The sequence below is a fragment of the Populus trichocarpa genome, chromosome 15 (assembly GCF_000002775.5).
Source record: "Populus trichocarpa isolate Nisqually-1 chromosome 15, P.trichocarpa_v4.1, whole genome shotgun sequence".
Taxonomy (NCBI): domain Eukaryota; kingdom Viridiplantae; phylum Streptophyta; class Magnoliopsida; order Malpighiales; family Salicaceae; genus Populus; species Populus trichocarpa.
In genome coordinates this window covers 9266089-9338177 of record NC_037299.2, presented here as the reverse complement: position 1 = coordinate 9338177, position 72089 = coordinate 9266089, and the positions used below count along the sequence as shown (strand labels likewise).

General features: G+C 32.7%; 6 protein-coding genes and 1 pseudogene across 7 annotated transcripts; 4 read left to right on the top strand and 3 right to left on the bottom strand.

The window, feature by feature from the left end:
- Positions 1–13608: 13608 nt before the first annotated feature.
- On the top strand, positions 13609–17770 carry LOC7462529 (hydroxyproline O-galactosyltransferase GALT6). The gene is made up of 7 exons (XM_002322099.4): positions 13609–14928; positions 15358–15596; positions 15680–15970; positions 16072–16200; positions 16284–16457; positions 16954–17061; positions 17148–17770. Exons 1-7 carry the CDS (start codon positions 14055–14057, stop codon positions 17355–17357), a joined length of 2025 nt encoding a protein of 674 aa, XP_002322135.1. The 5' UTR covers positions 13609–14054; the 3' UTR covers positions 17358–17770.
- A 2912-nt stretch (positions 17771–20682) lies between these two features.
- LOC7462528 (transcription initiation factor IIB-2) lies at positions 20683–25626 on the top strand. The gene is made up of 7 exons (XM_002322098.4): positions 20683–21297; positions 21733–21757; positions 22853–22982; positions 23101–23231; positions 23409–23497; positions 25071–25147; positions 25214–25626. The coding sequence occupies exons 1-7, from the start codon at positions 20945–20947 to the stop codon at positions 25342–25344; spliced, it is 936 nt and encodes a 311-aa protein (XP_002322134.3). The 5' UTR covers positions 20683–20944; the 3' UTR covers positions 25345–25626.
- A 3159-nt stretch (positions 25627–28785) lies between these two features.
- Positions 28786–30829, top strand: LOC7474853 (AAA-ATPase ASD, mitochondrial). Its single transcript, XM_002322097.4, has one exon. The coding sequence runs from the start codon at positions 29122–29124 to the stop codon at positions 30622–30624; it is 1503 nt and encodes a 500-aa protein (XP_002322133.2). The 5' UTR covers positions 28786–29121; the 3' UTR covers positions 30625–30829.
- Positions 30830–30913: 84 nt separating this feature from the next.
- Positions 30914–40020, bottom strand: LOC7474852 (DDT domain-containing protein DDR4). The gene is made up of 12 exons (XM_024586667.2): positions 39194–40020; positions 39005–39115; positions 36581–36667; positions 36438–36475; positions 36267–36348; positions 34959–35065; positions 34601–34760; positions 33276–33368; positions 32988–33111; positions 32519–32561; positions 32209–32397; positions 30914–32129 (listed from the first exon to the last, which is right to left on the bottom strand). Exons 1-12 carry the CDS (start codon positions 39560–39562, stop codon positions 31385–31387), a joined length of 2148 nt encoding a protein of 715 aa, XP_024442435.1. The 5' UTR covers positions 39563–40020; the 3' UTR covers positions 30914–31384.
- Positions 40021–46651: 6631 nt separating this feature from the next.
- Positions 46652–51553, bottom strand: LOC7462527 (HIPL1 protein). Its single transcript, XM_052447645.1, has 7 exons — positions 51080–51553; positions 50815–50972; positions 49227–50024; positions 48930–49149; positions 48289–48467; positions 47492–47733; positions 46652–47250 (listed from the first exon to the last, which is right to left on the bottom strand). Exons 1-7 carry the CDS (start codon positions 51174–51176, stop codon positions 46851–46853), a joined length of 2094 nt encoding a protein of 697 aa, XP_052303605.1. The 5' UTR covers positions 51177–51553; the 3' UTR covers positions 46652–46850.
- Positions 51554–60997: 9444 nt separating this feature from the next.
- Positions 60998–65933, top strand: LOC7474851 (probable polygalacturonase; annotated as a pseudogene).
- On the bottom strand, positions 65665–69806 carry LOC7462526 (protein NUCLEAR FUSION DEFECTIVE 4). Of its 2 annotated transcripts, XR_002978226.2 has the most exons (3): positions 69247–69806; positions 66114–67362; positions 65665–65971 (listed from the first exon to the last, which is right to left on the bottom strand). XR_002978226.2 is itself a non-coding variant. In XM_024586936.2 (2 exons), exons 1-2 carry the CDS (start codon positions 69721–69723, stop codon positions 66184–66186), a joined length of 1656 nt encoding a protein of 551 aa, XP_024442704.2. In that variant the 5' UTR covers positions 69724–69806; the 3' UTR covers positions 65665–66183. The 2 variants fall into 2 exon arrangements, 1 of the variants encoding a protein (XP_024442704.2); XM_024586936.2 differs by having other exon boundaries at positions 65665–67362.
- Positions 69807–72089: the final 2283 nt, after the last annotated feature.

Genomic DNA, 72089 nt, shown 5'->3' with positions numbered 1-72089 from the left:
ACTCGTGTTTTTAAAAAAATTATTTTTTTTGCTAAAAATTAATTTTTTATGTGTTTTGAATCGTTTTGATGCGTTGATCTCAAAAATAATATTTAAAAAAAATATATCATTTTGATACATTTCGGCATGAAAAACACTTTAAAAAGCAACCACAATACACTCCCAAACAGGCCTAAAAGATATGATTTGTAAGGACATGGTATGGAAATAATATAATGAAATTAAAATGAGAATTCATCAAAGGTTGAATAAAATGTCTTAAACTGTAAACTGTATAAGCTGGAAGTAATTACAAAAGATTAACAAAAATGAATGTTGTTGTATAGGTATTAAATATTAATAATCAGTGGTTCTGAGATTTGTAGGACTCGAACTGGTAACCTTTATGAAGCAAACTCAAGATCTGATCAATTGAGCTACATCTCTTAAGGTTATATTGTGATTATCTTTAGTTAAGTTAGTAGAGGTTCTCGAGATGATATTTATGGATATAAAAGATTTATGATCTAAATTAATTATATGTTATAAGTATTTCTCCCTGGAAAACCTCGGCTCCTTATAAAATGTCTCCAAACTAACTAACCTTCCATGCATGGAAGGGATTCATGTATTTTTGAATGAATATGTTAAGAATAATTTATATGTATATCATTTAAAGAGTAATGAATACGTATAAATGTGCAAGAATAAATTGTGCATTATTCTATTCATTAATGAAATTGTCAAACGATGAATTTTCTTCTTATAAAAAAAATTACCCGACTTGTTATGTATGCGATTATTGAAATAAGAAGAAATGCAATCAAACATACAAGGCGTTAAAAATCTGAATCAATTGACTATTCTAATTGTCAATGGAATTATAACAGTTATAAACAACTACTTTTTCTTGTTTAATTGCAAAATTAATAAGAGAACTTAAACATATATCATATACAAGCTATTCTAATAGCAAATCAACTACAAAATCATTAATCCATGATTATAATCTAATACGTGCTATTAAACTTTTATATTTTAGCACAAGAATATTTAATTTTATTCTTACTACACTTAAGCTACATGGTGAGAACTTTATTATTAAATAGTAAATGTATCATCTACCTGAAAAAATCTACATGTTGAAATTTAAGGGACTTCTACACTATATAAAGAAAGCATTTATTTTATATTATATTTTTCATACATGAAAATACAAAATATATTTGTCGTTGCTAATATATAAATATTCAACCCTATATTTAATCATAATTAAAAAAGATGCACGTGGTTATTTTATACTAAAACGTAGCAAAATGTCTCACTCAAAACATAAAAAGATGGCAGAAATCAAGGCAGAAATAAATGAAGAGAGTCCATATTGTTCTGCTTTAGAATTCTAGATTTGAAGAGTCCCATGCTTTTGGTAAAAGAAAGGTCAGTTTCCTCCTAACTTATATATAGCACGATTTATAAACTCTCTTTCTTAAGGATTGGGTATATACACACAAAAGACGGTCTAAAATAACTATATAATATATTATGCAGCAAGTAATATATAAGTGATTTATTTGACATGTATGTGACTTATAAAATCATTACGTATATGATATTAATGCGGAAATAAATTGTGCTGTATATAAGTTATTTACTTGACAGATAAATGATTTATAAAATCATTACATAGAATGTTATTTATGCTATTAAGATTTGTTAGTATGATGTTTTCCATCTTTAAAACTTTTCTAATGTACCTTATTATATGATACAAAAAAATTAATGAAAAAATTAATTTCATATGCTTTTTTTAAGCATGTTTGCGAGTGTGGTTGCGGTTACTTTTTAAAATGCTTTTCGTACTGAAATATATCAAACTAATATTTTTTTATTTTTAAAAAATTATTTTTGAGATTAGCGCATCAAAACGATTTAAAACACATAGAAAAATTAATTTTTAATAAATAAAATGAACCGCGTTCAATTCTAAACACATCAGACAATGATATAGGGTAAGGAATAAATAAAAGGATAATAAAGATGTCATCTATATAAAAGAAAATAAGAAAAAGAAGATTCAATAAAAGGGGTTGTCAACTACTTATTTTAGCCGGCAGTAGCCTAAAATAAGACTTTAAGATAATATAGTCGTTTATTTTTTTATTTAAAACGCACGTGCATCATCTAGAAAATTCAATAAAAGAATAGTGGGTCTTTTGAATTTGATAATTTCGGACTAGTTCATGTATGATTTGAGGTTCAATTTGTAATGATTTGAAAGAAATTTAAAATTGATGAGTTAGTTAAAACTCAAATACTTCAACTCAACATTTTTAATTTTTTTATATGATATATTTTCAAGGGTCATCCTTTATGTTACAATTATATATTTAATTAAATAAATAGTATCGGTGGTCTTTTGCATCCCTATTTGGGAACGCGGCAGTGCAAATCGTATTCTTTAAAAAATTAATTTTTTTTCTAAAAATTATTTTTTTTCTTTTTAAAAATTAATTTTTTTATATGTTTTGGATCGTTTTGATGCGCTGATCTCAAAAATAATTTTTAAAAAATAAAAAAAATTATTTTAATGCATTTCGGCACGAAAAGCACTTTGAAAAGCAATCGCAACTATATTTTTAAGCACGCATAGATGGTAATTTACTTTGGGTTTTGCTCATTTATAATCTCTATAGCCTTAGAATTTATTTTTTCTATTAAAGCCTTCTATTCATTTTTAAGTTTTCAAACTCTTCATTTTATTTTGTTTAAAATTGTATATTTTCACCAAATATCATGACACCATTTGTAGGAAAATTGATATTTTACATTAAAATATTGTGAAAAATTTAGACAAAAAAAAATACTTGTTTGTTTTGTAAACTCATTAATATAAAACATTTTTGAAGATTCCATTGAGAATTCGGATATAGTTTGGGCTATTATTTTTTTTTATACTAATCTATTTTAGTTACTAGTTTTTTTTATTTACTTATTTTTATAAAAAAAATAATTTAAAAAATAACATGTCACTAATTAACTACCATATCCTTAATTTCTAGAAAATTTTATATCGTGGTAGCTGCATCACGCTGCATCCATGTCCATGCTTCCTGTACTCTTTGATACTTCAAGAATACAGAGCTAACTAGATAGAATTATTGAAGTACTCAGAAAGGGAATCCATGTGAATACAAACGTTGAGATAAATCTGCAAGTACAAGTTAGAGCAACAGTTACAGTCATAGCCTATTTTCAATTAGTTTGGATATATAATATACTCTCTTAAAAATAATGAAAAGAATTGTCCTTCCAAATTATTTAAGATTCAATAGAAAAATACACTACCTTAAAATTGTTGAATAAAAACAGAAATACTGATGGAATTTTGATATAGTATATGTAGTTTGTTTGTGTGTTTACTTGTTTTATAGTTTTTTCCCATATAAATTTGTTGTATTAATATATGATTTGTACATGTTAGGGTTTGTTTGAGATTTTAAGAAATTGTATTTGTTTGTCATTTAGTGAAATTGAATTTGATTTTGTTATTTAGGTGTTTTATAATAAAATAAATAGTGACTTGTGTAATGGGTACGTTTTACATTTTATCAATTTTATTGTTAAGTTGAAAATTTCAGTAAATTTGGAGGAATTTGAATTTTTGGAGGAATTTGATAATGATTTAAATGTACTATTAAAATAGATTAAATAAGTTTAAGTTAAATCAATGGTAGCTAATTAGTTGGGTACCGATAATTTGTTTAGTTCGCGTTATTAATTAATACATGTTGTCATCAATATTATATATAAGTTGTTTCATATAAGTAATGGATGGTTGTTCTTGGATGTATCGAGTTTCACCCGAAGGGTTACGCATGATGAATTGAGGGTTTTATTAATTATGCACTATTTAATCCAAAAAATATTAGTGGGGACGGTATTAGATGTCCATGTAAGAGGTGTATAAATAAAAAGTTTATCGATCTAGATGTTATGAAACATCTACGAAAAAAGGTTCATGGAAAAACACTTATGTTGGTTTGCACATAGAGAACCATATGTTCCTTATAAGACCATGGTAGAAAGAATGGTTGGGTTACCTTCTAGTTTTAGTAACGTTCATGGAGTTGTAGATGATAATGGTAATCGTTATAGGAGTATAGTTATGAATGCAATGGAAATGAATTAGGGTGATGTAGGTGAGTGTTCAATCGTAGATGAAGAATCAAATGTAGACACAACTAGGTTTTTAAACTTTTGAAAAATTTCGATGAACTATTATAGGATTGGTGCATAAGTCACAGTAAATTATTGGTCATTGTACAAGTGTTCACCATCAAGTCAGATCATTAAGTGAGGTCGGTTACGACGGAGTCATCGAATGGGTGAACATCATTTTACCTTAAAGGAATAGGCTGAAATAGAACTTTTATGTTGTTAAATCCATGATGAAACCTCTTCTCTTAGGATACCAGAAAATTGACATGTGTCCAAACTTGTATATGTTGTACTACCTAAAAAATACAGATTTAATAGAGTATAGAACATGTGGGCATACTTGATATAAATCAAGAACTAAAAAGGAAATGACTTTTATCTCATATAGAAAACTAAGATACTTACCAATCACTCCTAGATTGCAAAAGGTATTCATGTTTCTAAAGACTTCTGAGCAAATGACATAATATCATTCACATGATGCGGTAATAAAGTCATGATGCACCTTTTTTATGGTGAAGCCTGGAAAAGTCTTAATAGGGTGCATCCTCAGTTTTCAATGGAAGCATGGAACATACATATTGGGTTATGTACAGACGAATTCAATCCATTTGAATCATTTATTGTACCATATTCTTGTTGGTCGGTGATACTCACAATTTACAACTTGCCATGAGGGATGCGTATGAAGTCAGAGTTCACGTTTTTATCTATAGTCATATCCTATCCTAATAATTCGAGTATGAATATAGATGTTTATTTTCGACCGTTGATTGATGAGTTGTAGTAGTTGTGGTCATTCGAGACTTTCACATATGATGTCTCGAGAAAACAAAATTCTTAGATGAGGGCAGTTTTGATGTGGAGTATTAATGATTTTCTTGTATATAAGATAGTTTCTAGTTGGAGCATGTATGAAAAATTAGCATGTCATACTCTATGGAAATTAACAATGTCTTCACCTTAATAAATTATGGTGAAATGTTTTTTTTTTTTTGTATTGTCACCGGAGGTTCTTGCCAATCAATCACAAGTATAAAAAGGTTCTTGCCAATTGATCACAAGTATAAAAAGAACAAAAATGACTTCTTTATAGGTAGAGTTGAAAATGATGTTGCACTGCCAGTACCGTCAAAAGGAGAAATGTATGATGTGATCTCGCAATACGAGGGCATTGTGTTTGATTTTCAATCCGGTAAGCAGAAGTTTTCTGGTTTTGATGTAACCCACAATTGGGTTAAATAAAGTATTTTTTAGAAGCTTCCTTATTGGAAGACTAATCTCATCCTCATAATCTGGATGTCATGCATATCGAAAACAACGAGTTTGAAAAAAAAATTCAACACAGTGATGGATGTGAAAGGGAAGACAAAGGACAACATGAAGGTTAGAATAAATATATCTTTGTTTTTTCACCATAAAAATATGAAGTTGGTTTATGATGGGTCACGAGTTGCATATCCCAAAGCTAGCTTCGCCTTAAACAAGAATGTACAGTTACTTGTCTACTAATGACTTAAGAGTCTGCATTTTTCTTATGGATATGTTTTGAGCATATCTAGATTGGTGAATTAGAAGGATGACAGATTGTATGGAATGAAGAGTCATGACTATCACATGCTTATGAAAACACTCATTCCACTTGCTTATTGGGATTTATTGTCAAAAGGGATCTGTCTCCTCCTCCTTTTGTCCTCTAGATAATTGTATTCAAACTGATATTTTTTTAAATTAGTAATAAATATTTGGTTTTTATTTTAGTTTTTTCCTTTTTTGTTTATTTTAATTTTTTTAAATATTAAATACAATACTGAAGGAATTATCAATAAAATTTGAATCACATACAGAATCACCAACGAACAAGTCCCTCGAAAAGTTCTAGAGAATTCGAAAAAAAATTACAGGAATTACCACTGATGATATTTAAATCACTAACAGGTTAATTCTGTCAATAATATAAATTCAATCACCAATAGAATTGCAAACAGTCTTTTGTATCGGTGATATAACCATACTAATCGATGAAATTATCGACGAAGTGATGTCGGGTAAAGTTTTTTGTTTGACGCGCTTTTTGCATATGTAAATTCATCGGTGATTATATTACCGATGAAATGAACAGCATAATAATAAAAATCACCAATGATAAGTTTTTTAACGACCAATTACCGTCCATGATTCTATCAATAAAGATTTTCCCGATAAAATCACTCTTTAAATACCAACATAGTCAGTATTGCAAAGCTCAGGTTGTGATCTTCCAGTCTCCAACACATGCTGGAATGATCGTTGAACCGGCACACAGAGTGTACGGTTTTTTTGGCCAAATGCCAACCATTTAATACAGTGGAAACATAATTATGAACTTGTACATGAATTGTAAAGTTCGATGAGGACTCCAATATAATATCAGAACAAGAATCATTGCTCTTCTCTCTCTAGAGGGAGCACAGTTGCACTAATAAATTATAGAGAAATTGCACGTCATGATAACACAGCAGGAACAAGAATCATTGTTCCAATAATAAGATTTTGCTCTTGTTCTTTAGGAAGACAGCGTAGAACATGTGTCACACAGCTCATCCAACTTTCCTTCTTTAGATTTTAAATTTCACTTTCCAGTTTCCAGGGCAAGAGACAGCTAAATGAGGCCAAACGACGGTCCCTTTTCCTTGGTCCATCTAATGATACTCCCAACGGATACTTCTTTCTGTGTATAAATTATTATAGTCTTGAAGGGTGTTTGATGAGTCATTACTAGATAAGTTTACCCTGTTTGTTGTTAATTAACTCAATTTCTTCTTCTTTTTTTTTGGCAGTTGTTCATGATGAAGGGAAAAACTAGTTAGAGAATAATTTGTACAATGAGACAATATATTGGTGGGATTGAGGGTATTTTTAGAGTATGGTTATAATTGTTTTTCAAAGTATTTTTTATTTAAAAATATATTAAAATAATATTCTAATCGCATTATCGACCTAGAGAAAGGAATTGACAATTGACATCATCTTAATCAATGCTTGATTTTGACCATAATTAAGGCCAATCCAAGTTGGCATTCATGTTCTGCGATGAGAGTAGAGGCTACACATATAAATTCAAATTTGCCTCTATCATTTTAATATGCTTTGTAATTATCAACGTCTTTGGAATGAACCCACCATGGACAATTAATGGACTGTCTTACTTGATCAGTTTTTGCTTTTCCAGTGAATGCAAGTAAACAACACAGGAGGAGAAGGAGATATGCAAGTAAACAATACAGGAGGAGAAGGAGATAATAAAGAATATTGGTATGATTATTGACATGTTCGCATGCGAAAGTCCTCTCCACGAGAACAGCCGTGCAAATGTGATGACAATATTATAAGACACAAATAACTATATTCACATCGCGTATCACAATTGCATGACCGTTTTATGGTTAAAGCAAAAAAGACTTAAGGTTATTAATAATTTAATAAATCAGATGAAATTATCAACTACGTTGTGTTTGTGTTAAATCTTGATTAAAAAGAATTAAATTTACATTACTATAAAATTAGATAAAAGTTTTAATTCAACTAATTCATGTGTTCTTAACTAGTTAATGGACTAATTCAACTAGTTCATGTGTTTTAATTCAAAAAGTTTTAATTCAACTAATTCAATTGGTTATTTTATCATCTTTCTTACACTAGTTCATGTGTTGTTAACAATTTAATCTTAAAATCCTGAGGGATAGCTCAATTGGTCAAGTTTTGGGTTTGTTTTTCAATTGTCACGAGTTTGAATCTCCTCAGGGTCATTGGAGACTTACATGGTCGTTAATTTCAAGACCCGTGGGATTAGTCGAGGTGCACGCAAGCTAGCTCGAACACTCATATTAATATTAAAAAAATAACCCCAAATTATTTTATCATCCCTTGTCACGTGCTATTTTTAGAAGAAAGAGTTGAAAAAATCCGTGTACTCTTCATTCAAATAGCTTAAACAATCCAACAAATCTTCCACGATGTGTTTGTAAAGAAAGAATAGAGAGAAAGATGGGGTGGGGGGCTGCTTTTTTACCAAAGACATTTCAATGGCTCCATTTGTTCATTCAAAGAAATTAATGTGCAACTTGTGTAGGCGGAGAGGCTGCACCATTTTAGTGATGGACCAAATAAACTTATGCATGGCATGGCCTATAATTCTTAAATGTTGAATTTAGTAGCTTTTCAACTAATGGGAAATGGGTTCTTTCTTAACCAATGATGCTAGCTTTCCTAAACTCTTAAAAATAAAATTAATAAGCAATCACCTGACAATTTAATTTAATTCTCCAATTAATCCTGAGAGGTATACCTTAACTGATTAGATTCTAAGTTTGCTTTTCAGAAATCACTAGTTCGAGTCTCATAAACTTTAGGATTATTGGAAGCTTATAAGGTCAAGGTCCGCGTAAACTAATCTGGATATACACGTTAATAAATATATAAAAAATAACTCTCCAATTATTCCTTTTCCCATTGTCCCATTTATTCTAAATGGAATCTTGATCGTTGCTTTTATCGTGGATTCTTGATTTCTTTGAATGCTTTTTTCCCATTTAAGGGAAATAATATTCCTTAGCCAGCTTTTATATTAACTATGACTAAATTTATTTATAAACAATTTTAAAGATGTAGCTATAAATCTCTTTGATTACTGGCTATGAGATTTGAACCTAAAAAGTAAAAAAAAAAGAAAAAAAAAGGAGAGAACAAAAACAAACTTTCTTAACTATCATGGCAATTTAAATAATTAATTTTTTTTATATTTTTTATATTTTTTTTTTGTGGTTTTGGTTACGAAGATGGGAGAATATTATAGATCGGCATTCCACACTCTGTAGTAGGGAAGGAACCACTCTTTTATTTGGAAGTATCCCCACTACACCTATTATGTCAAGATCGAAACTTCAAATCTATTATCTTCACGCGTGGAGATATATAGGTCTGTCATTAAGTACTGGTTCGGACGGCCCAATCGTATATTTTTTTAAATAAATAACTTCAAATTAAAAAATAACAATAAAATATTAGTTAATGTGTTTTATATTAAAAAACAATCTCTACCATATATTTAAATAAATAAACTCTAAATATAAGCTATTAAAATCACCATTTAATTCTGAACACGACATGAATAAATGAATCTTTTAAATGATTGCATCACTTGATGGCCAATAAATAAGATATAAATATTATTAAACTTGATTCAAATGTAATCTGTAAAGCAATTTTTAATTAAAAAAAACAAATATAAACATACATTATTTAAGATTTTTACACAATTATATGAAAAAAAAAATTGAAAAAACTATTTAAAAATTGTTAATAAAAAATAATAAAATAAATATTTTATTCTCATTTAATATTCATGAGGAAATGTTTTTAAAATAATTCTACATACTAAGTATTCATAAAGTAATTATTAATATTATAGAAAAGAATCTAATTTTATGTAAATTTTTATTACATAACTCGATTATTTTTAACATCATTTTTACAATTTTATTTAAGAATATGAAGGCCAAGTAAGTCCAGGCCTACAAAAAGACAAGCTCGTGCACCTTACCAATTTAAGAATGCCCAAGTACGCCCCCGCTTGGAAAGCCATGCCCACGCGCTTGTTTTTTTTTAACCCACGTTGTTTGCTTGATCTTTTGTTATTTCAAAAAAGAATAGACAATATATAATCCTTCTAGGTAAATGACGTGTCATAAACTATAATAAATTCCGATTATTTTTTTAGTGCTTGAAATATTAATTACGGTCCAATGAATTCAAACCCCATATGCTAAATTTCATCCTATTTTCTCTTAAAAAGATCTAAAACACACCTTAAAACTTCAATTACTTCATTCTCAACCTCAAAACACTTTCTAATTAATCTAAAAACTCAAAATAAGATCGAATGTAAACAAACTTTGCAAGCTCCAATTTTTATTTTTTTTTACAACCGTTAAAGGATCAAACGACCTTTACCGAACTTCTTTTTTTAAGACAAACTTATTAGCACCAAAATTGTCCTTGTTTGGCTAAAATATTGTATATCAAATTCTTTGTTATTCCTCTCTATTTTCAACTAATTTTTCTCTTCTCTCTCGAAACTCAAAGATTGAAACTTTAGAAAATGAAATTTGAAGACTAAAATGCAAGTTTGGATTACTATAGGGACCACATTTGAAAAAACTAAAGGTTTTGGTACAAAACTAAATTGTTTTGCGCTAAAAAAATGGTATAATAGATACACGATAGAAATCCACTATACACACAAATATGGCTTTAAAATAATTGAAACAATAAAATATCATTTTCATTTAATTTATGTTGTAATTATAATTATAATGTAACATAATTTTGATTTTTTAAGAAATTCATTTATCATTTTACTAATCCACTCTTAGGAAGAGTTAATTTATTTGAATATCAGGAAAAAAAACTAAATAGACATTAAGGATCACAACATTTTTTTAATTATTTTCATTTCATTTCACTCCATGAATTGTTTTATTTTATTTTTTCCTTAAAGAGTTCGATGTTACGCATTTGAGTATGATGCACTGTTTTAATTTACTTATTGTGAGAAGCTTGAGGTAACGATAACACACCCCAACATTTGGTTCATGCTCAATCTTGCAAAAAACAAAAGGTTTTTTGTTGCTTGAAAGAAAATTGAGGATAAAGGAATCTAGATTGATGTTAAGAAAAATATAGGTCCTTTTCATCCATGAAAGGAAGAATAGAAGAAATTATGTGCAAAAATCGAGGGGAGAAGAGAGAGAGAAAAAATAAAAAATAAAAAGAGAAGAAGAATGGGTTGCCAAAACCATACTAGAGAACAGTTGACGCCACACGTCGCCCATAAAGGAAGTTCTTGCCAAGATGATTTCATCGAAACCAAGAAAAGCCGTCACCGAAGCTCAAAGAAAGTTATGTGTGCCCCTCCAATACAATTGGCTTCCTTACACACTAGTGCATGTGTTCCAATTGCTAGACATTTTTCTTATCCTTGATTATTTGATAACTCTTTAATTTTTTTGATTTGATCCTAATTCTTTGATAACTCTTTAATTTAGTCCTATATTTTAACCCATCGTAACTCAATAAAAGGCCCAACTAGGGAGAAGAAGAGAAGGGTTTGAATGGGAGCGAACATGTCGTATTTGGGTATGCTTGGTTGAACAGGCCACGTCGAGCCAACCCCGATACAATGAATTTGAAACCTAGGTCATGCAAGGGACCACGACATAAGACGAAGCCAAATCAATAAAAAGCAGAAGAACTACGCTAACAAGTTATTTTGTTTTAATTTAATTTTTATTTTTATTTTAATGTTTTTAAATATTGACATATAATTAACTAAATATGTTAAATAGCATGATGCATCGATAAATCATGTTTCTTTTATTTGCATCCATTGCTTAACATCTTGATTCAACATTTATTTATTGTTAATAACTCTTTCTAGTATTTATTACTGTATATGATGATAAATTACTTTTATTAAATAAATGGATTAAGCTTTCAATTTGCATTTCAGATGTTTTTTTTGTACGCTAAAAAGAATTAGTTAAATGTGCCCATATGTTCTTTAAATAATATTAAAATTGATTTTTGATGTGTCTCATAATGAAGCGTTGAGTAATCATGACTTAAATCAAACCTTACTATATCCAAACTCCAAAAAACTTTATTCAAGTTTTGTCAAAGTGCTAAGGGATTTTTGAGAGTGTGGTAGCAGTTATTTTTTTTATAATATTTTTCACTTAAAAATACATTAAAATAATATTTTTTATATTTTTTAAAAATTATATTTTATATCAGCACATCAAAATGATCTGAAAACACTAAAAAATAATTAATTTGAAGCAAATAAAAAAATAATTTTTTTCTAACATTTTTAAAATACTTTTTAAAAAATAAAAACAAATAGATCTTTAATAACCACTTAAAAATCATAAAATAAGGCTTCATAAAGACAAAGAAGATGTGTAAACTGGGAGGATAGTGGCGCAGGGAAAGTTGCTAGCACACGTGAGGATGTTACGCTCAGTTTGTTAGTGCGGTTAGATATGGAATGTTTTTTAAATTGTGTTTATGTGATTTTATATTTTTTATATGGTTTTTATGTGTAAATATTAAAAATAAAAATATATAAAATATATTTTTTAAATATTTTTATTTAAATTTGTTTTGCAAAATTTTATGGTTTTTTTTTCAAACTATATAGAAAAAATTGTTCAATTAACTAAATAGCTTTTATTTTTTGCAATAAACCTCTATATAATTACGTTTAAAAGTTTGATTTTATAGAAATTAAAATGATATTTTTTTTATTTATTAAGATTAATTTTTCATTTATTTCATAAGTATTTTCAAACCCTTCTCATAGTAATTTTAATCAAACAAGTATTTTTAAAAATATACTTTTCTAAAACAACAATTAAAAATATTTTTTTATTAATTAAAACTTATTTATTTTCGTGTTTTAAAAGCATCTTTGAAAAAATTAAAATTTAATTTATTTTTATTTAAAATTAATTTTTTAAATATTCTTAAATTATTTAATGTGTTGATATTAATTTTTTTAAAAAAATATTTAATATATTTTTAAATAAAAATTATTTTAAAAAATAATCAATAACACCGTGTTAAATTCTACCGCAATAATAAAAACTACCAACCACAACGCTTAAAAGACACAACAGCTGGTTGAGCATCCGCAGTCGCATGAAAGACCCACCTGTCCATTCTTGGTGTTACCTGACGTGGACACCTAACACTGCACCAGAGGCTAGAGCCAATTTAAACTTTAAACGAAGGCGGAATTTCCTATAAAGATTCCTCTCTCTCTCCCTCTCTCTCTCTCTATATATAAATAAATAAATAAAAAATGCAATAAAACTGCCGCTAGCATCCCCACTTTCGCGTGGCTTTCTTCTCTATACAACACAACCCGCACTTCCATTATATGAGGCCGGTTTCACCAAAATGAAAACTACTTTTTCCCCTCCTGGTCCGTTGCCGTTTTTGTCTTTTTATTTAGAAAAAAAAAAAAAACGTATACATATATTTCTTTTTTTTATGTTTCTAATTATTAGTTCTTCTGCATGCTATCACTCTTTAATTACTCTTTGGTTGTTAATGCCGTTTCCGATATAAGTTGTTATGATACTTAAAGAAAGAAATTTGCTTTTTTGATATAATAATATATTCTTAAAATATATATAATCATGCTTCCTATTAGCAATATATTTGATAATTATTATCAAGCTGGCAGTTGAAAATCAGTAAAATTGTTTCAAAATTCTAAGGTTATATTACCATAATAATTATAAATAAAATCTAGACATCGGGTACTCAATTAATATATTTGCAGTGCTTAATGATGTAATAAATTCAGGAATATTAATTATACATTTTTTTTTGAGAGTTTCCGTAGTATTTCTCTTGAATGAACAAACTAATATCCTAAGTTACTCGAATTACATACGTTAGCAAAAAAAAAAAGGAAAATTGTTGCTGTTGATGGAAAAAACCACCATAGTTTTTTCGAAATTGTAAAGGCTATGGAATTCTTCGGTAAATAAATACATGGCAATTCTCTTCTATGTATCACTCGCTCTTGTGAACCACAACACGACACTCTTTCCTTCGCATAAGTTTCAAAAACCGACCAAACGCCATACCTTGTCATGTCTCACCGCGTTTCTCATCTAAGTGCGATGATGATGATGATGATTTCGATCACCTGTCTCTGAATATTTATATAGGAACTAGCATCTTTTTTCTTCTCTTGTCCTGTTGATCAACCCCCATTTTTCTTTCCTTTTTGAAATTTGGAGGAGATGAAGAGGGGCAAATCTGATACGAAATTGGACACGTTTGTGTCATTAAGCAAGCAAAGATCCATTCAAATCGTGATTGCTGTAGCTGTTTTCTACATGCTTCTTGTCACCCTTGAAATCCCTTTTGTTTTCGACTCTCGTTTCACTTCTGAAACCACCACCGCCACCTCGACCACCCTTACTCGATTTTCTCACCTTCAAAGCGAACAAGATTTGCATGATAAAGATGCCCCATCTCGACCTATGAACTGGGTTTCCCATAATTCCGCCCAGCCTATGCGCTCTCAACTCGCTCGTTCCACCACGAAACCCAACAAAATCTTGTCCACTTTGGGTTTTGAACCTAAAACGTTTGACCCCACTAAGAAAGATGGCTCGGTGAGCCTCCATAAAGCTGCGAAGACTGCTTGGGAAGACGGGTTGAAGATATGGGATGAAATGGAATCCGGAAAAATGCAAGTTTTGGAGGTTAAAAAGCCTGAGAATAAATCCGAACCGTGTCCCAATTCGGTTTCGCTCTCTGGGTCCGAGTTTTTGAAGCGAATGAGGATGGTGGAGTTGCCTTGTGGGCTCACTTTGGGGTCACATATAACGGTGGTGGGTAAGCCGAGAGCAGCACATGCCGAGAAGGACCCCAAGATTGCCTTGGTGAAGGAGGCAGGCGAGACGGTGATGGTTTCGCAGTTTATGATGGAATTGCTGGGATTGAAGACTGTGGAGGCTGAGGACCCTCCTAGGATTCTTCATTTTAATCCCAGGTTGAAAGGTGATTGGAGTTTGAAGCCTGTAATTGAGCAGAATACTTGTTACAGAATGCAGTGGGGGACTGCTTTGCGCTGCGAGGGGTGGGGTTCTAAGGCCGATGAGGAGACTGGTGAGTTTTTTTTATTCAATAGTGTTTCTTTTGGCGATTTCTTCTGTTATCTTGGCTCTTTTTTTAGGGGAATTTATACTACTTCCTGGTTTGGTAGACTAGTAAATGTAAGTTGTTGGGTTGTTGTTTGTAAGGCTTTTTAGGTGGGAGGTTTGGTTCTTTTGAAGGATCCTTGAGTTCTATCTGCTTAGTATTATGTTTGCGTATAAGAATTAGAATATTGATATTAAGTGTATATTTAGCTGCTAGGTTAAAAACGGACAATAGTGCATGCAAGATTTCATCCTCTCCTCTTCCCAAGTCACATATTGAAATTGCTATGGAAGAGAGTAAAATTTTAGCTCTACTTTCAAGTAATTTTTTTCTGGGAGTTCATCCATTTCTTCTTGTGTTTCCACCAAATCGAGTAATTCTTTTACTTGACTGCAGTTGATGGTCAAGTTAAGTGCGAGAAGTGGGTCCGTGATGATGAAGATGATGATAAATCAGAGGAGTCCAAGGCAACTTGGTGGTTGAACCGGTTAATAGGTCGAACAAAAAAGGTGTCTTTTGACTGGCCATATCCTTTTGCAGAGGAGAAGCTGTTTGTCCTAACTCTAAGTGCTGGTTTGGAGGGTTATCACATTAATGTTGATGGGAGGCATGCCACTTCTTTTCCTTATCGAACTGTGAGTAACATACTACAGCTTATTAATCTCATGATGGACGTGGAGGGTGGAGTTTTAGTAACATTTCATGGTAATGTTGACAGGGGTATACTCTTGAGGATGCAACGGGGCTAGCTGTTACTGGGGACATAGATGTTCACTCTGTATTTGCTGCTTCATTGCCCTCGAATCACCCTAGCTTTTCTCCTCAAAGGCATCTAGAGATGTCTAGCAGGTGGAAAGCACCACCTCTTTCTGTGGGGTCAGTGGAACTTTTTATTGGTGTTCTTTCTGCAGGTAATCATTTTTCTGAGCGAATGGCTGTGAGGAAGTCTTGGATGCAGCATAGGCTTATTAAATCTTCAAATGTGGTAGCTCGTTTCTTTGTAGCACTGGTATGTGAAGACTGTTGTGGAATCTGCTTTTTGATTGTTACTGCTTAACAAAATGATTTTGAGTTGAAGTGACTTACCTTCCTGAATTGATGTTTGGACAGCATGCTCGAAAAGAAGTGAATTTGGAGTTAAAGAAAGAGGCTGAATTTTTTGGTGATATTGTTATAGTGCCTTACATGGATAACTATGATCTTGTGGTGTTGAAAACTGTTGCCATCTGCGAATATGGGGTGAGTAATGAGCTATTTCGAGATTTTGAAAATAAGTTATTTCTGGGTATAGTAATTTAAAAAAGGGCTTTGGTTGTTTACAGGTCCGCACAGTGCGTGCAAAATATATCATGAAGGGTGACGATGATACATTTGTGAGAGTGGATTCCATTATTGATGAAGTAAATGAAATTCCTGCTGGTAGGAGCTTGTACATTGGAAACATAAATTACTACCATAAGCCCCTGCGATATGGTAAATGGGCAGTGACATATGAGGTAGGACTGAACTTATTAATCTTCCAATCTGTTTCTTACCTTAAGTTTGCTTTCGATCAGTATATTTAGCTTTATGTGAAAGACCACACTGGTAAATGTTACTTGGTTGCATAGCATCGCATTCATTCTAGAAGTCTTGTGTGTGGAATGTAATGATTCCTATGTGTATTGTTTATTAGAAATAAGATGATATGATGTTTATGTTCTTCTACTGCCTAGCTCTCCCAACCCCAAAAACCTACCCAAAATGGGGGGAAAAGAAAAAAAAATGAAGTCTACATTAGATCTAGAAAGTAATTTGCTTTGTGAGAGAAGAATCTAAGAGATTGATACCACGCATGTTGTTCTTCAATCTGTATCTTTTATCTATCTGGTATATGTCTCCTCATGCATATTTTCCGTAGGCCATGCTCATTTAATGTCAAGGAATCTGTGAAGGAATTCAAATATTAAGATTGTCTTGCCATCTTTTCTCATTTGGTGGTGGTGGTTTCAGGAATGGCCAGAAGAAGATTATCCACCCTATGCAAATGGGCCAGGCTACATTTTATCTTCTGACATCGGGCGCTTCATTGTTTCTGAGTTTGAGAGTCATAAATTAAGGGTAAGTAATTGAATTTTGCCTTTTATTTTCTCCTCTCTCTGAGCCTTCCGTCTATTTTAACTGACCAGCACTTCCACTTTCTGCAGTTGTTCAAGATGGAAGATGTGAGCATGGGAATGTGGGTAGAGCAGTTCAATAGCTCAAGACCTGTGGAGTATGTGCACAGCTTGAAGTTCTGCCAGTTTGGATGTATTGAAGGTTATTACACGGCTCATTACCAGTCCCCCAAGCAAATGATCTGCCTTTGGGAAAAATTACAAAAGCAGGGAAGGCCTCAGTGCTGCAACATGAGATGATGATCAGGACGTGAGTTGAGGTTCCAAGTGCTGGAACAGGGGAGGATGGTCAGTAGATTTGGTGACAACGAGGACTGGAACATGGATGGCAGTCCTGAGAATTCAAGACACGACGAATACAGGGGGCAAATTTTGCAGTCATAGCATTGTATATTCTGTGAGGGGGATTAGCCAACTGGTACATTGGCTATAGAAATACCCTTTTAAAATTTGTTCATCTTTTTGTTTTTTCCTTTTGTTCTTTATACTTTTCTTTTCCTCGTTACATGGCATTTAGGTTTGAGGTTGGAGATGAAGGTGGGTTGTATTGTGCAGAGGAAACATTTCTATAGAAATCATAGTTCTCTTAACGTTAGAAATGTTAGTGGAACATGGAATGTGCTATTTATTTATTCACAGTTTTTATTTTCTTATTTGTGCTTGTTATTATTTTTTTATTAATATGAATATTTAAATTAAATTACGCGTATCTCAACTAATACAAATAAACGAACTTGTCGGACTGTATCACTTATTTTCATGGCGTTGCAATGCCAGATTTGTCCATTCACATTTCCAAATTCCCTTGTTAGTAAATAATGAAGAATTCCCTATGCGGGAACGTAGTGGAAAAGGCTGATTATTACCGTAATCTTGCCACCAATGCATGGAAAAATCATCAAGAAAAATTCTAATTCTAATTTTTTTAAAAAAACAATGGCATGCTTTTTTTCATTAGTAGTGTTTTTTCAATAACAATCACTAAAAATCTAGTCATTTCAAATACATAGGGAAAATGCATATTTCCATTCTAAATCAATTTTTTATTTATTAATGCAGCATTATTACAAAAAAAAAAATTAGTATTTTATTATATACACATATTTAGAATGTTATGGATTGTTATAGTGTAATGATGTTTGTCCTTTCAAAACAAAAATAATGAGCTAGCCATTAAGAGTAAAATGATATTTCATTAGGATCTATTAGTTATTATCATATTGATTAGAGACAGATCAGTTTTCTTATATTTTTTAGCACTATAAAATGATTTAATAGATTTAAATATGCTAAAAAAAAAAACTAATGATGATGTGTTTATTTCTAGGGTTGTAGTAAAGATATTAGTAGTAATGGATGAATATATGCTTACTCTATATTTCTACATTATCCATGTGTTACATATATATTCCACCTTCACCACGACCTTGATATTGTATTTTAAACTTTCATAGTCATTTCATCATTGGAATAATTTGGTAATTACCATATTATATCATGTAATTAAACATGATGTATACCTTAAGTTTTAATATTTTGAAGTTTGTAAGAAAGTAAAAGGATGGATTATTAATTATTCTGGATTATATTATAGAAAAATATTTTTATGTATCTCATAAAATAATATAAACTTTGTTTATGTATGAATGTTGTGAATACTTGAAATTAATGAAATTATTTGGGTGGTATGTTTGGGGCTACCTAAATACTGGTTGTGTGAGTCGAATGTGGTTTTTGTTGTTGTTGTTGTTGTTGTGTTGTATGTATTAATGCGAGATAAAATTTTAGATAAGAGCCTTTGCAAGGAAGATTTTGTCAAATTTTTGTTAAATTGAATAAATTTCTTATTTTAAATGGAAAACCCCTTGCATATTTGATAAGTTAAGATAAGTTAACTCTTGAGTATAAAATAAATTAAGTATAACTATTTCGAATTATAAGTTTACCTCTTAGTTAAAAATATATAAGAATTTTTTAGTTTGATCAAACACAAGAAATCATTGACCAAGTTTATACTATCAACTTAAAAAGAATTTGAGTGATAGTACCAAAATATTTTCTTATGAGATATTTTTACCATATATTAATTTCAGCAATAAAACTATTTTTGAATAAAAATTATTTTTGTGATGTCAAATTAAATTCTATAAAGATTTAATTACATGAAATTAAACTTAGTCATTTTCAAGTCAAGTTTGCATCCAAAGAGTTGATATTACTTTAATTTGATATAAAAAAACTCTTACAGAACTTAAAACCACATTAAGTATTTTAATACGTTGTTATCATGAAAATAATTAAACCATGGTACGATAGAACTTTGGATTAACAACCAATATGCATATTAAGGAAATAAATATGATTTTATATGATAATACTCACATGGGCATATATATAAAGATATGTAAAAAAAAATTATATAGCATGCTAACATAAAATATTAATTACATGTATATTAATCACATGCCATAGACAATATCACAAGTCAACATTAAATATAAAATACATGGAAAAGTGTATGACATGCTTAAGTTCAACACAAAATATTAACTTGCCATGATAACACGAGGATTGAACACATGCATATGATCACAATCACGTTAACCCTAAAATAATAATATGCACGCACAACCACATTTTTCTCCCCCTTCGTCATATAAAAAAAAAAAGGAATTAGGATAGGCAATAAATCCACAATAATAAAGATTAAATCCGCAAGATCAAATATAAAAGAAAATTAAAGAAATGCATGAAATGGCAGCACTTGAAGATGAATGACAAGCCTAAAAGTCAGCTGGGTCACTCCAGGAAATAGATCTTCTTCTTCTTCTTCTTCTTCTTCTTTGTCATCACTCTCCTCAATAGCATGCATTAGGACCAACACCAGGTGAAACATCCCTGTGACAGATCTTTGTCGGGCACAAAACAACTGTTCCTGCAAATCCCAAATTGCTCTCGTTGCCCTCCCACCATACATGTAAGATCATTGATTCTTTGATTGAGAGAAGTTAGAGTTGGCCATGGGATTTTCCTTGTACACAGACTGACTGATCTCATCATCCCATTTAAACAGAGTAGAGATGAAGTAACTGTTGAGACACATGGATGATTCAACTTGTCCTAAAGCATATGAATTTATTGATTTCTTTCTAAAGATTTATTCTTCATCGACTACTCTCTCGACTGGTGAATTTCATTTTACCGCGGTGTAAAACAGAGCCTTGCTGACAAATAGAAGGGCTGGAGGATAGTAATGATATAATATGAAGGGATAAAATGAAACTAACTCTTAGATTAATTTGTTGTCGCTGGTGAATTTCGTCCCGTTTCAATGAACACAGTGAAGGGTGAAGAGATGGCTTCAAAACACATGAGAGTGGCTTGAAAACGACAGTATAATCGTCGAAGTCCAAACCCAGTTACGTACGGACGTGTGTATAAACAACAACCAGCGTGGAGTGATGACACTGACTGAACTGATATCTCTGAATTCCAAATTAAGTCATAAATAAACAATAAATGTCAACTAAATCCAAAACAGAAGAAAATCATTAATACTTTCACCAGAAAAAAGCCTTTTATTCTTCCTCCAAAAGTCAAGCCTAACCTGGCAAATTCACAATTCAATCTTAATATTTTGAATTCCTTAACAGATTCCTAAATTAAAAAAAAAAAAACACAACACAAAAACCTGATGCGTGTGTGTGTGTGTGTGTATATAAAACACAAAATCCATAGCAGCAGAAGCAGTAGGTAATGATATTTTATTATAAAATTAAACAACGACAAAAAAAAAAAAAAAAAAAACAGAAAGAAGACGAGAGAAAATGGAAGACTCATACTGCCCGGACTGCAAGCGATTGACAGAGATAGTGTTCGACCACTCGGCAGGAGACACCATCTGCTCTGAATGTGGTTTAATTTTGGAAGCCCACTCTGTGGACGAGACATCAGAGTGGCGAACTTTCTCTAACGAGTCCTCTGATCATGACCCTAACCGTGTTGGTGGCCCACTTAACCCTCTTCTTGCCGACGGTGGTCTTTCCACTACCATTTCTAAAACAAATGGTGGGTCCAACGAGCTTTTGTCCTGCTCTCTTGGGAAATGGCAGAGCCGTGGCGCCAATCCTGATAGAAACCGTATTCAGGCTTTCAAGTCTATTGCTGCCATGGCCGACAGGTTCTTTCTTTTTTATTTTCTATGGGAAAAAAGTTTCCTGCTTTGCTTGTCATTTGTTTAGAAAAGGGGGGGTTTTAATGTTATTCTCTGTTGTTTGATAAAAGAGAATTTGTGGGAGGAAAAAAGAAAAAAAAACAAAGAAAGTTGTCATTTTTTCTGTTAAATGAACACACAATGATTTAATTTTGTGTTTAAAGATGATGTCTGTCAACTCTGGATTCGGTTATTAGCCATTGTTTGTAGATTAGGAAAATGCATGCTTAATTCATGTTGGCTTTGGAATTTTATTAGGCAGCACCATGGAAAAATAAAATAAAAGAAGAGAGTTTCTGATTCCATAAGGGTTTTTTCTTCCTTTTTTTTTAAAAAAAAATGGAATTTTGATGTCTTCGTTAGATTTGCACAGAGAACTAATGTAACAAATGTATGTTTCAGGTTGGGGCTGGTTACAACCATAAAGGTGTGTGTCAGTTACTTACTTCGAATCCTTCATGATTTTGTAATTTCTTTTTGTTTATTAGTTTCTCTTTTAATTTTTAATTTCTACTGCAATTATAACACATGTGACTTACCTCTGGAAGCTTTGTAAGTTATGTTTTGGTGAGCTGAAACTTGATGTGATCTTGTTGAACCGATGCATACAAGAGTTGATTTGACTCAATGTTGATATAGAACAATTATCAAAGTGCATTAATGACAGGAAAGACAAAGGTTAGAAAAGCTGTGTTTTCCCTGCATGAAAAACAGAGGTTAGAAAACAATTATCAAATGCAGAATCCAATGGGAACTGGCATGTGGACTGAATGTCCAGCACTCAAGCATATTGAGTACCTTGAGGATGAAGACAAGTTTGAGGAATAGGCCATGAAATTTTGTTGACTGTAGATGCCACTCAATGAATTCTTAATTTTTCAAATTTTAGTGTGTGATATAGGAGATAGGACCATTAGGACAAGTTTGTGTTTCTTGAACTAGCAACTACTAGATGGTTATCTCTCGTAACAATCATTGCCATATGATAAAGTCTAGCTTTAACAATCTAATGCCTTCCCATACTGACTATATCTTTGCAACTCAAGCCCTGCCTAGTGATATAATTACAATTTGTTTATACTGTATAGTGTTATCATTCTCAGTTAAACTCTACACTTCCATGGGGATTTCTTTTCTTGAATTCACAACCTATTTCCTCATATTGTTCATTGATGTTCCTGCCTCATAGGGAAAACTGAATTAATTTTGTCACTAAGGCTTAGTAGAAGTAGTATGAGGTTCAGTGGTATTGATTTAGATACAGTATTTCTTCATCAGCTGCTAATTGACCTGTAGAGAATCTGCATCCCTTTTGTAGTTGTTTGCATTTCGATTATGTTTGCTAATGTATTATGCACAATAAGTATGAATTTGATAAATGATTGTGCTTCTTCTGTTTCTTTCATCTAGTTTGATATCCTGGATATTCACAGAATCTTTAGTGATGGTCTATCCTGCTCCTTTTTTGAATCTTGTACCCAAAGCCTTTTCTGATATTGGTTTCTAATTATTATTTTTTAAGGATCGAGCTAATGAAATATATAAGAAGGTAGAGGATCAAAAACCTCTTAAAGGACGAAATCAAGATGCCATTTTAGCTGCTTGTCTCTATATTGCATGTCGACAAGAGAACAAGGCCCGGACTGTAAAAGGTACAGACAGTGGTTTTCTTCAAAAGAAAGAAAGAAATTAAAAGAAGAAAGAGTTAGAAAGAACTACTTGGTTATCTTCCTATATGCATAAGAGATCCTACGTTTGTGTTTCTTTTAGAGATTTGTTCTGTTGTCAATGGAACCACGAAGAAAGAAATTGGACGAGCAAAAGAGTTTATTGTGAAGCATCTGGAGGTAGAGATGGGTCATTCAATGGAAATGGGAACCATACATGCTGCAGACTATCTGGTGAGTTTGTTGTTGAGGTGTTTCATCTTAATTCCCCAATTCACCCCTACTCTCTTGTATTTTAGTTTCCTCAACTTCAGGCACGCTGATTATTTTTTGATCTTCACATTCACATCGGTTATGATTTGCTAACTAGACGTCTAGAACCATTTTATGATTTTCATCTTCTCCGTGCAGAGACGCTTTTGTTCCAATCTGGGAATGACGAATCAAGCAGTTAAAGCTGCCCATGAAGCTGTCCAGAAATCTGAGGAGCTTGACATAAGGTTAGTTCCTGTGTTCTTTTATCTTGGTCAGCAGTGTCGAAGTGTAATTATAGCTTGGTCTGCTTCTGGTATTTGTTTATGTGTGCACATGTATTGTACTGTTTGCTGAAAATATTTTATGAAATTTATATTCTAAACAGTGTTGATTTAATATGACTTGTAGCTCCCAATATGCACAGACCTTGTGCAAAGCGTGTGAATGATGCACGTAGCTTCTTTTGGGTTAATCAGCATGTTGGAAGCAAAAAACTGTCCTTTTCACTTGCTAGACATAACAACTATGTGTATGCTTTTTCCACCTGCTTGTTTGTCTCCAATTACTCAAAACCTTATCCAGGTGAAAAGATAGAGAAAGAAAAGGTTTCCTAATTGGGAAATTTTGGATAGTGGTGGCAAAACCATTTCCTTTGTGTTATCAAAACTACTCTTTATGCTCCTTGTTCTTAATTGTCTGACGACGTCAGAATGTCTGTTTGAATTTCTTAATCACCGAGTCCTCTATTCATATGTTGTCTTGTCTTTCCTTTTCTTTTCATTGTTCCTTTTTTTATTAACTCTTTCTTTCTTTCTTCCTCCTCTTCCTTCTGTGATTGTTACAATGGAAAATTCTTGGCCTTGCAACTTTGAGGGTGCCAGTGAACTCTCCCAATTATCCTTTTGGGTATAGCTGTTTTCAAATCCATTATCAAGTGCATATTTCCGTTGTTTGTGTAAATCTTTTTATGGATTTGGATCATAAGCAGAGGAAGGGGTAACAAAGGGGAGCGCTGGTCTGCCCAGCCCCGTAAAATGCTTGAGTTACATGTGCTACATGAAAGGGCCACATCTCATCTTGATGGGCCAAAGTCAAGTTATATAAGGTGATGTTCTTAAAGAAAAAATTACCAGGCTCTTGTTGTGGAAGTAAAAATGTACAATTAAAAATTTTGTTAGCTCGAAAATCTTATTCAATGGGAATGTTTATAATTGCATGATATAATATCATTCACTGTAATTTCACACATAAATGATTGGTAACTTTCAAATCGTTCGCAAATGTTAAAAGATCACTTTTGGTGAGTTAAACCTGACGAATGAACTTGTTCTGAAATAAAGAAAGGGAAAATTCTGGGCTCCTTGGACGTTGCACCCATATTTTGTTCTTGAAGACCTGAGTTTTGCAAATTTATATATCATTGGTTCTGACATGCCCATTTCGTGACTCTAAGAGAAAAATTCTGGCTCCACCACTAATTTGGATCATGGCACGTTAAAGCACTCACTAAAGTATACTGTTTTTCCTGGATGAAGTAGTCTGGAGGGGAATGGTTTTCATAATAAGCTAGTCAACTTGAGTGTTTTTTTTTTTATTATTTTATTTGGATCTTGTAACTTCCTCTCTGCATCACTCCCTCTCTTTCTTTCTAGTCTTTGATGGCTAAATCTGATGCAACATACCTTGCAAGGGATTCTAAAAAATTACTTGTGTTGATAACAATAAACAATATTGATGTTAGTAAATAAACTGAAGGAGAGCAATGGAAAACAATCTGATGTTTGTTTGGTTTGTAACAATTTTCTTTGTTTTTTGCAGGAGGAGCCCAATATCAATTGCAGCAGCTGTTATTTATATCATAATTCAACTATCAGATGATAAGAAGCCTCTTAAAGGTGAGAACACAACTAACCCACATAGTTTCCTTTGATCAAGGGATTACTAATACTCCATGTTTGCAGATATTTCAGTTGTAACTCAAGTGGCTGAAGGTACCATCAAGAACTCGTACAAGGATCTTTCTCCTCATTTGTCTCAGATAATACCCAGCTGGTTTGCCAAGGAAGAAGATATCAAGAATCTGCACTCGTAAAGATGCCTAGAAGTAGTCATTTGGTATGTTCCATTTTTCTAGTCAGATGATCATACTTCCATTGCAGCATCCTTAAGACAGTGATCTTGTTTTCCATAGGGCATGACAGTATTTGGTTCCGATCACTATATAAAGTAGTGATCATGTATATATAAAGTAGGCCTTTCTTCCATTATGTAGACTTGTCTAGAATTGCAGGCTCGCACCAATCGTGTTTAGCTAGTTTATATGACAAGGAATGGTTCATTTGTTATAGTTGTTCATGGCGTTTATCTTTCATCATCTTTTTTCTAAGGGGCTGACCTCTGCACTAATGAGCAGGAACCACCAGCTCGGCTGGTCAAATCTATTAACTAGTTCCATGCCAATTCATCATCTTCAACTATAACCATCTAATAGCTTTCTGATTGGTTCCGATCACTACTTTGTCTGATACATAATTCTGCTGTTAACCCAAAGCAAGGGTTTATGTGTCAAAACTATGAAACGTAGGGACATGCTGAATTGTATTGCAGCAAGCACACCAGTCTTGACGAGGGAATCAATATTTGCTTGCGGCTGAAGGAAGCACCGCCCCATAATAATGAACAGTACACCGCCACATTCCTTCTCCTTTTTGTCACCAACGTAAAAGACAATTGAGTTTGGGTGAAAAATCTAACTCTATATTTTCCTCTGGTTCCAAGGAATTAAAAAGGGATGGAGGAGGAAAGGTGCTGCTTTTACTTAATTTATGCATGGACAGAAAGATTTTGGAAAGTGGCAAACAACCTTCCGAAGCAAAGTTATATGCTTTATCAGTCCCCACAGATACTCATAGGCCGACTATGCTTCCTGAGTGACATGACTGGACGACTCTTTTCTAGTCGAAGACATAGAAATAGCCCTCTGTCTTTACTGGTCAAACTCTGATTGCCCCCATGCTACAACGCTGGATATGTGAGATATTGCCGAACTAATAAACTGCTCATCTTTTTGTACATGAATTAATAGCCAGTGATGCATCTCATTTTGAGTAAAGAATAGGAATCGGAGCAAAATCAAATTCAATTTTGAGTAATCTCATCAAACAATTTCATGTAGATAACATTATAAATTAAGGGTGTGTTTGTGAACATATTATATGTTGTTTGATAGGTAAAGGTGAGAAGAGTATTATGCTAGTTAAATCCCGATCATGGTAGCGGCAATGAAATAATAGTAATTTCAAAGATAATATAGTCGTGATTGTTGTGATAATAATAATTATATTATTTTAAATTAATTCTTTTAATTTATTTTATTAAGTTTCTAGTGCTTCATTGTGGGTTGGACCAAAAAAGGTTTTTTTAATGTAAAAAATAAAAGAGAGAATTCTAATATTGCTAATGTATTTTCTATTTCTAAGTAAAATTTTAATAATTACTTTTAAAATATAGTTAGTTGAACCACAGTGTTATGGGTAGAATCAAAAGTTTTTTTAATGCAAAAAATGAGTGTGCAAATGTCTCCAACGTTTTTTTGATGTCAAGAAAAAAAATCTTTATTGCAAATCAAAAATTTAATCCATATATTTAATTAAATAAATTAAAAATTATGTGTCAATAAATTAAAAAAAAATTAACACTAATTAAAAAATAAACTAGAAAGTTGAGAGATAGAGGTGAATTAAAATATTTAATCTTGTAATATGGACTATGACCCAGCTAGGTTTAATAACTTTGTTTATAAAAATCAATTCTTCATTAATTAAATAATAATAAAAATAAATGTACACATTGAAGTTACTGAAAAAAAAAAAAGGAAGCAAGATATCATGTAGGGTTGCCTAAAAAGAATGAATGCTAATATTACAAAAAAAAAAAAAAGAGTTATAATCTTATTTGAAAACCAAATAAAAATTATATGCTATTAAAAAATCACATTTTTTAAATTAATTTTAAGTTATTTTAATTAAAATTAAATATCTATTAGGTTGGGCACCCTACACTTTATTTAACTAATATATTTTAATTAATCTTAATTTAAATTTAAAAAATAAGGTTAAAAAAAGAGTAGGCGTTTATGACAAGGTAGCCTAACATATCTGGCCTAGTAATAGAATGAGCTTTTCGTATTGGCTTTTCTATTGTTTTTTTTAATCAAGAAAAGGAATGCATGACATGTCTTCATTCCTATTCTTTTCTTAAAGGTTAAGGCACACAATGCGCAATTGGTCTACCTAGAATCTGCTCACCAAAGTGATGACTAGAAAATTAGAGGGATTTAATCCTAAAAATAAATTTTTAAACTTATTTTCACCTAAAAACAGGTAATAAATACCTTTGGAACATTAAAAAAAAAAAAAAAAACCCAATTTATCAACAAAAAAAACAAAAAAAAACAGTCTAAAAATACAAAATCAAACTTAATTTTTCTCTCAATCCTGATTTACTTTTTCAAACAAAATAAAAGTTTAGAAATACTTTAATGAAACCCCCCTCATCGAATGAAACCCGTTAACAAAGATCAGTCTTTCTTTTTTTTTTTGTCATTGAAATGTGGCCAAACCAGCAATTTTATCCTACCTTTATTGGTTATAGATGATTTTCTCTCTCATCTTTCAAATTCCATGACTAAAATGTTATGAAAATAAGATTTTGCATTAAAATTAAAAGTACAAAAAGGAAGATAAATGAAAGGTGGACTAAACCTAACTTTTTTTAATGAATTTTAGATTCGTCATGAGATTTCTTCTTGTTTTGCACTTTTATCTCTCTTTTTTTGTTAATTTTGTTCAGGCCCTAACAAATTATAACAAATTGATAAATAATTATAATAATGCAATTATAATATCACTTAGCCTAATCTCATGGCCAAAATAAAAATGAAGACACCACTTAAGTGGTTACTTCAAGTTTTGGAAGAAAAAACCAGAATGTACCAGCTATTATCCATAAAATAAAATGAAAATTTATGAGAAGAGACTGATCAAAGAAAAACCGAGATGCCAGTTCCTATATATAAATCTGTGTCATCAAGTCTGATTCACTCTAGCTCCTAATAATTAATCCATGAAGCCCTATTCTCATGAAATTGACAGTAACCTTACTCTTCTTGATTGATGGAGAAGCATGGATAACTAATTAAAGCCTTTCTGATGAGGATTGATCACTAGCTATTGTAAGAAGCTACTGTTCCTTCAATAGAAAGACAAATGAGAATCGTGCATGAATTCACGTCATATGAAGGCACAAGTGGTCCGAAACTGAACTGGAACTTGCCAGTTTCTTACACTCTTTTCCTACTTCCTCCTCGCTTTACATAGAAACTGACAAGGCTTGCATGGACTTTTACTATGTATTAGCCATAGATTAATCAAACTGATCAAATATGAAAAGGAAACCACTATAGTTAGGCTAGAAAGGACGTTCACAACTGTCCATTTTCTACGAAATTAAAATCCCTAGCATGACACGTTCCTTAAAGTTTCCCTCTTTGCAAATGATGTAGTAACACTATACGAGAAAAACAAAGAGCATGGCACATTTTATCAAATAATCTCTTGCTGGTGTGGATTTCTACTTTTGGGACCACTATCCACTAATCAACACGCAAGATATAGGTGTCAAAAGCTTTGTTGACAAAACATGACCCACTGGCCATTACTATATTTCTCTTTCTTTACATACCTTTTTTTGCTATCCTCGTCAGTAACTCAATTTTGTAGAAGCGAATGCAAACCCATCAAGAAGAGCCTTGCATTAAGTCCTTAGAAACACATCAGTGCTTTACCATTAGCCTGGAGAACAAGAAACCATGATTGTACCTCAAACAATGACCGAGATGTGGGCAACAATGGGTTCAACCATTGCCAGTTTCATGTTCATTTCGGCTATTATTCACCAATACTGCCCCTACGAGGTTCGTCTCTACTTTGGCAAGTATACACAAAGAATCATGAGCTTTTTCTATCCTTACATTAAGATATCAATCCACGAGTACGCTGGAGATCGCCTCAAGAGAAGTGAAGCCTATGCTGCTGTTGAGGCATATCTTAGCATCAACTCATCCAAGTGTGCTAAGAGACTTAAGGCGGAGATGGCAAAGGATTGCAGCAACTTGGTGCTTAGTATGGATGAGTATGAGAGAGTGAAAGATGAATTTCAGGGTATCCAAGTTTGGTGGGTTTCAAGCAAAGTGATGCCACCATTACAATCCATGTATCCTCAGCAAGAGAGAAGGTATTATAGGCTCACGTTTCATAAGCGCTACAGGGGGGTCATAAGTGAGGTTTACTTGAAGCATGTGATGCAGCAAGGGAAAGAAATTAGGGTGAGAAACAGACAGAGGAAGCTTTACACAAATGGTTCTGGAAACAAGTGGCAAATCTACAAGCAGACCATGTGGAACCATATAGTGTTCGAGCATCCTGCCACATTCGATACGTTAGCCATGGAGCCTGCAAAGAAGCAGGAGATCATAGAAGATCTGGTGACTTTCAGCGAGAGCAAGGATTTCTATGCCAGAATTGGAAAGGCGTGGAAACGAGGGTATCTTCTTTACGGTCCACCAGGGACCGGAAAGTCTACCATGATTGCTGCAATGGCCAACTTGTTAAACTATGATGTTTATGATCTCGAGCTCACTGCTGTGAAAGACAATAGCGAGCTAAGGACGCTTTTGATTGAGACCACTAGTAAATCTATCATAGTGATAGAAGACATAGATTGCTCGCTTGAGCTGACTGGTCAAAGGAATAAGAAAGAAGAGAAATCTCCAGATGAGGACAAGGAGAAGTCAGAGAAAGAAACTGGCAAAGAACATCATAAAGAAGAGACTAGCAGCAAAGTGACACTTTCGGGGCTGTTGAATTTCATTGATGGGATATGGTCTGCTAGTGGAGGGGAGAGGCTTATTGTGTTTACTACTAATTACGTGGAGAAGCTTGATCCTGCTCTGGTAAGAAGGGGAAGAATGGACAAGCATATTGAGCTCTCTTACTGCAGTTTTGAGGCATTCAAAGTGCTTTCAAGGAATTACCTGAGACTTGAAGCACATCCTTTGTTCGATAAAATTGAAAGCTTAATGAAGGAGACCAAGATCACACCAGCAGATGTCGCAGAGAGCCTCATGCCCAAGTCCCCATTGGATGATGCAGAGAAGTGTCTCTCACACTTAATTCAAGCTCTTGAGGAAGCAGAAGAAGCTACAGAAAAGGCTGACAAAGACGCATCCAGACAAAACGCTCAAGCAGCTACTAAGGCAGCAGAGGGCCGTGCCAAGGAAGACGCTGCCCAACCACAAGAAAATAGTCACTGAAAAGCCAAATTATGAATTAGCAGTGCCATTGAGTTGTATTAATTCCCATTTAAGTTTTCTGGTCCAAGGTTGCAGAGGTTATAGTGAAGCAGAAAATTCAAAAATCTGCACCTACAAGTCCATTAGGGTCTAGAAAACAAACTCTATTCATGCAGTTGCATCATTGAAGAATTACAAACATCATGATTTAGAGTAATTGAGTCAAGACTTCTGTGCGACACACCTGGCATAAATTTTGAGCATTACAATCACAAAATGGCTATAATTACAAAGTAGGAAAAATGTTAAATTGGCAGAAGAAACATTAGTTACCTTTTAAGCGAGGATGATTCATCACATACAGACAACAGTCCCCTGACCTGATCATTTTATCAGAGCCATGATCGTGAACGATTAAACTACAAAGCCTGAACATCTAAAAGCCAATTTTTTTCAGTTACAAAATGAGTTAAGGTTATTGTACATTAATTGGATAAGATGTAGAACTCCCAAGGAATTCTCATTGACCCGTTGTAGGCTTCTATGAATGTAGACATGCTAAAAAATGACTACCTAATCTACGGAACTCTCAGCATCAAGTTGCTCCTTGCTGCAAATCCTAAATGAATTGCATCAAGGTTGTTGCTTCGCTTAGGCCATGGAAGAACTCCGATGGTAATTTCCTCCACGGACTTATCACAAAATTTATAACATTATACTATTGTACATTGAGCTTCCCAGAGAAAACAACGAATCTTCTCTTGCCACAAGAGAGGGAACCTCAAAAATCATTTCTATCTTCATCTTTCATTACTGTGTTCAGACCATCATCAAAACCAGAACCTGGAGCTAGTTCGTTGAGATCGAGGAAACGTCTTTTCCTTACACCATCAACTTCATCTTGGACTGGGCTATTTGATTGCTCAGGTGGCTGATTTTGCTCCTTTTGTTCTATCACTTTGTCACCTTCTACAGGCTGATCAACTTTCATACCTTGTTTGTCATCATTGCCATCAGAATCTTGACTTTGACTTCCAGCTGAATACTCTGCATTCTCACTTGCATCTGAGTGTTCATCTGATACATTTGATTTCTCACGTTTCATTGACTCTGTTTCTGACTCGGACAGCTCATATTGTCGGTAATTAATCTGGTTCCGAGTGCTCCTTCTGCTGCGTCTTAGACCTGACTGGATTTCATCAACTGACCGTAATTTTGTCTCCCTGCGTGTACGGCCTGGAAATTTATTGAATTTTTGGGGCTCCTCACTATCCTCACTAATACTTAAGGAATCCTCTTCTTCATCTTCTTCTTCCTCCTCACCATTTTCATCATCCCACTGATACTCTTCATCCCCTTCAGAGCTGCTAGACAGCCTCTTCTGCTTACGTTTCCTCAAGTATTCATCATCATAGACAGCTTCTCCAACTATATCATCATCACTGTCGAAGCCTGCCTCATTATCTGAAACTGCCTCAACAAACTCTGTTGCTGAATACCGTTGAGGCCTCTGTCTTCTCCTGTTGCTGCAAGCCATTATGCAGTGATAAGTTATGTGCAAGATCAAGGAAACATGATTAGTTTTGAAAGACAAGCTTATCTTACCCCCGATCCAACATTTCAGATTTATGGTCTTCATCCATGTCATCATATTCAAGAGAATCAGGAGATGCGGCACTGAAAGTGCCATGTTGCGATGTGTGTGAAGGACCACTCAATTCACCATTTGTAGAAGCTTCAGGTTTAGCAAAACCTTCTCTTCTGTGAAAAGGTTCTGGAGACGGTGGTTTACGCCTAAGAAAAAGAGTAAAGAAAGTGAAAAACTTGATATTCCATGGTAGAGAGATAAAAACAAATTCCTCCTAGCATAGGAAAAAAAAAACTGTATGAAGAATGTACATGATCAAGAACTTACTTTGTTATTTTGATAGCCTCGTTGATTGACCGATCATAATCATCTGCAAAAATAGTTGATACAGCAATCAGATTGCCTATTTTTGTATGAGAACAATTATTACTGTAATAAAAGCACATTCTCATTATTAAGAAAAGCTCATCAGCACAACTGTCTGAAAGTTCAGCAAAACTGAGGTAATATATGCAACTTTTATTCTAAGATTTCAAGAAAAACAACATAAGAGAGATTAAGTTGAAACAAATAGATTCCCAGTTAACTGTCCAATGTTAATATTAGTTCTATCTTCAACATCCCCCAAGTTCCAAAAACAAAACTCCTGGAATGGTATACATAAAGGACTAGGCATTATAGGCAACATCTACTTTGAGAGAAATAACAGTAGGAAAAATTCATCTGTCGAGAGTAATCAATCTTGACAACTACTAAAGCTCTTACTACTGCACGATCATAAGTTTTCTTTGCTTACCAAAAGTATAAGTGACAGGCTTCCTATCACGGAGAGAACGTCCTGGTGCATGTCCATCCATGCTCAAGAAATTATCAAGAAGTAGAGCCTGCCTGTGTTGCTTTTTCAGCAGCCTCTCTTTCCTCTAAGCAAACAAAAGTGTAAAAGGAAATCTGAATATGATTTCTTTCTAGGATAACATAACTTACAGCGGATTTCAATCAAGAATAATTTGAGGCAAGAAAGAAATTCTTGGTTAATGAAATCCAATTAAGTAAACCATGTTACTCACTAAGCAATTTCCAGTACCTTGTAAACCTTCTCAATCTCAGGAAGCATGTCATTCTTTAATTTCTTCCCCAACGAAGCCTCTGTTCTATTTTTGCTAGTATAGAGCTTCTCCTGCATCATTTTAAGGACACAGATGAATGAAGAACAATACCCCACAAAAGTATTTAGCAAATGGCCATACAGAGGCATTTGGAAACCACCAAGTTGACCAAAAGTATTTTCCACAGTTGGAATACCACTGGCACTATAAGTGTATATAATTGTCAACCATTTGCACTATCAACAGCAGCACTCCCGAGATCAGTAAAAAGCTACTTCGAGATAGCAAGGTTGATTCATAGTGTATCATACCAAATTATTTTTTAATTTTCCTTTCCAAGGTTTTTAAACCTATCAAAGGAACTGTCAGCAATGACAGCTGACCATACAATTGTAGAAGAAAAGGCAAGCCCTTACACAAAATTGAAACTACTCATTACAAATAAAATTGCTATGATTGAAACCATAAATGGAAAGTGTGGCACAAGAATGGTATGAAATATAAATCCACCAAATGAGAGATCCAAAAAATATGGAACTTGAGATGGTCAAGGCTCATAGAGAATGCATTCACAACATCACCACAACTGGGCATTTCTCATGAAATTATAGTTCAAAAAAATGGGTTTGGATAGACCTCTTGACTGGATATGTTTTTTACATTTGAATGAGACAGGAAGTCTCACAATGTAACATGCCACTAAAAGGATCCATTACTAAGATGATTCTTCTGATGCACACGTCAAACATCTAATAGACTACCTGCAACCTAAAGTACATCTCATGCCCATCCACTTTCACCTAAAATGTCAATAGGCAAATGTAAGCAAACACTTTTAAGTAAAATCTTGGAATATATAATCTCACCATCGAGATAGAAATTGATTGGTAACTCCACTTTCATTTAAATAGCCAAATTTAATAGAAGAAGCTGGGAGGGCACCATAATATCTAAGTTATCATCACAAGGCCCAGAATCATACAAACTGACATTCCTGGTGCACAGCATCATTGGATAACTATCTTTCATTCTTTATAGTAGTAATCCTCTATTAGATTAATATCTCACAATCTTAACATCCATAATTTAGTTTCATCGGAATTTCCAATAATGCATACCGCCCACTGTGATCAAGGCACATCACACATTCAAAAGATAAGGAAGGAATGCAATATGAATTTCAATTCACCATGAATGCCGGGTAAGAATAAAAAGGGGGGAAATTGAAATAAAAACCATGACAACCTTGCATCAAAATTTGAACAAAGCACATACACAAAATCATGCAATTAGGGTAACTTACAGAAACATCTTGAAATTCTTCGAAATTAGTTGCAACTGTCTCCCACAGGTATGTCACATTAGGGATGATCTGAGATCCCTTTGCCTTTGCTTTAAGCTTCACCTCGGTTTTTCTTATTTCCCGGTATAACCTTTGACCAATCATTGGATCATCTTCATACCTGCATCAACAATAAAGCTGTAATTATAGAATTTACACTACACAAAGGACAAAAAACTACAAAATAATAGGGGAGAAAAAAGATGAGATAAAATCTCAATTTATCACATAAAAATATACCGCTGATCATTTCAATCACTGTCAAACCTAACAAGCAAACACATTGAATGCTTCATGAGAAGCTTATTATTTCCATTACCAGTAATTTATTCCTTGTGAATCACCCCCAAAACGTTCCTTGCGAAATAATGAAAGTTGAATGCCATGCTTGAGGGAGTTATCAATGTAATTCCGAATATCTTCTTGCTGCAAAAGATTACTCAGATTCAATTCCTTTACAGTAGAAAGAAGTTCAAAGCAACCAAGATGTTCAAAATGTTCTAAAAATAAATAAAGAACCAAAATATGATCCCGAGAAAGAAAAAAGGACAAATGAGAAACCCCAATATCAATTAATTTCTAGCAAAATATCCAAAAGCCTTTAAATGCAAGATTCTATAGCCAGCTCACAAACTAATTCAGTTTGATGTAAGGAGAATAATTGTGGAAGCCTTCAAATGCAAGATTCTATTCCATAAATGGGTGATTGATGGAAGGTTTGGCAATAAGAGAATACTTCTATCTGGAGATGATTAACACGATTAGAAACAAGCACAAGCTGCTTCTAGAATTATGTGTAGAATACATAATAAAGAAATGCATGTAAATTATCCTGTGAGATACATACGAGAGGAATCTTGTTCTGTGATTACAAGGCTGCCAAAGCTTTGTGATGAAAAAGTATAGGTCAATAAAAAGTAACATATAGAATAGTGAAGTACATGCAAATAGGAAACAATGATATTGACATAGATGAAAAGAACACATAGCAAAATGTCTACTATAGTGTTTCACTCTACAGAAAAATGAGGGGCTCAGTTATGATCAAGACAAATAAACACAAGAATTGAGAACTTTTTTATTCAGGCTGAAGGGGCAGCAAGACAAAACAAATGCCAAAAGAACTGGTCAACAATGTGCCAAAAGAACTTCTCAAAAACTTTCATTTATCTGTCCCAACAAAGAATACAGAGCAATATGCCTACCATAGTGTTTCACTCTACAGAAAAATGAGGGGCTCAGTTATGCACAAGACAAATAAACACAAGAATTGGGACCTGTTTGATTCAAGCTGAAAGGGCAGCAAGACAAAACAAATGCCAAAAGAACTGGTGGTCTACATTGTGCAGAAACAAAGGAAAAAGTTCTTAGAATGCGTCAAATTCTCCAAAACTTTCATTTATCTGTCCCAACAAATAGCCATCAAGGTATTATGCTCTGTTTTCCATCCAATCCAACTAATCACAACATGAATTTAAAGCTACAATCGACATGTATTGCTGATTTGAACACTAAAATGAGATCCAATGGGCATTTGAGTGAACAAAAATCCAACATCATTATAGCCCAAGGCAATTATTTCAAATCAAGAATCATTATATATAATCTTTGCTGCCAGTGGCGTTACCTCAACACGAATGTCACATAGTGCTTTCAGTATCACCACACGGATCCCAGGATCAAGTGTTTTATACACTTCAACCTCTACCCTACAATATCAAAGTCAAAATACAAATCAGAATCATAAAAAAAAAAAAAAAAAAAGTGATCTAAGAGTATCCAGGAATGAAAAACTAACCCATGTGAAGCAACTAAGGGAAGTTCCCCATCTGCAACCTACGACAAGAGACCAAACTCATCTTAAAAATGATGTTCACAATAGCCCCCCCTTCCTTAATTCAATATCATAAATATCAACTAAAAAACAGTACAGTTAGTTACCCAGTGCCACCAGTCTCTTAATTTTCTGCACAAAACAGTAATCCAGGTATCTCGTGTGAGAGCCATTCTGGTAATAGGAGGGATTGCCTAAAAAGAAACAAATCAAAAGCAATGAGTAATCAATGTTGCAATAGCTCACATCAATGCAATATGAGCTCGCTTTCCATCAGGGAGAGCATAAATAGGATCATGTTACACTTAGCTTAAATACAGCATAAAAATGCAATTTGATTTCAGTAGCGGTTAGCTTCTCCAAGCATAATCTATCAAATTAATCAAATCACACCTAATGAAAAGTTTCCATTGTCAAATAAGATGACTATACAAAATATCACAGATAGTTTTCTGCCAATACATAATCAGATTTTACCATTTAAGGTGAAATTTAGAGCATTTAATGGAGGTTGATATCCCATCAATCTGGTTTTTGGGATAACATATTCTAGGAATTACCTTACAGGGGAAACATGCCATTATTGAGGGAAAAACATGTTATAAAGATAGTATCATTTAGAAAATAGTAGATATACAACATAAAACAGAGAAAAGAAAAGGATGCTGAGGAATATGGAACACATTGCTTTGGCGCCCTATCTTCAGCAAATATCAATTAGTTCAAGTTTGTGATTGTACAATGCAAAATAGCAACATGTGAACCGCAGCACTTCCCAACTAAAAGTTAAATATAGATTAATCTTTGCTTTAATTCTAGGATTTAAAACCTATTTCTTGAAATTCTCATGCGCAAATTCAAACTGAAGAAACCCTAATGAATTGTGTAGCCAATCAGAAATCCATCCTGAAGTCACAGATGAAGATAACTTTGAAAGGAATCAAAAAATTCTCACAAATTACACAGATCACACTATATGATAATACTTATGTCAGTACTCTCCCATTAGAAAAAGATCATCTTAATATAGTGCTCAAAACTGCATGGGTGATGGAATTATTTATGCTGCATTTTATTCTACAGTGGTGAGGGGAAAAAATGGGAAAACACATTAGCTTAAAGAAATACACTAGAAGCATATGCATTATGCAACCAATAAGCTACAGCGTACTTCAGAATCATGCAAAGCAATTATGCACTAGTGAGAATCAAGCAACCTCCAAATAAATGATTTAATCAAAATAAGTGATGATATCAGTATTGGAACTCCAGAAACTTGTGACATCATATCAAATCAGGGCAGAAAAATTGATAACACTGTTCTAATTTATAAGAAGTTCCTGCATGAAAAAACATAGGTCACCAGTGCCATTCCCTGTCCAAAATAATGATCCAAGTCATCTTGCACCTTTTTATGATGCAAAACTTCATATTTGCTTCTATAAATTATGATAGCTAATCACTTTTTTCCTTTCTCTCTCTGTTGAAGAAGTATTTGGCAGACATAAAAGAAAGCATAATAACCACTAGGAGAATAATTTATCTCCTGTGGGGATAACCAAAAAACAATAACTACTCAGGTTTATCACTTTACTATAAAACTTGAGAAAACCCTAATCTGATTTTATGTTAGGGCACAAAGACTAGCCATTTATCCAGCACACATTTAGGAGTGTTTCCATGGTTACACCTGTATATCATGTTCTGTGACTTTCTGGAGGCAACTAATTTGAAGCTATAGCAAATTTCTCAACGTCTAGGACAAATCTTTCAAAACGTCAGATTTGAAGAGCCCAGTACAAAATATCCACGGATTCGAGATGTCAAGGAACTCCAGTGACATCTCTGGTGACCAGTGATGCCAAAATTCCTACATGTAATTGTTTCAGATCAGCCTATACCAGTCTTGACCATGTGAGACATATGGTCCCAAGTAGTCCCTAACAAGTAGAAGCATTTGATAAACATCGTGCATCTAACAATGTCCTTTAAAGGTAAAGTTCCATAACTGAAAAAACAAGAAGGCAGCATGTGATACTCCAATTGACACATTAAGAAATAATTTATTATTTGAGGTATTTAATTTCTCAGAAAAATGCTATTGTGCATCTATTTCAACCTTCTCTCAACTTTGGAAGCTATTAGACAAGCAACATGACATCAAATTTTCATGCCACATAAATGGTCTCCTGAATACAATCAGCCACAACTAGCTCCCTAATTGTTAATGCAACAATCAACTCTCGCAGCACTAGAAAATAAAAATAAAAAACACAAATAATTTGATGCTACTAACATTGGATCCTCAGCTAATTCTCCACACACATAAAATAGGCATAATATACTAATTTCCCGCTTAATGTCAGCTAATTTGCTTCATTTATACACAAAGTGAAAACCTTTGCTATAACTTAAGCTTCTAAACATGCACAAAAAGCGATAACAAGAACTTGGTTGCTTCCATCCAAACCAAGCATAAGATGTTAAATTAAGGACATAAACCTTGAAGCTGAAAAACAGAAAGCACTAACCTTTAACAAAGGCATATGTATATCCCCCAAAGTATCATTAGGTGTGATCAAAGCAGTCTCAAACTCCTCAGCTGAAAACTCAACTGTTATATTCAATAGATGCCTAAATACCTGCAACATTAAATTTAGGAAATGAATAAAGATGAAGTCTCGAAGAAATGGAGTAAAACAAGAAACGAAAAAACTCACATTTAAAAAATTGAGTACTGAAGCTAATTCCCACATGGACCGGAGGCTCCACCTCGGCAACTGTGCCGGCTCCGGAGGCGCCACGAGCTGCGTAACGATCTTGCTACTTCCACCACTGCATTGCTCATTCTGCTGCACCGAAGACTCATCTAAGTGCTGTTGCTGTTCCTGCTTCTTCGGTTTCTGCTTCCGCTCGATTACCGCCAGCTGCTGCTGCTGCAGCCTCGCCGCCGCCCGTATTGTACAAGCTCGCGACGGGCGGTTGCTCCTGTTAACTGGCGGCGTTTGGGTTCGAGCGTCGGCCTCGTTTAGAGGAGCGTCGGCCTCGTTTAGGGAGATCGGAGAAGGAGAGGGTTGTTCACGAGACATGGTTAAGGAGAGGGAGATCGAGAGGGTTTATGTTAGTTAACGTAGGATTACATGTAGACGATCCTCAATTTTTGCAAAGAGAGAAAGAAGAGAGGGAGGGAGGGAGAACCTAAGGGTACTAACCATCATCCAACACTTAAAATTAAAATTATTATTATTACTATGCTGTGTTTTTACTGTTTATAATAATAATTTATTATTAGAATTGAAAGAACGATGCTAAGGTGATTAAGGATGGAAAAACAGAGAGAGAGAGAGCAGACAATAGCCTGGGAATTTTGGGTTATTTATTACTATTTAACCCAGGGGTCAATTTGGGTTTAATAAAATAAAAGCCCTCCTTCTGCTTAGGGTTTTTTTTACTGCATTTAATCTGGGTTAATTAGTTAAACAAATGTTGATTAGTGTTTTTACCATACCTTGGCCTGGTCTTTCTTTCTATCTTCTCTGGGAGTCTTCGAATCTGTCTAGGTCTTGGTCTTTCCTCGCTCGCTAGGGACTAGGGTTTAGCTACCTGCGACTTGCGAGCTTTTTCGTAGGGCTTTTATTGGATTTCTCAGATTGGTTTTTAAAAAAAAAATTAATTTTGGATTGGTTTGCAAATATTCAAAATTATTTGGTTATTTTTCTTCACCCCTGCTCTGCTCTTCTCTTTGTTGCTGGATATCGTAGTCGAAAATGGTTAAAACGACAAGAATAGAAGAATTAGCTCCTATGTCTGGGGATGGTAAATCACAGACTCAGAAAGGGTTTTTCTGTCTTTGTATCTAGTCAAGTAAGGTCAGGTGAGAATTTTTCTCAGTCCACTGGTATCCAATCCAAACTCAAACTATAAGAAAAATGCAAGGAACCTCACATAACCAATGGCCTTTTTCTTTGAGTAACACTAAAAAATAGTAATATAAAATACCATATAAAAACATAGAATTATGACATTAAACATCAATAATATTTAGTATTGAATTTAATATTGAATAATAGAACCAAAAAAAAATTACATCTAAAAAATTTGTTAAAGCAAAACATATAGCAATCAAAAGAATAAAAACCAAATCTTATAGATGAAAAAAAATTAAAGAATGATAAAATTAAAAAAAAAATCTAATTTTATAAACCATTTTAAATAAAAAAATACAAATTAAAAGAAAATGGATGAAATCTGAAGGAAAAAAAGGTGAAGGGTTGGTTTGAAATTCTAAAGTGTCACACGTGGAATCCAGGGAATAAATTAATGCATTCCACTATGTTTTTAACGAAAAAATTACCGATGGACTGCGAATTCCGATGCGTTTTTAATTAATACATCTCTGACTATGTATACTATTTACATTTTTACCGACGAAATCACGGGTGAACCTTGAAAATTCTAGAGGGTTTTCTTGAAAAGCTTAGAGCGAAATGAAAATTTCAATGTGAATTTACCGAGGGAATCACCAACGAAATAATTAAAAATAATAATATTTAATAGTTCGTCAGTAATTCTCTCAGTAAAAACATAGTATAAAACTCAACAAGACCACCGGAACTTCATTTTTCTCTCATTGTCACAAACTCTCACTTTCAATCTCACTCTCTCAATCCTCTCCCCTATTTCAAGTCTTCAAGTAAAATTTAAGGTTTTTTCTCTCAACACAATTAACAGGTATATATGGTAAATCTTTTGACATATTTTCTTCTTATTTTCCTTCTTTTCTTTGGTTTATTAACAATGCATTTTAGTTGTTTTTTAAATTTTTTTTATCACACATAGATAAATTCTAAAAGTAAACACGTCATTAAGGTAAGCATTTTTCATTTCTAAAGCCTATATTTGTTTTTGTATTATTTTTTTGTTTATTTTATTGTCTACATTGCGATAATATTTTATTATTTTGTTGAACTTTAATTGTTATTGTTAAATTTTAGTATAAATGTTAATTGAATATATAAGATTAAATTTTATTTTTTGTCTATTTTATTGTCTATATTGCAATAATATTTTATTGATTTGTTGAATTTTAATTGTTATTATCAAATTTGTAGGGTAAATGTTAATTGAATAAATAGGATTAAATTTAATTACAAAAAATTCTTGTCAATTTAGGATTAAAAACATTATCATGTTGAAAATAAGATGAAATTGAATAATCCAAAATTGTTGGTAGAAATAAAATAAAATCAACTAGTTTGTGGCATATATATTGTATATTTGCAGGATTGAAAATTCTGGGTAGTTTCCAGTATAGGGGAGGTGCTGCCAATTTTTTTTTAAAAAAATCAAAATTGATTATGCAAATATTCATCAAATTTGTGTAGATGCATAGGAGAAATTCAATTGCACGTCGTGAGCACATGATCGCAACTAGTTTTTTTAGCAACGATGATGGCAACGTTTCATTAGGTGTTGACCAAAAAGAGACACCTGCGTTGACTCAAGGCGTTGCCTCCTCGCGTAAGGTTTCACAACGTAGAGGCGGTGTCCCTTCATAGAGGGATTCATTCACCCGCAAGTACGAGGTGCATTAAAGGATGACCTTCCAATGTAAGTTTGTTTTGCTTTGAGTTGGTTTGTGTTTAACAATTTATGAACAACTAATATTTCATTAATTTTATCAATTTTCAGGTTCACAAACATTGAGGCCGCTTGAGTAATAACATCGGTGTTTAAATTATCGATGAAAATTTTATTATTTCAATGGAGTCAGATTTCCAAATATCCTGATTAGAAACGTCATGTCGATGCATGGTTTACAAGATTTAAGGTTAGTGTTAACTTAAAATTTTAGCTATTTTTATGTTAATTCCTTTACTTTAATGAAATTATTGATTTATTTTTTATATATTTTTAATGCAATGCTAAATTCAAGTGGGATAAAGAAAATGATAATGTTACGAGGAGGATTTGAGATAATCACATTGCAACGAGGTAATATCGAAAACAATACGATAATTTTTTAAAAATTTTATATATTAAAATTTCATTTGTCATTAACTCATATGGAATACGTTTGTATCATGTAGGTTGTGTTATTTTTTGTATGAGGCGCAAAAAAATCTAAAAAATATGCCAGAGAAATGCTCTACTGGGCTGGAATGACGTGGCGGTTTGGAAGGATTTCAGGCCGCCATACATCTTGGAGAATATATGGGCGAAATATATTTAGCATGTGATGTTTAAGCGTTTCACATGATGCTCACAGTCCGGTGCGAGGGACCAGAGCTAGCAAATTCACGGTTCAAGTACCATGCACAGTACTAGCGGCTGCATTTCGTTTGTTTCGCATATGAAGCGGATGATAAGATTAATTTTAATCACGTCTATCTTTAATTAATTTTTTGTTATTTATAAATATATTTAATTTGCAACATTTTTTTCTTAGAGGATATGGCTCTTGGACGTAAGTCAAGCCCAATGGAGCTTTTGTGGAGACGCACGTGCGGAGTGAAGACAACCAAAAAGGGTGCAACAGTTCGTTGACAACCACGCTCAACACTTTGTGATATGTTCGTTCAACCATTTTCTTTTGTAAGTTATTATTTTCTTGAATTGAATTTCAAAAGACATATAATAGCCGATTGGGGGAGAGATACGAGGACGATCCGTCGACCCACCTAGATTTCAATCTAAATTTGTGGATGAAGGTAGAATCGTTTGGTGGACCCGATAGAAATCGGGTGTATTGATTCTCTAACACTAAGGCTAAAAACTTACAAACGACTCGTAGTATCTCAATTGTTAGGAGCTCACAATCAATATCGAGTACCTAGTCTTAGGAGTTCGCGGCCTTGCAACAACATACGACCCATCTCATTGAAAAATATGAAAGAGTCTCTACGAATATTGAAGAACTTCGCTGAATGGTTATAGATATGAGATCACAGATGGGTGGTACGTGTGTGCCCCCTTTTGGTCATATGGTCTCGGGAACGACCATCCTCCTCCTCCTCCTCCAGTACTGTCATTGTTCTAGTTTAGTTTTATTTGAACATATAAATTTGTAATGAATATTTGGCTTTTATATTAAGATAATTTATTCTTATATACTTGAATTTTAAAAAAAAAAATTAATAATTTTTTTTCAATAGATTTATTTTAAAAATATTTTTTAATTATTATAGACAGAGTTACCGACGAACAAAAGTCTATCGGTGTATTCTAGAGAGTTGGAAAAAAATTACTGCATATACCACTTCAACTGTTACATCACCGATAAAATTATTCTGTTGGTATTTTATAGAAGGTTGGAATACAATTATTTCAAATGTCACTACCAATCACTACCAATCACTGACAGAATAATTCTATCAGTATATTACAACAAATATTTTTTTTATGAGCATTTTTTGTTTGTAAAATCATCGGAATTTTTTACTGATATAAATGCCGATAGAAATAAAATTACTGTTAAATATTGTAACGTCAGTACTCTCCCTTATCCACTATGGATACCCTAACTTTATCCTTCCTCGGTGCTTTACGTCCTAATCTTTTTTACTCTTGTTGTCCGAAGTCAAAGGTTTCAAAGCCATTGGTCTTTCCAGGCAAAAGGGGTCTAGCATAAAGTCTTCAACTTCAGCGAGAGGACACGGTCTATAACATTTTGGAAACCAAGCCCAAAGAAGCAAGTTTATCACGGTTGGTATATAGTTCTTCAATACTTCCTCTGTCAAGAATTTCTTTTATCCAGGACAGAATCTCAATCTTGATGATAATGTGGTATTTTTTAGCCATGTCCTTCTGTACTTTATGCCTGAAAATCTCATCGTGCAGTTTTTTTTCATATATGCTCTAGCTCAAGAAGAAAGGGTTGGGATTTAATTTTATGAACTACCTGCTGTTATGATGATATGTCCCTTCAGCTTGAATGCTATCATAGAAACTATATTGGCTACTCTTCCTTCATTTCCTGCTCCCTAGTTGAAGTCAGATCTCCATTCTTTCTCCAGGTAAATGACATCGTAGTGTAGAAATGGGCAATAGTTGGCTGCACATGATCTTTTGCTCTTAAAATAACCATTGTTTCTTACATGCGGCTAGAATATATGTTAAGCAATCAGGTTTAGTGAGTGAGGAGAGAACCTAGGACTGTCGCGTTTCACTGTTGTGGTGTTAAGGCCATGGACATGAATGTTGAGGAATAAACTGGGTTCTTGTTTCGCAAGCATGCTTATTTGAGCCCTTACCTTTTGTATAACTTGGATTCTGAGCCCACATTCACAGATAAGTTTTCTTTTGTTGAAAAGCATCGAACACTGATTTATTTGCTTTGATATGCTTGCGCTGCTTGTGTGTTTGATTTCTTTTTCTTTAAGCCTGTTTGGATTTTTGTGTTAGCTTGGGTCACGCTTGCATATGGGCTATGTTTTCCTTTCTGTCTTTGGGTCCTTTGGGTTTTGGTTGTCTTCATGGGCAGAGCCTTCTTTTTCTATTATTTTGGACTTGGGCTTTATTTATAGTAAAAAAAAACATGATGATTTATTAAAAATTATTTTCCAAACCTTGCATTATGGACAAGTTTCTCTAAAAAAAAATTATGTTTGTGTTTTTAATAGAAAAAAACAATATATAAAAGAAAAGGATAAAAACAAAAATATATTGCATGATTTTATATTTTACATACATTATGGACTTAATAACAAGTTTATTAAACTCATGAGAAACTTGGTCTAGATTTCAAAATTATCAAAAAATCAAATTTGTTTAATTTTAATATTTTTAGGATTTATGAACTTATACATAAGATATATTTCCAATAGTTAAAAAAAAGCAAATTAAGTACATAATAAATGAAAATCCCATTCTCTTTTTTTTTTTTTTTACTTTTAATATTTAAGAATTATGAACTTATATATAAGATATTTTCCTGATATTAAAATAAACAAAAATAATAATATAATAAAATATTATTTGACTTTAAAATGGCTAAGCTTCACTAATAAAGTCTCGATTCACCTTACTGGGCCAATCTACTTTAATCAATATATAATAAAATAAAACAAGGCCTTAGAAAAAATCAAACAAATAGAAAATGCAATTTACTTTAGATAAGGTATATTCGGGGTGATATTGTCTTTCTTATACAACTAGTCCCCTTATCTAAACTCTAAATACTAGTTAGGGTTTTTAATTATCAAAATACTAGGTGTTGATCTCAAACCTTTTAAACTATAAAAAGACAAAAATTTCTTATTCTCTTGGCACCCAAAACCTGATCTAGAAAAACAATCACCATAACACTACACATGTGTGATAATAAATAAGAGCAATTTGTCTAATGCTAAAAAGACTTTTGAACACTCTCTCAAATGTAGTAAAAGAGGTGGTAATGTTTCCTGATATCTCCAAGTATTTCTATAAGGCTACTTGCTTGGGATGACCTAGTCATTTGATGTTGATTGATTTTGTAAGAAATTATTTGGTTAGTATGTAAAGAATTATAAAGATGAGTTTAGATTGGCGATGTTATAGCATTAAATAATGTCAAAGTGAATGGTTGAAGATTGGTACTGCTGGTATTAATTTCCTAATTGGACCTTTATTAATTATTTCAACAAATTCTAGGTTGAAAACTATTGGTTTTCATCTTATATATTTTATTGTTCTCTCCCTTGTCGATATACTTTTATTTTCTTTAATTAACTTTAGAAGTGTTTAAAATTATTCCGGAACAAAATTGAGATAAAATTGAGATAAAAGTTGAAATTGGTTAAATAATTAAAAATTAAAAAGCCAAGAATTGAATTGAAAGAGATGAAAAAAATGCAAGACCATTTTAACAAGGGATGAAATTAAGAAGAAATATTAAAAAAAAAAGGTTGAAATAAGCTAAATAATTAAAAAATCTAACAATACTTTTAATCTTTTAAGTCTCTTTACATATGAAAAATCTCCATGCAAAATATGTGGAATGAATATCATTTGATGACCGTTATTGAGATTAGTAATTATAAACTGGTTAGACTTGAGAAACATCAGCGTAGAAGAAGAAGAAGAAAATCCAACATAAATGGCACAACTTTTGCTTGCATAATTGTTCTTCTTTTCGTGTTTTGGTTCACGGTCAGGAGTAAAGCAGCTTGTATAATTGACTGTATCATAGGCAAACACAATTAAGCGCAGAGTAATCCCGCATTTCCTCCCTTAGTAGTTCGTGAAAAACGACTGAGTTTCTAATGGAACTTACATCTTCCTCGCCATAATAGTCCCAAGATAATCAATAATAAGAAAAGTTAGATGTCTATTATACAATAATCTCATGCTCCTGGACTAGTACAAAGCTCCTATACAACATACATCAGTCTCGATTAGCTAGATAACACCCAACAAAAGCAGCAGCAAAGAAGAGAACAGGGCTAGAATCCTGCTAAATGAACCACGTAACTGGCCTGCATTTGAAGGGGGTGAAGTAGGACTTGGGCTTCCAACAGCGGTGACATTTTCCTTCGAGCAAGTGTAATTGCAGCGACTTGGACGAACGACTCTATAAACACCACTGCTGGCTAGGATAAAATTATCCTTGCGGTTGTCCTCCCCAAATGAGAAAATGTAACCCAAAGATGGCAGAGCACTTCCTGGCAAAGAGGTGCACTGGATGGGAGAGTCCCTCCCACAGCTGAAGGGGATTTTTCTGGTGGTAAAGTTACCACTATTTTCTGGTGTTTCAGTGCCTGCCCACATGGCTCCAGCATACAAATCTCCATACAAGTACCTGAAAGAACGATAGTGAATTAGCAAGGTAACCACAACATCGTCAATCGAAAGGAGCGTGTTGGTGGCCCCAAGAAAGTTCATTTCCCTGTCAGGAAGATGTGTAGGCAGATTGGTTTTTAAAAGTGAGCAGTATCCCCTGAGAATGACTTTTAAATAGCTCTTCTAATTGTTCATTCACACACAGCAACCAATCACTATGGTTTCTAAATATCAGAACAAAACCTGCAAACCTTACATACCTTCCATACATGCATGGATCTATCTGAGAGCGATAGAAATAACCACCCGTGATGGATGCTGACCCTTCATTCTTGTTTATGTCAGAGTGATAGTATCCCAAAACAGGGAAAATTGGGCTAATGGACTCTGAAGATGTATTTCCTCCTGGTGACTGTTGAGGACTAAAGGGATTGGGTCCCTCATAAACACGCCAACCATAGTTCCCGCCCTTAGTGATGACATTCACCTCTTCATATGTATCCTATACAACATGACCAAGCAAAAGTGAGAACACCTTACCAAATTTAGAAATTTGTGGCACAGAAGTGGATTTTCCTACTAATTCATCTCAAGGATGTTCTTGTATGAATTGCTGTAACCCATTATGCTTTTGATGGCACCATTCTTCATAAGAATTTTAAAGAGTCTTTTTGCAACAAATTTCAATATAAACCTGATGCTGTTTCTGCTTCATTTGCTGCTCATGGGATGGGGTAAAGAATGATAATCTTGGAGAACAAGCTAGCATGCAGGGGTTCTAAATTCTCTTTTAAATCATGAAGGAAAATCTTATGTTTTTTTTTAAAAAATTATTATTTCGAAGGCTTAATTGATAAACAAGGGGCCTAAGCTTTTCTAGGAAGGTGAATAATAACCTTCATGGAAATAATACCCTTTGCTGCCAATCTGTTACTACTTCAGCCAGGGGACAGGAAAACAAAGAGAGAAGAAAATTGCAGTCATAGGATTCAAGAAATTTACTTTATATATATAAACTGTTTGTCAAAATATTTTGGAAGAAAAACGCATCACAAACCTGGCCAACATCTGCACACATGAAGTAGGAAGGCCTTTCTGAATCAAAGCTACAGCGCCAGGGATTCCTTACGCCTAAAGCCCATATTTCTGGTTTCAAATCACTATCTTCACTATATGGATTATCTTTGGGGATGGAGTAGTTTCCCCATAGATCAAGTTTATCTATTTCTGCAGCACCTGCAAGTCCATGAAAAGAAAGAAGATAATTAATTCTTTCAGCTATGCAACTCGGCTTCACAATCCACCACTTTGCTGAAAAGGGTGAAAAGAAAACAGGAGCCTCATTTCTAAGAACTCCATAGCTTCAATTTTCAAATTCTCAAGGTCTTTTCATTTATCCTTTCCGAATGGATCAAGCAGATGCACGAGAGAAGAAATTTTTTACAAGATTTCTCTATGTTCCAAAAAGGAAAAACAAGACCAAGGGCTTTACCTGCATTTCTAACCTTTTTAGTTGCTCTGAGGCAAGCCAGGTAACAATGAGTTTACAATTCAAAGTATATAAAGGTTACGAACCGAGATGAGAAAATTGGATTACAAGCAATGTTGATGGCAAGGATTATATGAGATGCATCAGATTGTTATTAACTCAAATCTTCAAGGAAGTCATTAAAAAAGTCGCTCTCTTCAGACACTCACTTGGTATATTATCAACATCAAGCCGCATGATTTTTCCAAGCAATGATTTCTTGTTTTGTGAAAAATTGTGAGGATCACCACCTACACCACCCCCATCTCCCATCATGAAGTATAAAAACCCATCACTAGGTCCAAAGAGAATCTGTCCTCCATGATGAGATGTAAATGGAAGGCCCATTGTAAATATCCTTCTTACTTCCGAGGGTTTCGCAGTTGTTCCCTGGAAAATTATCAAAACTCAGTCATGATCATGGACTAAAAATATGAATATAAATTCCTGTGTAAGAAGATGTATACCAAGGAAGCCTTGGTTGCTGTGTCATTAGCTGTATACTCTGCAATAACAGTTTGATATTGGCATGGTTGGGCACCATTGTCAGGAGCTAGTTTTGAAGGATCACAATTGACATCTGAGTTGCATGAACATCTGCCGGTACATCCTGGCCACTTCACCTTATCACAATTAAACGAGGCAAAGAACCGACCATTTTGTGCAAAGTTTGGATGAAATGCCATCCCCATCATTCCAAATTCAGTATTAAAATACACTTCATCTGTTAGATCAATAAAAGGACTGGATTCGTCAAAGCCTAATGTCTCTCCTGATCCTTGTTCAGGAATAGTTGCCAACCAAATCTTACCCTGTTGGCTCGAGAAGAAAGCACGGTTAGATCCATCTGGATGCGCAACCATACTGAGGTAAGATCCATTCCCAATTTTCTCTAGGCACAAGCCATGTGGGTCACTTGGTGTTTCAGTGTTATTGAGTGTAACAGGTTCACCAGCATAACATACTGATTCATCTGTAGATGCTCCACCAAATGCATTGCAGAAGTCGCCTTTTGACTGCCAGACAACAGTCAATTTGCTGAAACTGGAATTTGCTGGCGATCCAGTTTGACCTTTTAAGGAAGGTGCGAAGGGGGAATTCAATACATTTACATTTTGACATGTATCCCATACATTAGAGCAGAAGTCATTTGCTGCTTGGCTAGACTGTGATGAATTTGCTGAAACAGTAGAATTGCAAAGAACAGCAACTGGCCTTGGTACAGAGCTTACAGTAAATAACTCGGCTGAATATGGATCGCATCCCTGTAAACCATGATAGAAAAATCAATCACAAAGTAAGTGTTCTTCAAATTAGATAATTGTGTGGAGACCATCTAGATTGGAATTAGAAGAAACACTTCACCATGAATGAGCAAGATCTATGTTGTCTCTAAAATGAAAAGTCCATTGCATTGTTATGTGCAAAAGATATAACAGGGCGTTATGAAATAGATCACAAATTGACTAGGAGAGCTTCCGGAGAAGTTCATTTTGAGATGCTTATTTTTGTTTTGTCCTCCAAGTGGCATTGGAGTCCATAATACATGGGGAGTGGGGACTATCTATGCATCTCTTTTGCAACCATGACAAGGAGCTTGTATCGGAATCCTTAACAGTATGAAATCGTCAGTGGTCATAATCGGAAGTAGGATAGATTGATTTTGAACATTTTAATGCATTGCCCATTAAAAGAGAGTGCTCTGACAATTAGTTTATGCCAAGAAAAACCATAAAGAATGAAGCTGCTAACACTCTTCTAACCAACAACTATGCACAAACCTATCTGGGTTCAGGCAAGAGAGCAATCCTGTGGATTATCAGCAATTCATAAGAAAAAAAATCCAGCAAACAGCGTCCAATACAAATTCAATACATAAACATACAAGACTTTATATATGAAAATAAGGTGGATAGAAAATGAAAACATAGATATTCAAAATGAAAACACAAACGAATCAAGCCCCGAGATAGCATGTGAAGTTATTATCAAGTAACAAATGTCCTGATACACACACAGCCTATGCCGAAATTAAAAGTGAAACAAAAGCCTTACAGCACAAAGGATGGATTTCAAAAGTGAGGCACAGGCAGCATCAGAGATGTTCATGGCTTGAAATTGCTTCTGTAACTGTAAATCATGTGTGGAATTGCAGCAGCTGCTCCCATTGTAAGGACAAAAACTCAGAGTGGTGTTCAAGGTAAAGGGTGCCCCTATAACCCGCAAAAAAATCAACAAAAGACAAAGAAAATGACAAACAAGCCAATAAAGTTTCCAAGTACAAACTGAAATAATTAAACACTACAGGACCAAAACTCACTTGAATCAGTACACAAGGGATGAGAAAAGGAAGGATCAGGAAGCAACAGCAGCAGCAAGTTCAAGAACAGGAAGGAAATAGCAGTAACTGCTCCCATCACAACAAACAGAAAAGAGAGGAAAACAGATCGCCCCAGCACAAGCTTCTCCCTTCTTATCTATTCCAGGAACATCTTAGGGAGCAGAAGTCTTATGTTGACATAATTTAGAGGGACAAAAAGCTTTTCTGGGTTTTCAACACTCTGCCCCCTACAAACTGCCCTACCTTTCATTGTCCTTAAAGTCAGCTTCCAGAAGGGAAATCCTTGTCAAGTATTTTTCTTTCTCAAATTAGTTGTTAATTCATCTCTCGTTGATCGTGCACTAGAGTTCCCAGTTGAGGAGCTTTTGACATTGTCTCAGCTTCACGGATTCAATATTTCATAAAGTAATTGGGCGGGTTTCACACAGTTGACTCCCTGTCTACCTTATCTTTAAAATGGCCATGATACCGGGGTGTTTTATATTATTTTTTTTAGCAATTATTTTCTAAAATAGTTTTTATTTAAGAATATATTAAAATAATTTATTTATAAAGAAATAAAATAAAACCGTTCAAAAGAGAAGCCAGCAAGGAAAGACTCCACTATGCATGTGCTAACACACAGCCATAAAATAAGAAGGAAAAGACAAAAAAAGATTTTGGGTTAATAAATGAGATATGCTCATCCCACTTGTTCATATATATATATATATATATATATAGATGTATGTATGTATCAACGTGCTCGTCATCAATGCTGGACGACATTATCTGCTGTGAAATAATTGAATAATAAATGGGTCATAGTCTAATAATCTTTGAAAGCTTTGTTTAGTCAAAAGCAAGCTTTAACTGCGTAGACAATGAAAATTTATTAAAATATTTATTATTTTTATTTTATATATTAACATATTAAAATCTTGAAAAAATTAAAAGAATCGGTCTAATATTTTTTTTAAAATAAAACACCTTGAAAAGAAGCTGGATTTTGCGCGATGGGGATGTTTTTTATTCAAAGAAATGAGGTTTGTCTTGCAACTAGACTACTACTCACCAAGCCGTCTTCTTTTACTAATTTTAAAAAGTATATTTAAAAAAAAAAAAAAACAGCGTATAAATCACTGGTTGTGTCCACTAGCCAGGGGCAGAAGGTTCATATGGTTGAGATACAGTAAAGCAACTGGGGGAAAGGAAGGAGGTGAAGACTTTCGTGATAAATCTCAACCAGAAAAATTCATCACAATATTTTTATATCCATCTAACCTCATATCAACATATTTAGAAAAAAAAAAAAACTATGAGGGATGTAATTCAACTGGTCAGGTTCTAGGTTTGTTTCCTAGAGGTTACCACTTTGAGTCTCATAAACCTCAGAGCCACTGAAAACTTACATGGTCGTTAACTTCACGGCTCGTGTGATTAGTCGAGGTGCGCGTAAGTTAGCCCGGACACTCATATTAATAAAAAATAAAAATAAATAAAAATATTTAGACAAAAAATCTTGAACAATTGGTCAGACTCTGAGTTTGTTTCCTAAAAGTCACACGTTCGAGTCCCACAAACCTCAGAGTTACTGGAGATTTACGTAGTCGTTAACTTTAGGGCCCGTGAGATTAGTCGAGCCGCACACAAGCTGGCCCAGACACCCACGTTAATAATAAAAAAATATTTAGACAAAAAAAAACACATATCTAAATTTTAGAAAACACATTTAACTAATTAGATTTTTTTGGTGTATAAAATTTTATTTTGGAATTTTAGAAATCCAAAAACATGTAATGGGTTTTATATAAAAAAATATTTTACAAGATTATATATCTACAATGTTATATTATGTATACAATTACATTATATACCATAAACTTTATATAGTACGATAAATCCCTTTTTTTTTTCTTTAAACCAATTTAACTGCAACTTCAACTACAACTAGAAAAGAAAGAGCTTTCTTAAATAACTGTCAAAACAATGGCTGTACCAGAAAAAATTTACTGCATATATATATATATATATATATATATATATATATATATATATACACACACACACACAAGCTTTTATATATATATATTCAAAATAATTTTTTTATACAAACAAAAAACCAAATAGAGTGACTGTTAGATTTTGAGTTTATATATATATATATATATATGACTAGTTATTTATCAATGTGATGCCGTGGGTCACTTTTCAATATATCTTTTTATTTAGTTTTTTTACAATTAAAGTAGATATTTGTACGAATTTAGATTTTAAAGAAAAAAATACATTTTGTTTAGCGATCTTTTTTAATATAACATATCTTTTTATGAGCAAAAAAGAAATGAAAATTAAAATAAAGGTTCATAAAAGTTTTAAAATTTTGAAATAATTATAAAAAAAATACATTTCTTTAATCTAAAATCCCTTTCTTTATTAATGCATTTTTTTTTAATAAAAACATGTTTTGTAATGGAAAGCACCAATATTTAATTTAAAAACTTACAATGGCCTGTAAAGAAATTTTTAAAGAATATATTAAAATAACACCTTGATATTTTGTGTGTGATTAAAAGGAAAAAAAATAATAATTAGTGTTATAAAATCATGTAAAAAAAATAACAAAAAAATGAATTTTATTTTCATTATATTTGCATGAGCATATTCTTAAAAAAAAAAAAGTTCTGTATATTTGGTATATAATAATTAAAAATATAATTGTTAATATTAACATAAAAACCTATAGTGTTATTCAAAAACCATGGAAAAATAACTAATAATTTAACTATTATTTTAATTAGTTTACTTAAAGTCCATTTTAATCAAAATCTGAAAGCAATAATTTATGAAAATAAAAGGACCTAAAGGGCTATTGAAGGAGGCCACACGACTAGGTCTTCGAGGTTAGATATGTGTGCCTGGATTTTATTTTTTTTAAGACCGAATAACCCACTATCTATCTTATTTTTCTTAAAAATAGATATACATGTTGTCCATGTTGGCAGACAAAGTGTCAACTACTGGAATAGATTCCAATAACCTCTGATTGTTAAAAAGTCAGGGTCCAAGTTTTAAAACCCTAAAAACTCATTTTCAATCTTTTTTTCACTTGAAAAACCCTAATAAATATTATTAAACCTACATTAAACCAATTTCTAACCTCAAAAAACCCTTCAATCAGTCAAAACAATAAAAATCAAAATGAAAAACATATATTTTCAAACCTTGATCTATAGTTTTGGCAAGATAAAATTTCCAAACACCCTAATGTATCTCCTCTTGGAAAGATGAACCTATATACATCAAGATTGAGTTTTATTTGTTTCTTGAATGTGAAAAATCAACCTTTTTCTCTCTCCTCTTTTTTTTTTTTCAAATTTGATTAGGGTGAAAGGGAGGTATTGGTGGTGAGAGAAAAGTTTTCTAGATTTGAAATGTTGTTTTATGCTTTCTTAATAATATAAGAGGGATGAGATAAAGGAGATAAATATATAGAATGATAAAGGAGAGAACTATTTCCTGAGTTAAAGTGGAATCGACGGCACCTTAAGTAGAGGCAGAGCAAAAACATTACTTAATATAGGTGGTTAAAATGTGATTTTATCAATTTTAGAGCAATAAGATGTCGAAGTAGAATCGGTAAAGGTGTTTAAAGGATGAGTTGTTTCTAAATTGGAAAGTGCAAAGTTCATGGTAGTTATTTGTGAGAGAGGTATTTATCAAATAAATAGAGGAATCAGGTGAAGATTGCGTATAGGGAGAAGAATTGCTTGCCAAATACTTTTTAAATAAAGAAAGAAACAAATTTTAAAATCGATTATGGAGTGACACACAAATTGAGTGATTAAATATTTTTTTAAAATAAAAAATTTTGACAAGTATTTACATGCTTAGAAATGAATATTTATTAATGGCAGTATCAAAACAAGTAAAAACATGAAGTTTTAAAGAGTAACCAAGAAACATGCATGGTCATACAAGTTTTTAACTTATGTTTTGCATATAGCCTTAACCAAGGATAACCAAAAACACGTAAAGATTTGTAATTAGAATGATGGTAGAAATGTTTATAATAAGGGGTTATATAGCCATAACCAAGGATATAAGACTTTTTTAATTAAATGTGTATGCAAGATATTATTTAACATAAAAGAGACTATCAATGAGTCAATATTAGTAGAACTAACATGAAGAATACGTTTGGGAACGCGGTGCAAATCGCGTTCCTAAAAAATTCAAAAAATTTTTTTTTGCTAAAATTTAATATGTTTTGTATGTTTTAAATCGTTTTGATGTGCTGATGTCAAAAGTAATTTTTAAAAAATGAAAAAACATCATTGGCATGCATTTCGGCACGAAAAGTTATTTGAAAAGCAACCGCAACCACACTGCCAAATACACTCGAAGATTGAAATTCCATTACCACTTATTGTTATCACTTTCAGCAATCACATCCTTATTCTTAGTTAGAGTGCATAGAAAGATTTTGGTGATCAAATATAAGATAATTTTTTACTCTCAAATCTAACACTTGTTTGAAGAATTGGAATCATAATCCACATAGTTAGCTTACAGCCAAAAAGTCATTGGGCAAGAGTGATAAGTTTTTACTATGTCCTAACTTGTCATATAATTGACAAAAAAAATATGTGATAGCCTTGAAGAGTAGTCATGCTGCTAATTAGGTGAAGAATGTTGTTGAGGGTAATAAAATATACCTCGTGAATCATAGCCATAACTTGCACTAGAAATAGAATGATGTTGTTGGCTATGATAATTTGAATTTCCAAAATATATTAGCTGACTAAAATTTTGAGGTTAGCTAAAATATCCACCAGATTTATAGGTGGTGTATTGGCTGCCTTTGTTTTCTTTTCCACCTTTACCATTGTAAGCTGTATTTTTTTTAAAGAATTAAACAGTGATTTGAACATCATCTTCTCGATATCACTCAAAATCAACTCTTTATCAAGAAGTTTGTCATAGAGATCCTCAAATGTAAAAGTGAATTATTGACATGAATTGTAACGGTTAATTCCTTGAACTTATCAACAAGACCATTTAGAGTGCGAGCAATAATCTCCACGTCACTTAAAAGATGAATAATCAAGGCTAGATCATCAATAATACTCTTAACCTTATTCATATACCTAGCCAACACTATGCCTTCCATCTTAATGATAATTAGAGTTGTAAGAAGAGATAACATATGGGTATTAGAGCAATTAACATAATTAGATTCTAATTGGTCTAGGCTTTAACCAATGATGAGAAACTATTAATAGTGAAGTCAATTATGTTATGAATTGCTGCTTGGATGCCTAACAAAAAGAGTTGATCCTACCTTAACCAAAGTTGATAAATAACAGGTGCTTTTAAGACAGGTAAAAGATCTATCAATATAGCCAAGGAGTTCATAGCCAAAAAGAAGATTTTTCATCTGCGATTTCTAGGATTTGTCAATAACAAGTGCAATTTCCTTATTCTTTTACAAGTTTGAATGGAATCTAAGATGAAACATTGAAAGAGATTGTATTACCATTAAAAAAATTAGACTTAACTTAACCACCACTAGTTGAAGGTGTGATGACATGAGGTTCTCCACAAGTTGGTCTTTTAAATATGATATTAGTGAAGATGAAACAAACATATTGGATTAAAAAAAAAATTAAAAAAAAAAGAAATAAAAGATGATGAGAATCACCATAGGATCCATTAGAGGTGTTGATTTGATCAATTACAAGGTAAAAGACTAAAACAATTAAAAAGGCACTCAATGGGCTTATTTAGAATATTTGGGCAAAGTAAAACTTTTAGACTTCAAAAAGAGATGATTAAGCTTTAATTAATGTGATTCATACAAAGAAACAAAATCCTTATTGGATTAGAAGCATTCTATAGTCTTGACAACATAAGGAGAGGCGATAACAACTTGTGTTTCCTTTTATTTTCTGGATTTTCACTTTGGCAAGGTTTCCTTATTATTCAAGGAAATTTGAGGTTATTTTAGGCTTATTTTTTCTAATGCACGATTTTACGCTAACAAGCATAACTTTTAATTTAACAGTTTGATTAGGTTGATATTTTGCCAGAAGATTCTAAAGACCTATTTCCTACAGGGTTAGAATTTTATAATGATCAGACGTCAAGAAGGCTTTACAATAAAATAAATAAGCTACTATGCAGGAATTGCATTATTTTTCTGGTTAGTTTAGGATTATTATTTCTATTTTATTTAGAACTTTTTTTTCAGCCTTATTTAGGATGTTTTACATAGTATAAAGAGAGTTATTTTGCTCGTATTTAGGTTTTTTTTCCAGAAAATTTGTTTTATTTTAGAATAATATTGTGTGTATGAGATTGTTCATACTCTTAGTTCTTCATCAAAATCTTTAGAACTTATCATAGATAAGTATTTATGGCGTTCATTCTTATACTTTTAACTTTTGGTTCTTTATAATCAACGAGTTAGGATCTTTCATCCAATAACTTTTCTTATTTGATTTAATTAATCAATGGATCAGGTTTCTATCAATATGATTTTAGCTTTATTCGATTATTTTTTATCCTAATTATGGGTTCTAGGTTTTTTACCCTCCTGATTCACATCGGTTGGTATTAGAGTAATGTTCTAAAATCATGTTTTCTATGTCTATCTATCTTTTAATTTTTCACATTATTAGTCTTTATTTTCAATTCTTAAATGTACAACAACTTTATAAAAACAGAAAAAAATGTTAAAAAGAGTTACTGCCAAATAGTATAAGAAAAAAAGAAAATCACATTAGTTAAAGTTTGTCACAATTAGATATTACACAATTTGAATTAAGATTCTTGAGATATTGCAAGTCACATTAGTTTATCTTTGATTAGTGGGCATTGTTTTATTTAAAATTGATTTCGGGTTATTAAAACTATAAAATTTTAATTTGAGGTCTTAAAGAACATTACAAATCAGATTCTTCCGATTTAGATTTAACAGTGGGTTATTTTGGGTTATTTGTTGAGTATATGTTAGTTTTTGAAATTCATAAAGTCATTCTGAAATTCTATTTTTATATTCGTTTTGTTTTTGTTTTTGTTTTTATTTTTGTTTTCATATTCGTTTTGTTTTGTTTTCGTATCATTTTTTATATTGTTTTCTTAATTATCTTATTTCTTGAAATCCTTGGTTAGACGTTACAAACTGAAATTCTTTATTGTTTTGATTAGTTCCCCATAAAACCAAATAGGAGAGCATAAGAGGTAAAAGGAAAAAAAAAAATGAGACTATAATCATGAAAAGCAAAAATTTGAGTAAAACATTAGGGAGGTGATATATTATTGTGTAAACATGTTAGAAAATGAGTGGGTATATTTTTTATTACTAACATCAAATTTCAGATTTGACGATATTTTCCAACAGTGGATCATCACCTAAGAAGTAGAAGAACACCTTTTTTATTATTATTATTATTATAGGCAATGCAATAGTAGTTTCAGCGTACAAATATGGTGTTTGGTGATATAAGGGATCGATTGGACAAGAATTATGCTATGATTGCAAGTTTGTAAGAGGGGTCATGTAACACCACACCCTACTAGCAAGATATTGTTCGTTTTGGCCTACGAGACTCATGATTTGTTCTTGGCATCCACGCATGACCCCAAAACGCTTCTTATTAGTCAAGGTGAGTATGCTCATATAAGACCCTCCCCAAGTCCTCGCCCCCGATGTGAGATATTACAATTCACCCCTCTTAAGATGCCCAACAACCCCGTTGGCACCATCGGACATCCAGTTAGCCGGGATCTGATACCAAATTGTAAAACCCCGCCCCACTAGCAAGATATTACATGCTTTGACCCACGAGCCTCGCAGATTTGTTCTTGGTAGCCATGCATGGCCCAAAAATGCTTCTTATTAGTCAAGGTGAGCATGCTCATATAAGGCCCTCCCCTGAGTCCTCACCTACCAATGTGGAATATTACAGGTCATCCTGAATACATGTGGATAAGTTGGTTAATGAGAATGAAGATGAAGAAGCTGATGAATTTGACCGTGTATCATTTAGCCAATAGGGTAGATTTCAGCGAGAAAGAAATCATGGTGATGGAAGGTCTTGGTAAGCTAAGAATTTTGGCCATAAAAAAGTAGGAAGACATATAGGGTTTTGTGATGGCTTGGACAGAAACTTGGGGAGTGTTGAGATTAAGATTTTATCCTTTCAAAGGAGGTGTCACCCCCGGACATCACGATGACCGATTAAAAATTTTTATTAGAAAATAAACAAATATCTGACATCTTGTTCTTGGAAGGAAAATATCTAGTTCAAAGAGTCGTCACCTAGTATATGGTCACTAGGACCCCTATCTGATCAATATAGATTCTATGGTACATGACTAGTTATGCAAAAAGAAAGATGATATCACCCTTTAAGTGTCCTACTTGAGCCAAATTGCATTGCTGGTTTTGTTTAAAATTACTAAGGATTTGTTCTCCTTTTTTTTTTGTTCTTCCTATCATGTTCTTGACTCTGACATCAGTGAATAGTACCTATGAATATTTTCAAATCTGTCGTTGGTAAATATTGTAAAAACCAAAAAAATATGATATTTCTTATTCTAGCGTCAGTGAATAAGTTCGCAAAATTTTAAATCTTTAATGAAGAAGAAATAATTTTTCTATGTCTTTTTTCTTTTTGTTTACCTTTTTTATTATTTGCTCTTTTTAGACAAGAAAAAAAAAAGCATTGCACAACAAATTTGTAATTAACAGTAATGGTTCACAGATTGAGCATATAGCATAAAAAACAAAACACAAAGAGAAAAAAAAATAAAACACGAGGAACCCAAAAATAAATCAACAAAATTCCCCAAATATTTTTGAAATTTTCCAATGTCAAAAAAGAATTTGTTTGGCCCAGCAGTAAAATTACATAGGCTCCGTTTGTCTAAGCGGTGGCGTTTGCGTTTTTTGAAAACGCACCAATACATGTGTTTGGTTACCACATGTTACAACAATTTAAAACATAGGTCCCACCAGTAAAATGAGGTAGGACCGTGATTTTAGAGAAGCAGTATTTTACTGCTTTTTTGCAAGTTCAACCACAGGTTGAACTTGCTAGAGATAACAGAGATAAAAAATTACCAGCTTATCCTCTTCTCGTTCATTCTTTGCATTCATTTCTTTTCATTGCGCACAACAACAATTCAGGAAACAATTACTGCTACATAACCAACAACAATTAAAATGATGGCTGCGTCTCTTTTTTTACATTCGGTTGTCATTAATTTTGCCTTGACAATAGAAAAACAAGAACATCAGCAACCCATTTTACTGCAATCAACAACTCCTAAACATGGACATTGGACGTGCTTCATTCAATTATAAATTATTGTTCTAATATGTTTAGGTCTCTTTGCTCAATTTTAATGGTTGTAAGATTACTTTTTATGTAATTGTTCATTAATATTATGAATGAAATCCTTTTAGGTAATTATACCATAACATTAAATTGAGCCATAATTTTTAACCAAACAAAATATATTTTTTGTTCAACCTCAATTTCAACCACAGTTTTAACCAAACACATATTTTTCCAAACCAACCACAACTAAAAATATTTTTTATAAAACTATTTTTTTCAAACCACAATCACAACAGCGACCGCAATACCAAACACACACATAAGCAAGGTATACGAGAGTGTTTTGCCAAACGCAAAAACAATTTGGACTGGCTAGCTAAGACCCAAACCTGGCCCAACAGTAAAATTTCTCCTTTTTTATTTTTTTATGGGTTGGATTTAGCCCCTACAGGCGATTGTGAATTTTCCACGCACGCCTGCCACAATAGCCATGTAATTAAATTGCAAGGGAGGGAAAAACGAAAGCTTACCTGCTGCTGGAGTTGTTGCTAGAGCTATGCACGAAAGAATGGTGCTGATGCTCGTTGCTGGGGTTCTCCTTCTGCCTTCGGTTTCTTCCCCTCTGTTTGTTTTTATCTCGTCTTTCTTCCCCTTTTTGGCTCTCTCTCTCTCTCTCTCTCGTTCTCTCTCGTCTAGTGCTCTCTCGTTTGTTCTCCCCCTTTCTTTCTTTTTTTTCCGCCTTTTATAGGCGTTTCTGGTGTGGATTTTATCCTTCTCCCCAGGATACTGATCCTTGTGTGGAGATAAGGACTTTGGGTCTTTGTGTTCTTGTTGGATCGGGACACCAACAGTCCGGCCATTGCTGGACTGTTGGTGGCGGTTTCTTCAGCTACCTGGTGCCTCGCGGTGGTGGAGGAAAGTTGGCTGGAATGGGACTGAATGGTAAACCATTAGGTCAAGACCTGGACTGAGGGCGGCGAACGCCTGGCCTGAATTTTTCCGCAGGCGGACTTTCTCCTGCTTAAGACGAAGAAGAAGACGCACAGTGACTCTGAAACGGCGTCACTTTGGGAGGGAACGGCTATTTTCCAATTGGTCCTCAAAGTTTCGATATGTTTTTAATCCGGCCCCTAGGCAAATTATAGTTGGACCCCAGTATTGCGGTGCCTTTTTCAAAATGATCCTTAGACTTTAATTTCATGCAATTTTGACCTAAATTAGCTCTGAATTTTAATATGTTTTTAATTAAGCCCTTAATTTTATTAATTAAACTTATTCTAAGCTCAATTAAGTCCTCAAACTTATCAATTCTTTAATTAAAGTCCTGATATAATTAATTAAACCAAATCAAAGTTTAATTAAGTCTCCAGACTTGTCAATTCTTTCAATTAAGCTCATAATTTTATTAATTAAACTAATTCAAAGTTTAATTAAGTTCTCAATATCCCCAGACTTGTCAATTCTTTCAATTAAGCTCATAATTGCATTAATTAAACCAATTCAAAATTTAATTAAATCCATAATCTTCCCAGATCTTCAATCAAGCTCATGATTTCATTAATTAAACTAATTCAAAGTTTAATTAAGTCTCCAATCTTATCAAATCTTCTCTCTTTTTTACTAAAATTAGCTCTTAAACTTATAATTTCACCCTGATTAAATCCTCAAGACTTCTAATTTGTTTTGTCTTGACCCAAACCTTAATTTTTCTTCATTCGTTTTTTTTTTGTGGTAAATTTATGTTGTCAAAAATTAGGTTATGGTAGAAGGGATGATCCTAAAGCTTATTTAGAATAGAAGAATAAGATGGAGTTCATATTTGATTGTCAGAAGTACTTGGAAAAGAAAAGGGTAAAAATTTTTATAGTTAAATTTACTAATTATGTTATAGTTTGGTGGGATCAACTTATCTTGAGCAAGAAGAGGAATCATTAGAGAACTATTGATATATGGGATAAGATAAAGCTAATCATAAGGTAGAGATTTTTCCCAAGTCACTATTACCGGGATTTATATTAGAAATTGCAAAACCTAACTCATGGTTCTAAGAGTGTAGAGGACTACCATAAAGAGATGGAAGTAACTATGATTTAGGCTAATATAGTAGGGATAAGGAAGTTATTATAGCTAGGTTCTTGAATGGTTTGAATTGCGCGATAGGGAATATGGTGGAATTGCAGCACTATATGAAGTTGAAAGACATAATGCACATAACTACAAAAGTGGAAAGGTAACTTAAGATGAATGACAGTACATGGCAAGTTTAAAATTCAGGTTTTTTTATTTTAAATATAGGTTTAATTATAAAAGAAAGAGGATTGTCTAAACCAAGTCAATTATGGAAGCTAAAATTGAACCACTTAAAGGCAAAAAAGAAGTCTTCACTAATACTAAAGATAAGTCTAATACCCAAACACCTCATAATCATGATATTATATATTTTTGATGTTTGAGAATAACTCATATAGCGTCTTAATATCCAAACAAGAGGGTTATGATATTACATGATCATAAGAAGATTGAATCTGAATGTAAAGCAATAATGAGAAGATGTTTCCCACTTAAAGATGTTGGTGATGATGATGTAAAGTATCTGGATGAGGGTGAATCACTTGTGATTAGGCAAGTATTGAATGCTCAGGTTAAATATGATGATTTGGAGCAATAAAAAGAGAATATTTTTAATATTATATGTCACATCAGTAATGAGATATGTAGTATAATTATAAATGGTGTGAGTTATGCTAATATAATTAGTACTACACTTGTTAGGAAATTGAATTTGAATACTACAAAGCATCATAAACTTTATAGACTTTAGTGGTTAAATTAATATAGGGAAGTAAAAATTAATTATCTTTGTAACATTCATCCTTATATTTCTAGTTCTTAATTCTTTATGATTAAAGGGTTGGGTTTTTCATCCAATTACTTTGATTTTTTTAGTTCAGGTAATTATTGGATCGAATTTCTATCAATTTGATTTTAGTTTTCTTAGGTTGTTACTTGTTTGTGGGTTGTTTCTTTGATTGTTTATATCTAAAAATTTAGCGAGGATGAGAAGTATTGGCCTTTAATACCTTTATTGCCTTCCTATGGATATGGAAAAGAGCATCTTGTATCTTAGTATAGAAGTTTAATTCATGGTAAAAAAAAACCTTAGAGATGTTATAACAGGATATAATGGTACTATAAATGAATAAGGTCAAACATGGAGAAAGAAGTATCCCCAAAAGCTTTTTAATAACACTAAGAGGGTCTTTATGTAGATAATATGGTCACGTGACATTGTGTTTACAAACTTAACTCTACATAATTCCTCATTTTGAACACTCCATCTGTATGACTACAAGAATATAACAATTATGAATGTAACAATTAAGGCTCCCATAATTAAATCCCTAAATACCGATGGAATTGATCCTGATTTGTGCGAGGATATTATAATTGAAGACCGTTACATAAGTGTAGGGGATGATGCAATTGCAATAAAGAGTAAATGGGATCGGTATGGAATTGCATATGGACAACCTTTAATGAATATTCTCATCCGTAATCTTGTAGTTCATTTTATGGTCAGCATCAGCATATAAATTGGCAATGAGATGTCAAGTGGGATATCAAATATTAATGTAGAGAACCTCCTCGTATGGAGCTTAAGGTGTGCAGTTCAGATCAAGACTGCCCCTAGAAAAGATGGATATGTTCGATATATAACCTACAGGACCTGACATTTAATGATGTACAAGTTGGAATTGTTATCAAAATAGACTACAATGAACACCCTGGTGAAGGTTATGATCCAAAAGTTGTTCCAATAATCAAGGATATAAGCTTCGGTGGAATACATGACTAAGAAGTTTGTGTGCTTGTTTGCATACATGGGAGTGAAGTTATTCCAGTTAGGAATTTGAATTTTTAGAATATGTCAATGGAGTTAACTTACAAGAATAGAGTGGTCAACATGAGAGAAAGAAAAGATAAGCCACTTGTCAAGAAAAAAAAATAGTGTTAAAAAAAAAACAAAGAAACATGAAAGCTTTTATACAAGAAATAGTATTGTAAATAATGTTTTTTATACTAACAAGATTATGGAAGATAATGTCATTGATTTTTTGTTGCATGATTATGTGGATGTATTGTCTATCGATGGTATTTCTATTGTTAATTTGACTAATTCTTTTGCAAAGATGGGGAATGATGACAATCAACAAGCATTACCACAAGATCCATTACAGGTATCGATTAGACTAATTAAAAGGTCAAAGGTCAAAAAGAATAAAGAGACACTTAATGGGTTTATTCGGGATATTTAGGCTAAATCTAGCTTTTAAACTTAAATAAAGGATGGTCAGACTTTAATTAATGTAATTCATGCAAAGAAAAGAGATCCTTATTTGGTTGAAAGTATTTCGTAGCCTTAGTAACATAAGGAGAGGCATTAACAACTTGTGCTTTCTTTTATTTTTGTGGATTTTCTTTTTGACAAGGTTTCTTTATTATTCAAGGACATTAGAGATTTTGCAGCCTTAGCAACATGAGGAGAGGCGGTAACAACTTGTGTTTCCATTTATTTTGTGGGTTTTTTTTTTGGGAAGGTTTCTTCATTATTCAAGGATATTAGAGATGATTTTGGCCTTATTTTTTCTAATACATAGTTTTATGCTAACAAGCATAACTTTTGATATGATAGTTGGATCATGCTGAAATTTTTCTAGAAGATTCTAAATATCTTGTTTCCTATAGAGTTAGATTAATTGTTGGGGCCAACAAAATAGAAATATTTTTTCTCTACTTTATTTAGAATTCTATTGTTTTTTTCCAGCCTTGTTCAAAACATTTTAACTAGTATAAATAGAGTTATTTAGCTTATATTTATATATATTTTTTAGAATAATATTGTATATGTAGAAGGTTGCTCATACTCTTGATTCTTTATCAAACTCTTCAAAACTTATTAAAGAAAACTATCTCTATAGTGTTTATCCTTATACTTTTGATTTTTGATTCTCTATGATCAATAAATTAAGATTTTTTATCCAATAACTTCACTTTTTTTTATTCAAATAATTATTTTTTTATCAAGCTAATGTTAACATTTTAACTTTTTTTTATTGTGAATTCTAGGATTCTTACTTTTTAGATTGGATTTGCATAAGAGGAGGAAATTGAAGTAAGGAAAAGATAGGCTATTATAAGACAGCGAGGCTCTGATTACATGAACAGAAAAGAAAGTGAACAAATAAAAGTATAATATTAAGGCCAAAAGGCTTGATTTTCATCCTTGCAGAACTTGAATATATACAAAGCATTTGAGATCAAAATAGCTATACGATAGAAATTATACAGCTATAATACGATAGAAAATCATACAGCAATCAGGACATTAATTAAGCTGGAATGATGATCATATATGTGTGATTATGCTGATGCTGTTGTGATTACAGGGAGATCTGGTTGTACTCTTTATCTTTGACATTAAGCTGAAAATTTCTCTGATTTGATCGTATCACATATGACTTTCATCAGTAGAATGATGCTCCTGAAATCATGCTCAATCAACCAAGAACCACACAAAAAAAAGGAAAGAAAGGAAAGATAGAAATCAAACAATCGAAAATAAAAATAAAAATAAATAAGAAACCAAAATATTAAACGGGCTGCACATTGCCATGCACACCAACCTGAACAAGAAAATTGCCTGTAACATACATTCTGGCTCACAAAACCTTCCACCTTCACCTCTTATGGTCTCTACAAATTTTGCAAACGCCTGAACACGACCGACTTATAGAACCTCCTGGTCCGAAAGAACAATAGGAGAGCAACAAGAACTCCAAAGAAAGCAACAGATGCCATGATCATAAAAGATAACATAAAGCATCGACTGCCGAAGCATGTATTATTTTCACCGCTTCCTACTTTATCGTAAATGAACCCGATGACTCTTACAGAGAATGTATAAGATCCAACGGGACTTGCTATGGCAATGGTGTTGAATATAGTCCCCATGTGCCCCACCCCAAATATCTCAGAAGTGATGGTAGGCATCAATGACCACTGTGAACCGTAAGCAACACCAACTAGTACCGAACCCAAGTACAAGTTTTTGGAAAAACCAGCAGCAACAATTATATGGCCAATGGTCATGATTGCTAGAGTAACAGCGACAAACAGTGGTCTTGCCCAACCACCTCTGTGCAAGAAAATATCCGACACAAAGCCAGCTCCAAAACGGCCAAGAAAGTTCCATATGCTCAGCAATGAAACCAAAGAATTTCTTTCAGTGGCCGTGTAACCCAGAGATTCTCCTATTTGACTGATGTTGTTTATCATAGCAAGTCCAGAACCTAAGCCACAAAACATAGCGATAAATAACAACCAGAAGTTTACGCTACATAAGGCTTGCAAGAGATTCATGTTTCCTTCATCTGACAGCCTTTCGTTGTCAGAAGCAGCCTTTGCTTGACCTTCTTCACTAGGAAGTTCATGATATTCTATAGAATCCTCTGCTGTACAGATCTCAGAAGATATCACTGGGTTCTGTTTGCTACCCCTCTGTTCCAGTAACGCTTGTGCATACCTATCAGAGTCCTCTCTATGGGCTCTGACTGCAATTCCAAGAGGTGAGGCAACTAGAAGCAGCAAGACTGTGAACGTAATTATGCGCGCCAATGATGACAGACTACTGATGTTTTCCAAAATTATGATGATTGTGAGATAAGCTGCAATAATCAGAGAAACTGCAGAGAAAGCATTCAAGTACTTCTTGTCATCTTTTGTATTTGTGTCATAGTTTCGTACCAGACTCATAAACAAGAGAGAGACTAGAGTTGGCGTCAGTGCAAGAAGAAGAAGGAAAGTGCCAGGATCACCATTGCACACTGTTTGGTAGAATTGGATTAGTATTGCTCCACTCAAACCAAGAAAGCCCTGGACAGGAAGTTGAAATGGTAAATTACATGAAACAGTAGAGCATGGCATGCTTCGAGCACAACATTGAAAAAGAGAGTAATCTCTGCAAATGCAGATTCAGGAATATTACATCGAAGAGGACAACAAATTCGGGGAGCATTGAAAACCGCACACTTGAATCTTACATACAATGTCGTAGTCCTATAAGTTTAGAGGACAGCAAGTAGGAGCCATTACATGCAAAAACAATGCTAATCGCAAGGAAATATTCACTTTCAGACTGCTAAAGGATGTGAGTCAATTTTGTTCTTATGCACACTTGGTGATTTTACAAAAATATTTTTAATTAAATTAAAAATATATTACAATAATACATTAAAGTTTTTAGTTGTCAAAACACCTGATTTACTGTCATTTTATTCACAAAATCTTATTCATAATTATTAATTAACCTACCAAGTTAAGAATCCTATTAAAATTTAAATGCAATACAACTAACCTATTAAGGAATCCTATTGAATTTTAAATTGAATACAGCTAGTTAATTTGATTGATAATTATCTAATTATGAATTAATCTAATAAGTTAAATAATCATATCAAGATTTAAATAGATCACTATAGAGAATAAAATGATGTTAGTCATTTAAAAAAAAAAAACTTGTATATTTAAATAAAAATTTCACCCTTAATTTTTTTTAGATTCTTTTATGTAATTAATTTTTTTAAAATTTTATCTTTTAATATTTAATTTATTAAAAATTCTAATTCATGCGATTATATCATTCTATATTGATTTTGTATAAATTTATATAAAAACACATTGAAAAAATATATATATCCTATAACATTTAAAAAAAAAACTACAACCCGCAGCAAATCACGGGTTAAATGGCCAGTTTGATCTAATAATATACGAAGTATGTGAGTGTTTACCTCTTTTAGAGGTAAATTCAAAAGGAAATAAGTATTAGATATGAGCTCAAGCTCTGATGAGCCACGGACCAAATCTTAACGAAAGATCAGCAGAGCAGACGTATTCCTTGATCGTGTTGCCATATGGACACGTCTGGTACAGTAGGTGTCATGAAAACGAGTCCAGATATTTCTTAGCGTAAAGAATAAATGCAGTGCAAGTTAGCACCTTTAAATGATGTGACGTGAAAGAAAGAAAGAAAGCAAGCAAGAATGATTCTCTTTTTTTTTAACGGTAGGTATCCAGCGCAGTTTATGCATTTATATGCAACTAATTCCTGAGAATTTAAAGTTAATAATTATATAATTATTAGTAATTCTGAGATTTATAACATTCAACTTGATTTTTAAAATACAAATTCAAAATCCAACTATTTTATTACTTTTAAATTTTTTTTATAAAATCCAACTATTATAATTATAAATTTTTTAACTATTTTAAAAATCTTTATTTATATCTTCATTCAAATTGTTACTTTTTATAAAATAATATGTAAAAAAAATTAGCTTTAAATTAAAATTAATTTAGTCTATCGGCTAATGTTGGCGCGTAATGAATGCGGCCATGAATCAATCTAAGTACACCAAGTGAAAGCGACGTGCACAAAAACAAAATTGTGAACCGCATTTTACTGTCGGTTAATAATTTTTTTATATCAAAAAATAAATATATAAGTTTTTTAAATGTATTTTTTTAAATCTAATTATAAATTAAAAACATTTAATTAAAAACATCAAAAACCATTTATACCAATAAAAAAAATACTAACACATCTATTTAACTAACTAAAAATAAAAACATAAGTCTTGTGTTATTAATTGAATTATGATAGCCGGAAGCAAACAAGAAAATAAAAAACAAAACCCAAAAAGTAGTCAAAACGAAAAGGCAGGAGAAGAAGCAAAAAAATGGTAACAAGAGACATACCTTCATGATCCCGACGATGGTCCCACCATAATCGCCGAAATTGTGAACTCCACTCACCACATTCGTCGTATTAGAAAACGTCTGCGCGTGAGCAGCCATCCACGTGAAGAAACACATCACCGCCACCGGAAGGCGGCGAATCAACCCAACAACGGATGCCCACATCACGAAATACCCCAAGAAGCTCTGGATTGCACCGGCCAAGAGAACAACACACGGTCCGGCAAACACACCTAATCTTCTTCGGTTATTTTGCAGAGTGAAAGCGGAGTAAAGGAGACCGGAGAGGATGCCTGCGTTGGCACCGATGTCTTTGAAGACGGAGACGGTGTCAAGAGTTGATTGGTCGTAGCCTTGAGAGGATTTGAGGATGGAAGAGTAGATACCGAAGGTGTAGGACGCACCAACGCTGCTTTGAATCCATATGCTTGCAACCGTGGCTATCCATTTCGTGTTTACAATCTCCATCTTCATCATCTTCTTCTTCTTCTTCTTCTTCTTACTGAGTTTAAAGCTTTTCTTTTAAAAGCTGATGGTCATCAAATCTTGAAAACAAGCTGTTTACCTATTTACATGGAAAAGTTTGTTTTTTTAATTTTAAAAAATTAAAAAAATTATTTTTTATTTTAAATTAATATTTTAAAATAAATTAATGTTAAAAATAATTTTTAAAAAGAAAAAAAATATATTATTTTAATAAATTTTTAAATAAAAAATAACTAAAACTACCCTACTAAACTAAAAAACAAAAAAGAAGAAGAAAGGACGTTTCACAGATAATCACAACCTGTTTCTAAGCTAGCTGGCAATGTTGCTTTCAGATGGAGGTTGGCCCTGCTTGAATTTGACCTCCAATACGGACACGTGGAAATATTTCTAATTTCACTAATATTTATCCTCTAAGAAGCATCTTTCTCGTATAGATACAAGCTAAATCATTGTTCTCGGATTTGATTAATTTTCTTAATATAAAAAACATTTAAATATTACTAATATTATTTTCGTAAAACAAGATTTAAAGCAATTTTCTAAATGACTTGGATGACTGATTTAAAATTTATCTACATGATTAATAAAAATATAATATAATTTAAAATAAATATTTAAAATGATATTTTTATAAATATTAAGATGATAATAAATTATTTTTAAAAAAAATGCTTTTTATGTTAAAAAAGAAAAAAGATGGTAATAAATTGGATTGTTTCGTGTTAACCCAGGTTAATATGTCAATCCATATTTGGGTTATAAGACCATAATAACCTCATATAAAGCAAATTAAAACAAATTATAAAGCTCAATTTTCAATAAACTCAATGTTAAATGATGAAATAAAAAAAATCAATTAAAAAAAATCTCGATTTAACATTAGTTAACCTGTCAAACCCACGACTCAAATCATGAGACCGGTATAACCTTATAGAAAGCAAATTGAAACAAATTATAAAATCTAATCTCCAATAAACCTAATGTTGAAGAATATAACTAAAATTAAAAAAATCAATAAAGAAATGACATAAAAAATAACTTCAGTTAACCCGAGTTAATATGTCAAGTCTGTGACTTGAGTCATGAGATAAAGATAACTTCATAGAAAGCAAACTGAAATAAATTATGAAATCTAAGTCCTAATAAAGTCAATGTTGAATGATGAAGTTAAGAGGAAAAAAAAAGGTCAATTAGAAAAGGAGAAAAAAACTCGAGTCAACTGAGTTAATCGATCAAACTCGTAGTCCAAGTCAAGGACTGGAATAACCTTATAAAAAGTAAATAAAAAACATTATGAAGTTCAATCTTTAATAAATCTAATGTTGATAGATGTAATTAAAATTGAAAAAAAATATATAGCTTAAAAAAAAATAAAGAGAAAACACACACACACACAAATAGTAAGTGAATCTATTAAAATTAAAGATTAAGTAAATCTAATAAATTTGTTACGTAGTGTAAAAAAAAACCATGAAAAAAGAGAAAAAGAAAAGGCCAATAATGGACCTGATTTATTTTTTAATTAAGCATAAAAAAAAGTGATAGATAATCGCATGTCACAATTTAGAAAATAATTATGCCCCTTACACTCGTGACCTCTGACCTACCACGCTTGTTAACCGACTAAACTACAATACAAATTTATTATAAAACATTTTAAAATAAATATATTAAGATTAATTATCATTCTTATAAACAATAAATCATCATCAGAAACACCTAGGCATGTGACTTATAAATAATTTATTTTAATATAAAAATATCCATATTTTAAATAAAATAAATAGTTCAATTTTATTTTCATATGTTGAGGACTGTTCAGATAAATAAATAGGGATGGAAGCGAAAGATATATCTTCCTTGAGAAATTTGAATCCGATTATGTTTTGTTTTTTTGTTAATTAAGCATATTTTTTAAACACAAAAATGATCTTTTAAAATATTTTTTATTGAATTTATTTTTTGATTATTTATGTTTAACTATATATTAGAATTATATTAAAATCAAATAATAATAATTTATTTTTGTATTATGCATTAATTCTTAAATGTTTTTAGTAATTAAACAATATATTTTTAATTGAGGGGGAATCCTCTAACCCATCCCAACCTTATGGGAAAAAGAATATTTACCCCCATTGTGAACTCGATAAATATAAAATGGAGATGGATAAGGTAAAACCAATCATATTTTCATCCCTACTCCCTATATATAGATATGTTCTTGATTTTTATAGAAGGAATGTTAATTTTAAAAAAAAAACTCATGAACTATGTGAAATTCACTAGCATATTCAACTAATTTAGATGTCATGTTCTAAAAACAAACTACATTGTGATGTCTAAAAAACATG

Bases quoted from the DNA above. Each gene is read 5' to 3' on its own strand.
- LOC7462529 (XM_002322099.4), top strand. From the start codon at position 14,055: ATGAAGAGGGGCAAATCTGATACGAAATTGGACACGTTTGTGTCATTA. The intron at 15,597-15,679 runs GTGAGTAACATA...TAATGTTGACAG, and splicing joins CTTCTTTTCCTTATCGAACT to GGGTATACTCTTGAGGATGC. The intron at 17,062-17,147 runs GTAAGTAATTGA...CACTTTCTGCAG, and splicing joins TTGAGAGTCATAAATTAAGG to TTGTTCAAGATGGAAGATGT.
- LOC7462528 (XM_002322098.4), top strand. From the start codon at position 20,945: ATGGAAGACTCATACTGCCCGGACTGCAAGCGATTGACAGAGATAGTG. The intron at 21,298-21,732 runs GTTCTTTCTTTT...TGTATGTTTCAG, and splicing joins ATTGCTGCCATGGCCGACAG to GTTGGGGCTGGTTACAACCA. The intron at 23,498-25,070 runs GTTAGTTCCTGT...TGTTTTTTGCAG, and splicing joins TCTGAGGAGCTTGACATAAG to GAGGAGCCCAATATCAATTG.
- LOC7474853 (XM_002322097.4), top strand. From the start codon at position 29,122: ATGATTGTACCTCAAACAATGACCGAGATGTGGGCAACAATGGGTTCA.
- LOC7474852 (XM_024586667.2), bottom strand. From the start codon at position 39,562: ATGTCTCGTGAACAACCCTCTCCTTCTCCGATCTCCCTAAACGAGGCC. The intron at 35,066-36,266 runs GTAACGCCACTG...AATCTTTTGCAG, and splicing joins TATGTGACATTCGTGTTGAG to CAAGAAGATATTCGGAATTA. The intron at 33,369-34,600 runs GTAAGTTACCCT...AAAATGATGCAG, and splicing joins AAGAATTTCAAGATGTTTCT to GAGAAGCTCTATACTAGCAA.
- LOC7462527 (XM_052447645.1), bottom strand. From the start codon at position 51,176: ATGGGAGCAGTTACTGCTATTTCCTTCCTGTTCTTGAACTTGCTGCTG. The intron at 49,150-49,226 runs GTATACATCTTC...ATAATTTTCCAG, and splicing joins CAGCAACCAAGGCTTCCTTG to GGAACAACTGCGAAACCCTC. The intron at 47,734-48,288 runs GTTTGTGATGCG...CATGTTGTATAG, and splicing joins TGTGTGCAGATGTTGGCCAG to GATACATATGAAGAGGTGAA.
- LOC7462526 (XM_024586936.2), bottom strand. From the start codon at position 69,723: ATGATGAAGATGGAGATTGTAAACACGAAATGGATAGCCACGGTTGCA. The intron at 67,363-69,246 runs GTATGTCTCTTG...CTTCCTGTCCAG, and splicing joins CCATCGTCGGGATCATGAAG to GGCTTTCTTGGTTTGAGTGG.